This window comes from Lycorma delicatula, chromosome 5 (genome assembly GCF_047948215.1).
Source record: "Lycorma delicatula isolate Av1 chromosome 5, ASM4794821v1, whole genome shotgun sequence".
Classification (NCBI taxonomy): Eukaryota; Metazoa; Arthropoda; class Insecta; order Hemiptera; family Fulgoridae; genus Lycorma; species Lycorma delicatula.
In genome coordinates this window covers 47352598-47424686 of record NC_134459.1, presented here as the reverse complement: position 1 = coordinate 47424686, position 72089 = coordinate 47352598, and positions in this window count along the sequence as shown.

Sequence of the window (72089 nt, the reverse complement as noted above, 5' to 3'; positions counted from 1 at the left end):
TCGAAATCAGCTGATTTGCAAAGACGCGTTCACCGCTAGACCAACCCGGTGGGTTCATCTTTTCCATTCTAACTAGCTTTATTCTGTTAGTTTCTTAATAGTTTGTTATTGCATTGTACCTCCCACTGAAGAGAAGTTTTTTGATCTGGGTGTACCAGCATATTTTTATGTTTATTTATTTCTATTCAGTTATTTTATTTTTTAATTCTTTTTTTATATGAAGTTAAAACTGTTTATTTACTTTTTTCTTCCGGGTACTATAATAATAAATAAATAACTTAACTCCAAGACATATTTTTGTTAATTTTTTTTTCCAATTTTTCTACGAGTATTTGTAAGCATATTATCAGTCATAACTATAAAAGTTATCGGTGATTATGAGATATACACCGGTTACTGTAGTTTAGAAATTTCTACTTTAAAGGATAATGAGTCTCATACCACGCTTACTAGGGAAAGTGAGGAGTGCAGTGGTTTCCTGATCTCTTCTTCATCCAATAGAATATATTGTTCCATATTAGTACACCGAACTCACCGAAAAGCAAATGACCTTCTCCCATACAAATGTCACCCCGTGTCCTTTCCCCCCTATTGGGAGTGACTATTTAATTGAACGTTATTATACTGACCGGTGTCACTTCTTATCTCAAATTATTTCGATATTTATCAAAAGTTTTTTATAATTCTAATATTTTCCAGAAAAAAAATCCGTAATTGTAGAAGTATTATTTTCTTATGTTTCTTGGAGTTGTTTATAGTCTTATCTTGAGTAGATATCTCAAAATCTGCTTATATTCGTTTAATTTAGTTTTTTAAATATTTTTCATTAATTTAATTAAAATTATTTATTTATTTTTTTAAAATCATATTTTATAGGTTAAAAAATCTCAATTAACCGTGGTTATACAGTCAACTGATATTATTAATTCATAAAGATTTCGTGTAGATCGATCAAATCAATCATTGTTTTTCTTATTGTAAAAATCATTGGTGAAAATATATAAAAATCAGCCTAGTATTACTCTTTTTCTACTTACGGATTTAAAACATCCACACATTAAACTTCTGATCCGTAATCACTGGAAGATTACTACTGATTTTACAAAATTATTTTATTTTAATTGTAATTAAAAAAAACAAAACATTTTTGTGATATATGTTTTTCATACTGTAATGAACTTTACTCCTGGTTTTAAAAGTAAATTTAATTTCTCTAGGTATATGTTGGTATAATTTTCTGTTCCTTTTTACTTTTTTTTATTAATGTGTAATTAATCTTATGACTGTTTAGTTGTTAATTTTATGAGATATCTATCGGTAATTGTATAATTATTTATCTGTTTATTGATTTCATAATGAATCTATATGTATTACGTTACATATACAAGTGCAAGATTTATATTTACATTTGTGAATTATTTGTTATCAGTAATGTCAATAATAATTTATATTTTAGTGCAATTTATTAAGGTGAACTACTATTTACTTTTATCGAAGTAAACTATTATAAATAAATAACTATATATGTATATTAAAAATAGAAATAGTTCTACATTCTACTGGATTAACAGCCTCTCTTAAGCTCTTAATCATTCAATAAAAAAAAGAACAGGTGCGCGCGCAAGCACGCACACACAATCAAAGTCTTCTTGTTAGTGCCCTGGTCTGTACGTTTGTCGAGAGAGATAGTCGAGCGAAAAACAGTGAGAGAGAGTGAGCGATGGTGAACAAAATCGTGCGTAGCCACATACTTGCATATATGCAAATTAGATTGTTCTTTGATTGTGTTTTGTGTTACCTTGAAAGCAGCGGGCTGTCTGGATTAAGATCAAGTCAGTGTTTTAAACCAAAACGACTTCGTATTTTATTTTGTGTGGTTTACTAGTGATATAATACGTATTTTATTATGTTTCGGAATGTAATAATATAACCTTTGTATATATGATAATACCGACGTAAGAAAAAGCCTCATTAAAAATTAGAAAATAATTTATTACATATTTTTTCAATTCTTAAAATTTTTTTGTTAATTAAAAACAGCTACCAAAAATTTATTGACCTTTAATTTATGCGAAAATTTAATGAATAATTAAAAAATTATTACTTAAAAATGTTTGTGCATTTTTTTAAGGCTCTTATTTTAATATTTTTAATTTTTATTTGAAATATGAAAAAAATTCTGCCCGTTTAAAGAAAGGTGGCTCGTAAGAAATACATGGGTGAGGCATTCGGGTTTTGGTAAAAATAAAGAAAGGAATGCAAAGAAGCTATGTTAGAGACTGCTACGGAGCGTGAATTAAATCTTTCTGTCATGCAGGTGTATTTCTTAGTTTTTATCTTCAATTTTCCGACCAGTTTTGTTGAATATTCGAATATAAGTATTATAAATATTAAAATATGGTATTTAAAAAATTATCTATTACAATACAATGCTAAGAATAGTAATAACAGAAATGAAAAAAAAAGATTTGCAAATTATCTTTAAAGATAAATATGTTATATGAAAACCAATATACAACAGGGTTACCCTGTTGTAAATAAGAATTTTTAAAATTACTCGGTAAAGAGTAAGACTTAAAATGTACTTTTAAAGAAAAAGCTGACAATACAGTTGTAGGACTTCCCGTCACACGGTTAAAAAACTCGCGTTCCGGGAAAGTCCTACAACTATGAGTTGCTTCTGATGCACGACTTACACACACAACTTAATTTAAATGTAATATTTTTTCGTTTATCTAATTCAATGATTCTAACTAAAGCGCGCGCGCATACCGTATTTAATTTGCGTGGGTGTGGCGGTCTAGCGGTGACAATTGGCACTAAATTAATGTAATTTCACAACTTTCATACAATAAATTTCGCTTGTACGGTCGGCACAGTGGTGTAGCTGCGAGGCTTAACGCACCAGATACTGAGTCGACCGGGCGATCGAATTCAAGATCAAGCCAGACTGAGTTACTTTTTTACACTTTAAATATTCATTTATTTAATTCTACCGCTCACCTGTGACGTCAAAACGTAGCTGATGAGTACAACAGCATTTTTTGGGGTGGGGGTGCGATTTTGCAAAAGTTTTTTTTGTTGCAATTATTGTTATTATATAATTGTTAACAAATGTGCTTAAGAAAAATACGAGTGTAATTAGGTGAAATTTCGAGATATACTGATTACTTTGCTCTACAGCCTCACCACCTTAAGCTTTTAAGTTGAAAATTTAATGGTATGGTTCCCCATATGTAGAAGTAATCTGACCTCGTTTGTTCAAAATCGATCCAGTAGTTCTGGAAATTTTGCCGTTAGTTCACCGAACACACGTACATACAAAAACATTAATATTCGGAAAATTTCCATCCGGTTTTTGGGTTCCTTAGGTGTCAAAAAGTCAAGATCTGGTGAAAATCGTGTATGCCCAAATTGATCCGATTACAGTACTTTCCCTTCTAGAGCTGTAGTTCTCTAGATGGGAAAGTAAAAATGGGGTTGAATTGAGCAACTTCTCTTTTTTTTAAATCCGTAAAAGTTAAAAAAACTCATGTAATATTAAGTAATATTACAGTTAAATAAGAAATCCATAGTAGGAGGATCATCGTTTTTTCTCGATTTTACAACGGCTGTAAACGATTTTTAAAAATTTTTTTAAAAGCAAGAAAATAGAAATTAAAATATGTCGTAATAAAAAATTGCCATATTACAAAATTTATATAAGTTAAACATAAAGAACCGAGAAAGTATGCCAAATTGTAAAGGGATTTCGCGGTTTTTTACAAAAATAGTTGCAAAGGGTGAATGAAAAAAGGATATATCAAGTGCAAAAGGGGTCATTTTGAATTTTTATTGATTAGTTTCTCATTCTTTAAAATTTAAATTGTTAATCATTACTTATGAACAAAAAAGAAAAAAAGAAAAGTTTTATTTTAATTATTAGGTCGTTACTCATTTCATTCGTTTGAGTGAATACAGTTATTGAACGTGTAATTTAGTATTTGATTTGAAACCCACCAACACGGTGGATTTAGACCAACACGGTCTATTAGTGAACGCGTCTTCCCAAATCAGCTAATTTGGAAGTCGAGAGTTCCAGCGTTCAAGTCCTAGTAAAGGCAGTTAGTTACTTTTACACGGATTTGAATAGAACGTGAATACCGGTGTTCTTTGGTGGTTGGGTTTCAATTAACCACTCATCTCAGGAATGGTCAAACTGAGACTGTGCAAGACTACACTTCATTTATAGTCATACATATCATCTTCTGAAGTAATACCTGAACGGTAATTCTCGGAAGCTAAACAGGAAAAAGTATTTGATTCGAAACCGACCCAGATTTGATTTATTTAAGTTCGGATGCCTAGGTTATATTAATTGATAGTAACAGTGGTATTTGAAGGGGATGAATGTCAAGAAATCCATTCACTTTTTCGTTTTTACAGATATTTTATTTAAATTATTTAAAAATTATACAAGTTTCTTATCTGTTTTACCCAGGGTCACTTTATTTGTTCGGTTAAATTCAGCCGATGAATCTCTCATCCGGTATCCACGTTCAAAGAAATAAATAGATACAAACCAATGGGGAATTTTGGATTGGATAACAGTTGAAGGGTCATTAACGTTTATCTCCGTATCAGATTAACTTAATAGCTAAAAGGCTTGAAAATTATTAAAGTTAATCGTGAACGGAACAACTACATTTTTTTCATTACTGAAAACTAATTTGATGAGGAGGAAGTTAACTACTTATAAAAAAATTAAGACAAGAGCCTGTATTTGCAGAAAATTTGTCTGTTGTTATCGAACTAGGAATCAGCAAATGTTGGAAAGAAGTAATAGTTTAAAATTAAAAAAATAATAATAAAGAGTTTGGAATTATTTTCAAAAAAAAATATGTTGAAAATTGTATCAGTACACAAAATTCAAAGTGATTGTTTTAAATATGATTTGGAAAAGAAAGCCTTTCTTTAATCTTAATCTTTTAAAGAGAAAAACTAACTTTGACGTCCTATCATATTTGACGTCATCTTATGTTATGATCTGAATAAAGGATTTAAACTGTGAAAAGGAATTCTCCTTTTTTATGTAAATATTTCTAAGTTATCGTAATCACTACCTATGTGACTAAAACATTATTTGAAAAACTTGATCAATATTAAGTTAATAGCGTATGTAAGTATGTAACACGAGAGAACATTATGTTTAATAATGCTTTGTATTAACACAATGACCTATCATTTTACGATATAGTTTATATAACAAATATCGGTTTTCCATTATGCTTATATAATATTATTCCTCCTAACAGGTTAAAACGTTCATTGACTTCATATTAGTTAAATATAACCGCATAGTCTGCAGTCTATTCGTGCATATATGGGGTTTTTAAGCTTAAAATTACCGTATTAATGTTTTAAACCTATTAATATCTTATGTTGGTCTCATTTCTTCCTAACTTATATTAGACATTTTATTAGTGGGGTTTTTATGTTATATATGTAATGGTGCCTTGTTTATTATCATTAGTTGTATGCCTTGTTTTATGCTATTCTTCGTTTTTCTTTAAAACCTGAAGTATAATTTTTAAGATAATCCTTTAATCTATCGCTAATTATTATTTTAAAAAAAAACACTCTTCATTTCCTATTTTATCAATCTACCTAATTCTCAACATTTTTGTTTAACGCTACATCTCAAAAAAACTTATTTTCTTTCATTCTGGTTTTTGTATTTTCAATGCTTTTTTATCATTAACCATTACAACCTATAAAACATTTTAAGGATTTCTGTTCGAGTCCTAAAATTATATATATATATATATATTTTTTTTTTACTTTTAAGACTATAATGGATCACTTTACTTCATTTTTTTGGCAAGTTCTTTCTTTTCTTGCTGATTTGTTGTTTTTCAGCTTTTCTTTTTTGCCAGTAATTTCTAAGGGTTTCAGATCTTCTTGCCCTTTCTTGTTCAGAGAACACCCGGCTTATTGTTTTCCTGGGTTTTGATAGGAATCTTGTTTCTTTATTTTTTAATTTCTCATAGTTTCCGGTTTTCGTTTTTAGGTTTTCACGGGTTATGTCTAATTCCTCCATGTCTTTCTGTACTTCGTATAACCAGTTCGGTCTGCTTTTCTTGTTCCAGAAAAGTTCGATTATCCGTCTGATAAGTCTGGTCTCTTCCATTCTGAAAATATGTCCTAGAAAGGAAATTCTCTTCTTTCTAAATTTATTAGTTATCGGGATGATCGTTTTGTAAATCTCTTCGTTTGGAATAATTCTCCAAATCCTGTCTTTTTTAATTTTTTTTCCCGATGCATCGTCGTGGAATCTGTCTTTCAATCTTTTCCAGTTTGTCGGTAAACCTTGTCTGGTACGGTCCAAATATGGTTTCGCATCCGTAAAGTATTTCTGGTTGGATAACTGAGTTATAATGTCTTATTTTTGTGTTTATGGACATGCATTTTTTGTTATAGATGTTTTGTGTTTTTATTGTGGCTTTGATGAGTTTATTTATTCTTTCATTCCAGTTTGGATTTTCTTGGAGGTCGTGTGTGATGTTTACCCCCAAATATTTATAGTTTTCTACTAGTTCTATGTCATTATTGTTTATTTTTACTTTATATAAAATTATATTTTATATAAGTAGATTTTTTCTTCATACAAGCTGTTTCCTACTTTATTAGTGTTAGTTTGTTTTTTGAATTTTTCCTTGATTGTTTCATTCTTATTAATACATCACCTAATGTAAAACACTTTCTTCAGTTCTCTCTATTTTAAATATTATCGTTACTTTCCCGACTATTTATTTACATTATATACGCGTACACTGAACACTACCATACAGAATGAGTCATAAGTATGGAAATCCCTAAATAACTTTAAAACCGTTCCAGATAGATTACTGTAACTTTCAGGATAAGGTATCAATCAACTACTTTACCTTTTTATAAGAAATAAAATTTCAACACCTTCTTGTTCAGAAGTTATAATTCACATATCTTAAATGGTAACATCTTTTTTGTGATAAATCACATTAAAGGTCTCTTTAAGACAAGAAAAATGGTGTAAATAAAACTTGGTACGTTCTCTATACCCAAAATGGCGGCGGGATAAATTTTGGATTTTAAAATAACTAAATTTAGTAAGTTTAAATAATAAAATTAAATAAAAGGAAATTAAACTGAATTAGATTAATATGTAATCTAATTTAATTTAAAAATTAAATATAAATTTAAAAGAATTGTATTTTTTAATACAAAAAACTGTTTTTGTTCAAATTTAATGAGTAAATAAATAAAAATATTGCCACCTAATCATACTGATCAGCTGATCATTGATGGTCTCTTATCATTGTTGTAAAAATGAAGCTTACATCATTATTGTGTAATATTCCATTTAGAGTATTTCATTACAACACTTAAGTTTGTTATGAGAATTTATGGTGATCGGCTGGCTAATTGATTTTGTTCACCTTTATCACATTTGTAAGCCACTTTTGTTATTTACATTTTTTTACCTTTTTCTGTAATTGTATTTTACTGAATTATTTTTTCTGTGCTACCTGCTAACATTGCTGTCAATATGTCATCTTGATAGCGATACTTTATATTGTATTAACACGCTTTACATTCTTTTTTTTTTTAATTTAAAAATTTATATACAATCATCGGTTGTATTTGTATTACCTTAAGTAAATTGGAAACTCACTCGTAGTCCATGATAAGGAGTCCCAAGCGAGACTCCTCAAAAATTACACACTAGTATTACAAAGAAATTTTGTGGTAAGTAGCACCTGCTCTTAAGTAATTATGATCAACATTTAAGACCTAACAGTAGAAGAAAAAACAAAATAAAAGAATTCATAAATAGCACGAAAAACAAATAATGAAAAGAAATAGAAAAGAAAAAGAAAAAAATATGCAGTAAATTTGAAAATAAAAATTGAAATGATAATGAATAGCTCTCGCAGTTGAAGTTATACTTGACACTGTAGAGCATTGATTCTCAAATTTTTTCGCCCACTGCCCACATTGAGAATCAAACATTTTCTAGCGCCCCCAAAAGTTTTAAACTTACCATTGTTAAAAATAATAATTGCAATTGCTGTTTTAAGACGCACTCTTAAAAACAGCAATTACAATTATTGTTTGTAAACGATGCGTATCCTATTTCTGAGTTAAAACTTGTATTTTAAACGAGAACAATTAAAACGCATATTTAATTATATTTGGAAGTATTTTTAATAAAATTGCTTTCAAAAAAAATTACTATTGTACCTGTATAGTTATATAACAAACATAGTGATAGCGTATTCAATATAACAATACGATAATTAAAACAAAGCTTTCTATCGAAAAATTACACTTACATTAAATGCAGGATGAACCTGATGTGCTTTAACGAGTTTGTTAATATCAGGCTCGAATTTACGTAAAAACAGCCGTAAGTCGCCGCGTTCGGTAACATGCAGCCGATTTCTTTTTTTTTTTTGTTATCAACGTTGCCACAGTACTAAATCCACGTGCAGACAAAGACGACGATGGTAATGCTATCAGAAATCGTTGAACAATCGACCATAATCTCCAGGGTACAGTTGCGGGATTGGCTTTTGCAGCCGAATTTCTTCGTAGCCATTCTTGAATTTAATTTTATTTCTCCTTACTGTTAAAAAGTATAGTATCCAAGCTTTGTTTTTTTATTTGTCTCTCTAAGCCTCTTGGTTACAAAGTTAAAGTAATTTAAATACAATCATTTTTTATCGTAAAATATAGGTGTCAGTTTAATTTTTTGTACTATTGTAGTAGATAATTTAATTTTGTTTTTAAATATCAGGAAAACATAATTTTTTCCTTTAATACCATCGCCTTCCTACACCGCCTGAAGGTCCTCCAATTTTCTGTGGGCCTTCTACAATCCTCCTGAAGGCCTCCAGCGCCCACAAGGGGGCGTTATCGCACACTTTGAGAACGAATGCTATAGAGTCTGAACTAAAATCCAGAACGTGTAGCCTCTTAATCTTCTTACGCCATTTCCGTTGTCTAGGAGGTTCAAAGCTAAGTGATTCACGTGGTTGTTAAGTCGTAGTTCGTACTTTTAACTAGAGCTATGTATTTTCTCTCGGATGAATCGTAAACATAAATATTCTTATATCATTTTTTTACGATCGGAGGTTAATAATTATTAATAAATTAATATATATTTAAATTAAAAAAAAAAAAAAAATAATAAAAAGGAGATCTTTTTTAGGATCTTACAAGGGGAAGAAGTCTTCCCCTTGTAAGATCCAAATATTTCATTAATTAAAATTTTATTTGGCTATAACTTTTGAACCAATGAAAATAATTACCAATTTTGATATAACGTTGAAAAGCTCTCAAGGAGGGCTTATTACAGCAGTTAAGAAAATGTCCAACATCCAAATATTTTGGATTTTGGGCTTTTTTGAACACTTTTGGTCCAGTCGATTTCAATCATAAGGAGTGGTGCACAACTAGATGTTATAACAGTCCTAAATCCAAAATTTCAACATCCTAGGGCTAATCGTTTTTGATTTATGAGAGTTTATGAACGTACGTACAGACGTCACGCCGAAACTAGTCAAATGGTTTCAGGGATGGTCAAATGGATATTTCCGTTGAAATCTGGAAACAGAAAATTTTCGCGATCACAATACTTCCTTTACTTCGTACACGGAAGGAAAAAATATGAACTTTGAAACCTGTAACACCCATTATTTTATACGCTGGCCTCATAACAAGTTATGGCTGTCGTATCTTGTCGAAAACAATTTCTCAAATTTGTCACCAAGCGCAATAAATTTAATTTCTATGAAGAAGTTAAAAGAAGATATTCTTAATTTTTGTTTAATTATTTAATTAATTTTAGGTAACGAAGAAGAAAACACGAGAGCAGAACCTTAATGTTTACGAGGATAACGAGATTTTTCGGTTTTATGTTAATTATTTATTAGTTAAGAGTTTGTTTTATTTTTGAATGGAATCATTTCTGTTTTTTTTAAACTCTGAATTTGTTATTTATATGGAAAGCTCTGACAAAATACAATGTCAGTTTAGGGCAGGCATGGCCAACATACAGCCGGCGTAATGAATTTATGTGGCCCTCTAAATTTTTTCAATATTAGCTTTTTTTTATAAGCAGTTGAATTATGGAAAATATGCAAATTTAAAAAAAAAACTTGCCAAGAAATATTTAGTTCACTTCAGCTCAACTTATATTTGTGAACAAATTTTTTCTTTAATGAATCTAAATAAAAGTATAACAATAATAAAATTTTGTTTATTTAAATGATTCGTTTTTGTATTTAACATTTTTTAATTTTAATATTCCGTTCGGCCCGTGAAAAAATTATCCTTTCGATTTCGGCCCGGATGAAAAAAATTGACCACGCCTGGTTTAGGGGATCCTATAATAATGTAATTTGAATGAAATAAATATTAAGAAAAAGAAAAAAATATTATTATTAGCGAATTACATTGTTATAAATAATATTTATTTAATTAATTTTATACTTAAAATATTTTTATTTAAAAATGTAAAAAGAACTATAAAATAGAATATTGAAACCGATTGAATTTTTTATACTAAGAATGAAGGCTACATTTGATGCTGCTGTCGTAATGACTATAGCTAGGGACTTTAATAGTTTATTATTATTTATGTAAAAAAATAATAAATAAATAAAATAATAAATATTAACCGTAAAACTTAAATGCAAATTTATAGAAGATAAAAAAGGTTTGTTAAGAATTGTTACTGCTACTTTTATATCAAGGCCGATAGGTTGCACTGCTAGTGTTGGCTGTATTTGTTGTTGTTGTACTGGTGGTTATTGTTAAGTAGATTTAACTCACGCATACCGAATTAAATACTGAAGTCATTACGTCTAATTTTTTCAAGGACAAATTAAATGAAGTAGTACACCGTGTCATGCTAGATTCCAAGTGAGAAAAAGGTGGGTAAATTTATGTAAAATTGTTTTTACCGACACTTAGCCGTATATATTTATAAACGAAAACGTAGAGTTTTTTTTTTTTTTAATCTTATACTTCCAAGTCTGCCTGCCTTGATCGCGTGAATGAAACAATTACTAATGACTGTACCCTTTCCCATTATTTGTCGGCTTGGATAATTTCTACTCTTCAAGTAGCTTTTACATGTGTTGAGTTAATCGAAATATTAAAAGCTTTGATGTTAGATTGTGTTATTTTTGTTGTAAAATAAGTAAATGTAATTAGTACATAAAAAATTGTTGTATATTAATATATTAACCTAAACGTGAAAGTAAATCGATTATGTTTTTTAAGATAATTGTTATGATTTTATTAAAAAAAAAATAAAGTTTCAATTTATTAAATTAAATTAACTTAAAAAAAAAGGAATTACCTACCCTCTTTTTATCAGATTTTAATCAATATAAAAAAAAATACAGCGAAAATAAAAAAAAAATTCGACGAAGATTATTTAAAATTTTATATCTTGCTACTTGAATTTTTTTAGTAAAACACACCTGCAGTTAATTAAAAAAAACTGCTCCAATGAGACGAAGATGAATCCATTTTTGAAATTTCAAAATCCTTTCTATAAAAGTTGTTTAAATATATGTTCGCTTTAATTTTTATTGCTTGAAACTTTCCTTTGATGTTCATCATCATATAATAATGTCATGAAAAAAGTTTTCCCAAAAAGAAAATACAACCTTCGTTCGACATGCAAAAGTATTATCGAAGGAAGTTACTTCAAATTTTATCTTTATCTACTGAAATGTATACAGATGTAAACGAAATACGGTAATTTAAAAAAAAAACCTTTTCAACAGTTAAACGTGGAAAAATGAAATTTAGAAAACGCTTCTATTTCGAAACGATTTATTTTTCCATTTGAAACCATTTGAACATTTTTAATGGTAAGTGTAGTATTGTGATACATCAGTTAAAAGAGAATTAAAAAAAAAAATGGATATAAATTACTTCGGGCTACTACAACGCTAATCAAAATGGCTACCATTTAATGTTTTTCACATCTAGTTCAAAAGGTAGTCAACAGTACCTCTTAACAAATTATTCAACCTTTAAATACAAAAAAAAAAACAAATTTAATAAATACTCTTACCTCAAAACGATCAATTTTTTTGGTATTAGGTCAGTACTTGAGTTTTACTGCAGGCCGCTATTGAAAACAGGAATTAAAAGTATTAATCGACCATAATTTTGTTAGGATTATTATGGTTCTAAATTTTTTTACGTGAAATTTCTATTCCCCTTTCTTTTTCCATTTCAAATTTTTGAGATGTTTCCTCCATGGGGCCTCCTGGGTGCGGAAGATGTAGTAACACAGAAAAAAAACAAACATTATTCTATATTCTGAACATTTAGTCTAGTTTTTCCATGAAACTCAAAGACAACATGAAGATGAAACGCAATTTAAATAAATAAATAATTTACTTTTTTTTTAGTAATACAATTTAATTTTTTTTGGTACTTACGCATTAACGCCACCGCAAGCTACAGATTTATTTAAAAACCAAGTAGTCAATCGGATTTCGGTGGAAAATGAGCCGTTATAGAGTTTAACATAGATTCAAAACAGTCTCTTTATTAATTTTAATAAATGGCTATTTATATTTATTTATTTTATAAATATAATTTAACCAAACTTAACCTACGCCCGCTTCGCTCGCTAACCTTGACTAATTAACAGGAGCGTTTTGATTATTTAAATAATAGATAATTGCAATAATTACTGAATTTATTAAGTAAATACTCAAAAAATTACGGTGTTAATTAGTCAAGGTTAGGTACCGAAGCGAGTGTAGGTTAAGTTTGGTTAAATTATATTTATAAAATAAATAAATATAAATAACCATTTATTAAAATTAATAAAGAAACTGTTCATTTTCCACCGAAATCCGATTGACTACTTTGATGTTAAATAAAACTGTAGCTGCGGTGGCGTTAATACGTAAGTACCTTTTTTTTTACCAGTAACTTCTTTTAACACTCATCATCCTCATTCATCCTCTGAAGTATTATCTAAACTGTAGTTACCGGAGGCTAAACAGGAAAAAGAAAAAAGTAACTTCTTTTAAAAAAAAATACGTAAATTTAAATATATAGGTTTAATGGCGGATGTGTTAAATATTATTTTAATTTATATATGTATATATATGTGTTTAACGTGGTACAGATGATGATGAGGTGCAGATAAAAATATTTCAGTGTTGAAGTTCATTCTGGTCTTTTCAGGTGTGTTCATTTTAACCAGACATATCTGGAAATTAAAAAGTCAGACAAAATTAGTATTACACTCAATGTATTCTTATGGGTATAAAAGTTTAAAAGAGAAGAAGAATATGATAGGATTATCCATTAATTATACGTCAGCCCACGCGTTATCATTACGTTAAAAACAAAAAATATATATACTAATAATTAAAAAGTTATAATGGGGTTTTATAACAGTTAACCGGGTCTTGATTAGGTCCGACTACGAAACTCCTCCCGTTTTTCTAATGTTATAAAAGAGGTGTGCCTTTTTTCTTTTTTCCTTTTTATATTTTTGACTGCATGTCTTTACACTTGAAGGTGTGGTTGTTATTGCTGCCGTTTTGTTGATGCTGTAACTACTTGTCGTCGTAGACGTCGTCATCGTCCGGCGGAAACGTAACCTCAAATCCAGTACAGCTATCAGCTCCTATTAATGTAATGTATATGTTTGTTTGATAACGCCCCTTTGTCGGATTACTTTTTTAAATTATTACCCATAAATAAAAAAAAAAGATAACTCCGTTTTATCTTTTCATCGGCATTTGTAAATAAAATTACGGTATTATTTCTATGATACATTCTTTTATACGTGTCTTATCTTTCTACAATTGTAGCTAAGAAGAGAAATTAAAGTAATCAATTTAATGTGTTTTATTTTTAAATCTTTAGAAACACTTCACTTGAGATTAAATTACAATTTACCCTTTTAGAAGAAGATTATAAAAAATTATTTTTATGAAAATCATTTATAAAGTGGTTGTTATTACTAATTATAATATTACTATTAATAAATAGAAAAATAAAATTAGTAATTAGTAATAGTAAATTAAATTATACTGGTTGTATATAAACCAATTATAATAGTAAGATATGATTAAAAATCTTATGTGGTGACTACATGACTTCCTTGTAAGTTACATAAACACATGTTTTTAAAATGAAAAGCACGTAAAATTTTATTTCATTAATAACTTCTGATATATTTTTATTATGGAATTATTATTTATCGTAAAACTTTCTTTACAATCACAAGTTAATTATTAATAAATCAATATATTTAAATTACAAAAAAAAGTTTAAAAAAAGGAGATGAAGTTTGATTCGAACCGATTTGCCTTCCCCTTGTAAGATCTAACCATTTCATCAATTAAAATTTCATTTGACTGTAACTCTGGAACCAATGGAAATAAGTACCGCTTATCATATATCATTATCATCAGTTATCAATGAGGGCTTATTACTGCAGTTAAAAAAAAGTCCAAAATCCAAACGTTTTTGAAATTTGGGCTTTATTGATATTTTTGGTTCAGTTGATTGCAGTCAAAACGAAAGATGCACAACTAGATGTTACACCTAAATCCAAAATCCAAACTTTCAACATCCTACAACTAATCGTTTTTTAGTTATGCGAGATACTTTTTTTGTGTTTTTTTTTTGTCTCTGCTCCCCTGGGCCGGTCCGACTTGTTTGTATTGCGCCGCCCAGGGGAGTGTCTTAAGACTCTAATAAGCCTCCCTGCCTACCGGCTATATACCGGCATGGCAGGTCGGCTTACCGGTTCCGATCTTTTGAGACATTTAATGTTGCCCTTTTTTCTGACACCACACTATACCTTAAGCGTCGCAGTGTGGTGCCGGGTCTTTTACATCACCTACATCTCAGCCCTTTGGAGTCCCCAACGGTACTTCGAGACCGGCACACCTCGGCATGCCGGCTCTCCCCATTGAGGCTGTCCACCCATCCCTAACACTAAAACCCCAAGCGCCGCTCGTCCTCGTTTTTTTGTATTATAATCTTCCTTATAAGATCGCATATTTCTCTCCAATTGTTTTCATTCTCCAGCATATATTTTACTGTGTTGAAGGGACTCATTCCCTGTATATTAGCTGTAATTCTGTAGTTGGCCCATTTGTTACACACAAAGAAGGTGTGTTCGTCACGTTCCTCACAGTACATACAGGTAGAATCTACTCTTCTTCCTACACCTTGTGTAGGTAATGATTGAAATTACCGTGCCCTGTGAGGAACTGTGCAACGAAAAAATCCACTTCGCCGTTTCCTTTCAATCAAAGACTTTATGTCCGGGATGATTATGTCACGGCTTTTTTCTGATACACGGCTTACACACACACACATGACTTAATTTAATATATTTATCATTTTATTTAAATATGATTTTTTTTGTTTATTTAATTGAATGATTCTAACTAAGGCACGCGCGCATACCATATTTCATTCACGCGGGTGTGGCGGTACTAGCGCCATTTTAAATCCTTTTTTACATTTAAATATTATTCATTTATTTAATTCTACCGCTCACCTGTGACGTCACAACATAGCGGTCGATTACACAGAGTACTAGACTGGCACTTCTTGTGTCGAGAGGGGTTACTAATGACGCAGTATACCCACTTAGCCGCTAGTTTAGTAGAGAATTTTGTCGGGTGGGGGCTGCAATTTTGTAAATTTTTTTTGGCAAATATTATTATTCTTTAATTGTTAAAAAATGTGCCTAAGAAAAATAATATCTCAATTTGGCGAAACCTCGAGATACTGCGGGTGACCTTGCTCTACAGCCTCACTCCCTTGACCTTTTAAGTTGAAAATTTAATGGCATCAATGCCCCATATATAGAATTAATCTGCCAAAGTTTGGTCAAAATCGGTCCAGCAGTTCTGAAGATATAAAGTGATTTTGAGTGCAACATCCAACTCACACAGGTATATACGCGTACGAACATCCGGTTTTTTGGTTTCTTAGGTGTCAAAACGTCAAGATCCGGTGAAATCCGAATATGGTCAAATTTGACCGAATACAATACTTTCCCTTCTAAAGTTACAGCTTTGCTATAGCGGTAGACGGGAAAGTAAAGTTAGGTATGAGGTTTTTGAATTTCTCGACTTTTCATGACCCAGAAACCCCAAAAAATAAAAAAAGAGTGATGGTGAAGCTAATAAGAGAGTTGGCCTGTTTGAAGCTAATAATTTTTGATTGGATAATCGATTTTCATGAAATTTGGCTTACAGACTGATGTATAGGAGGTAATTTTTTGGTAAAATTTTGGAGTCAATATCTCCCGGAAGGTAACGGATAGTTTTTTGGGGTCAATTTTCTAAAAATTTTGCAAACAACTATAATTTACATTAAGCTCAGTAGATGTGTGTATTCTTATTTTACCTTTTTCCCCAATTTCATGTTCCCCAAAAATCTGTAAAAGCTATCTTTTTTATTTATTGCATATTTTTATCCGAATTTCTTTTATGTCTTTCTAAGCATGGCAGTAGTGTAAGTGGCCCAAAAAAAATGCTTTGGAGCAATTATGGGAATTGAGGGAGCCGATTATGGTTAAAAAATTGATTCTTTGAATTTTTAAATTTTTTTCATGTATCCTTATTTTTCCTCTGTATAAACATAAATTACCAATGTCAGGAAAGTATAACAACTTTGTTGTCAATTTTTTTTTTTTTTATAATAATTTCGGATACAATATATATTCTAATATCATGTTTATTCTTTGAAATTTTCCCCTAAAACCCAATCGTTCTGGATCTAAACATCCAAGTTTTTTATTTTTTATTTTCTCAGGTTTAAAATCTTGATTAAAAAAATTGTGTGTGTGTGTGTGTGTGTGTGTGTTGGCCTTCATGATGTTTCATGTCTCAGGGTCGGTTTAACCTATTTTAACTGCTATAAACCGGTTGTATTAGCTGTAATACGAAAAATGATTCTCAAGGATAACATCCATACCATATACTTATGCAACTAACTTATAAAAACGAGTAGTAAATTGTTTTTCTATTGATTTTCTCACAGAGCTGAATTTACTTTTTCGTATCGGTATATTAGTCAGTCTAAATGCATGTGATATTTAGCTCTACAAGTAATATTTTCAAATTAACTCTAAGGATTGACTGGTTGTGTTGTGAACATCATTGCTTTCAGAGAAAGTAAAATTTAATAAATATCTCTTGTACCGGAGATGCTTTAAAGGCGTCCGCTGTAATGGAAAAATACTAATCGATGTAATTTGTATTGTAAATACATATTGTAATTCGTATTTAACTTAGTAGAGAATCTTTAACGTATAAGCATACAATTTGGTGTAGTAATTTATATATTTAATGGATTCCTCTATTATCTATATTCTTGAAAATGAATCTGATGTAAAGGGTAGTGATGTTTAGTAGATAGAGAATATTATTGTATAATCACATTTATTTATTATTGTATACAATCACCTTTATTTGATTATTGTCTAATCACAATATCGATTATTGCTTAATCACTCGCATAACCATCGAACCGACGGGTAATAATATAACAATAGGTAAATTTATTTCTCACCGTGATTAATTTTTTTACGTACGATTCATTGATGAAATAACATAGAAGCAATACTTTCTTTGAATATTATAATTAATGATAATAATTATAAATACTTTTCTGTAATAAATACATCTTAATGCAGTCTGTGTAATGTTTCCCTTTTAGATAAGAAAATTGTTACTACTGATGTTATGTATGAAATAATTACTGTTTTACGTATGATTTACTGTCTGATAAAAATTACATTTTTCTATAAAAATAATATGAATAATATCTAATTAATCGCTGTTACTATCATTATTGTAATCCAATATAATATACTATAATAAACTTGCATTCGGTATTTAATCGATATGAACTGATTTATAAATTGAAGTCGATTTGCCGATATTAATATAAGTTCGATCAGTTTATATTTGTCGTGTTTTGGTATCAGATTTTTTTCTAGTGGGCCGTTATTTTACATTACCAGCTGTTATAGTATATTTGTTTGTCAAATATTTACCCCTTTCTCGGATTTTTACTTCCTTGTACGAAGTAAAGAAGGTATTGTCATCGCGAAAAATTTCGGTTACATACATATATGTATATAAACAATAATATCCCTGTCGCGGCTTCGACCGTGCTATATGGTTACTTGCATTTCCCGTCGCGGTCAGGGGATGTTTAGCCGGCCAGGAGACTCTTCCCCCTGGACCCCTTGGGTTCATTATTTTTGTGAGAATAAAATTGATAAATAAATATTAAAGCCTGTTCAATTTTTAAAAAGTATTAGTTAATTGTAATTTCTTCAGAGAAATAATTTGGTTAGTACACGACCCGCTAATTAGTTTTAGATTTTCCATCGAGGCTTTACTCGCGAAATACGTAATCTGAGTTACAGATATAAATTACCTTCACAATGCTACCAAATATCATAAAGATTGATTCAATAGCGGAAATGTAAAACGGAAAACAATTTATGGTTTTTACCCATTAAAATATTAAAATTAAAAAAAAAACTAAAAATTGTATTTAAATATTTATCTGAATAGTATTTACAAGCCTAAATCGAGTGAATATCGTGTTTAGTGTAGTGGAAAATGGAAACAATATGCAATCATTGTTCGAAATTGTTTAATTTTTCTTCACCCCTTTCAAGGTCGAATTTAAAGAAATCTAGAAAAACAAAAATCAATTTAATATCTTTGTTGTTACCGAGAAGTTAAAAAAATAGCCAGGTTTCAAAAAAAGTTCAAATATCCATTTTAACCCTGTAAACTCAGAATTTAAAGGAATCCTTTCTTATTTTGCACTTACACCGTATGCAGAACAAGTATACAAATTTTCATCAATTTATCTTCAGTATTTTTTGCTTGTCGTTGATTATTAATCGCTCACGTTATGTTCTACATACAAAAGAGATATAATCTTTGTGTATATAAAAGAACATATCCTGACTAACTGATTCATCAACGCCCAGCAAAAACTATTGAAGATAAATTGATGAAAATCTGTATGCATGTTAATCTTACGGTGTAAGTGCACACTAAGAAAGGATTTTTTGAAATTCCAAGTTTAAAGAGTTAGAATGGAGTAACAATGAAATTTGCTATTTTTTTTTTTTTTTTTTTTTTACTCTGTAACAAATGTAGATATCAACTTGATTTTTGGTGTGTGCAATTTTCATGAAAATTTCTAAAAACTAATTCTCGATTTTCTTTTCAATCTTGAAAAGGTGAAGAAAGCTAAAAAAATTGAACAGGGTTTGCTTATTTTCCCTATTACTTACTATACTATACGAGATATTCATTCACTAGATTGGAGTTTGCAAATACTTTTCAGAAGAAATCTAAAAACCATTTTTTGGTTTTTGAATTTCGATTTTTAACGAACGCAACGGTGTAGAGTGTGGCGGTTTAAGCAGCACTGCCACTGTTACTGTATGTACGTGACGACTGGTTGCATCTGCCTCCGGTTACTTGAAAAAAAAAAACATAAAATAAAAGTACTTAAAAAAAATAATTGAGAAACGAAGTACGGTCACTTCCTGGAGGTGTTTGTCGGGTAACGATAAGGACCCGAGAAAATACATTTTTACCGTACTTCGTACGGGTAACCAGTTGTAACTAATATTTTTGGACGGAGGCCAACTGTTTTGAAACTCACATTCTTAGGTTGACTCAAAGTTAAGGCCTGCACTGACCAAACTGTTGCTGTTGAAGAAATTACAATAAACTGATAGTTTTTTATATTGAACAGGCTTTATTATTATTATCTCACAAGCATGAGTTTAATGAACATAGAGGGGCCGGGAAGGGTGAATGAAGCGAGCCCCCTGACTGAGACAGGAAACGCAAGTAACCATATAGCGCGGACGAAGCCGCGACAGGTCTGATAGTATATATAAATAGATATACTTTTCTTTAAAAAAATTATCTATTAAATTATTCAATCAATTATAATTTATGAAAGTAGTATTTACTTAATTTACATTAAATGAAAATAATGTAATGCATTTTTATTTAACGGCTATTCTTGATTTTTAGTAATGTCTGTACTGTTCTTCAGGCAATGAATTTCAAATTCATCAGCTGTTTTATGAAAATTCAAAATTAATTTTAACTAGATACATTTTATTTTATGAGTTCTCGTTCATGCTAATTTATTAGATTACATAATTTTATTGTAATTAAAATTAGATGCTTACAACACAGTGAAATATCTGGCGTAAAGGACGGTTCCAGCCTTTCACCATCATCTCTACAGTATTCCTATTGTTCGTAATTGTAATCGTTTTTCTTCCTTGAAATATCTTTTCTTCCTTAATTCTAGCCTACATAAATTCGTGCCAGATCCCTTCAGGTTGTAACCGGATCTTGTAACCCAAATGAAATTTACTGCCGTACAACAGGAAGACCAGGAATGAATCTAATATGGGCGTAGACAATTAGTATGTGCAACAGTATAAACGAAATAAATCGATTACTCAATGACAACTATGACTTATCTATCTACCTATCCTTTTATCCGTAGACTTTACGAATTTTATAATAGACAATATTTTCAACAATGAACTTGTAAATAATCCCTCGTGTTTATGAAATAATGCCACATTATACATCGTTTTATTGAAAGTTTTTTTTTTTTTAATTCATAGGCGTTTTCAAATTTAGAATTCAAGTCAATACCAATAACTATTTAAAAACCTAACAGTAGGCAGGTAGCATTTTTATGATAACCCAATCTGAGTGAAATATTATCATGAACGATTTTCATCCTCCTTGATTGACGATTGAATTTTTCATGGCTTATGAAAATCTAACGAATATTTCTTCTTGGCTTCCCACTTTTTATGAATCTACAAATGAGAAGAATTTTTCTTCTTTTTTGCCAACATTCCTTCGTTCTTTATTATGTAGTCCTTGTATACGATAAGGTTGTAAACTTACGCACCGCATTGATCTAGTGGTGAACGCGTCTTCGCAAATCAGCTGATTTCGAAGTCGAGAGTTCCAACGTTCAAATCCTAGTACAGGCCACTTTTATACAGATTTAAAAATTAAATCGTGGATATCGATGTTCTTTGGTGGTTGGGTTTCAATTAACCCCACATCTCAGAGATGGTCTACCTGAGACTGTACAAAACTACACTTCAGTTACACTCGTACATATCATCCTCATTTATCCTGTGAAGTAATACCTGATTGTGATTCCCGGAGGCAAAATAAAAAAAAGAGGTTGTAAATTTAATGATTTTTAATTCACTTTACTTAAATTATTTCACCAAATGATAAAATTTTTATAATAAAGATCATTTATAACAAAAAAATTTTTTTTTGTGTCAATGACACCACACATATTGCTGTATGTATTAAATCTCAAGAAAAATATAATTAACTGTTTTTTACAACTCAGTTTCCATCATACAATTATTCTACTTTTGAGGCGATTTACATTTCGTACGCTTTTCTCTACATTCACTACCGATGAATATTGGTGATTGGTATTTTGGTATTTAAAGAATCGGTTAGAATATCAGATCTTCAAAACAATTTAAAAGGTTTTTGAAATTATTTTCATAAATTAGGCTATATGTATATTTTATAATTAACGTTTTGAGTCCTTTAAACTATAAAATAGTGATTGCAAAACCTTCTCATGTTACTGTGTTTATTTCAATAAAGTATTATATTTGTATATTTACTATGCAATTACCTATGCTAATAATTTCCGTAAGATATATGTAAATATTTATTCCTGGACAATGTAAAAAATTATTAGTTTTATGAAAGGATAATTTTTTTTTTCTTTAACTTATATTTCAATGACCTGATTTGTATTTTTATTTTAACATGATATGATAGATTTTTTTTTGTGTTATTTTTACAAAATTTTATTTTTTATACGCGTTTATTGTTATTTTATATTATTTATTGCTATTAATATAGCTTTGATGTTAAAAACGTGTTTATTGTCTAGGCCTATCAGTTACATTCTATGCATACTCGATATATTATGTTTAATTTTATGTGATGTTATTTATCAGAAATAGTGTCGTTTGTTCCTTTTTATAAATTAATTACAGTGTTTTTGGATCTTTGATAATAAAAAGTAATTAGTAATTTTTTTATATGGACAAAAAATTAGGCTAAAGGTTATATATTTATCAATTATTAGTACAAATAATGTTTTTGTGCGGTACGTGAGTGTGTATGTGTACGATTTTTTATATGAAATTTATTTGACAATTATAGACATAACGTCAGTTTTTATTGTAATTTAATTATTATTGATTACTTATAAAAAATATTTTGCATACTAATTAATTAAATTTTCTAAAATTAATTTTTATGGGTTTTTCAATAAATTACTGGTATATATTGATAGCACTAATCTATGTACAGAGTGTTACAAAACTGTATAACCAAACTGTGGTGATTGATTACTGAAAAAAAATAAACAAAGAAGAAATTATCTATAAAACTAATAATTTTTTTCTGAAAAGTTTCTTTGTAATTTTGGTATTATATTTATTACTTATTTTTATATCCTAAAACCTAGAATAAATGCGTAGAAAGAAAAAACAGTTGATGTAAATAGGTAAATAAATAAATCATTTATTTTTTTGTACATAATAAAACAAAATATAGATTACTTTAGGAATGTGTAGCCATGCTACTTCATGGATTAAAAAAGTAATTGCCCTAGTATCTTCCCAGAAAGATGAAAGAAACCGAGGTAAAACCTTTATCAGAACAGCATTAAAGAATTTACGGTTCTAAAATATAAAAAAAAGATGTGACTAAATTATTTATTCTGAATTAATAATTTAAAATACGAAAACTTAAAAAAAATATTAAAGAAAATATGTGAAGATAAAAAAAAAATATTAACTAATTAATAATTTAGAAGGCGTAAATGAAAAATTTTTCGAGTACATATTTATATACATGTTTAACGGGATGCAGAAAATTTGTTCTTTTTTTTAATTAATAGTGTTTAAAACTCATCTTCAGAATAGTTTATGTAAAATAAAATCTTTTAATTGTATTTTATTAAAATTGACGTCACTTATTAAGCTAAAAAATTATGTTTAAATTGCTATTCTTATATTTTAGGTAATAAAATAATTAAATATATATACTGAATCCAATATTTACAGTAAAAAAAAAATATTTTCTTATAAGAGGAAGCAAAATTGACAAAATTATTCCTTCAGATTTCAACTATAATTAGTTTGTATGAAGTATTTATTTTAACCGAATTCAAAAAAGGTTATGTATTCGATCCTTTTTTTAATTCTTTGTACGAAGCAAAGGAAGTATTGTGATCACGAAAAATTTAGGTTTTCACATTTCAACGGAAATATCCATTTTGCCCATCCCTGACACCATTTTGCCTAGTTTCGACGTGACATCTGTACGTATTTATCTCGCATAACTCAAAAACCATTAGCCGTAGGATGTTGAAATTTTGCATTTAGGAGTGTTGTAACATCTAGTTGTACACCTGTCCTTTTGATTGCAATAGAATGGACCAAAAGTGTGCAATAATTCCAAAAAAAAACTTTTGATTTTGGATTTCTTCTTAACTGCAGTTAATAAGTCATCATTGAGGACTTTTCAACGATATATTTCATCTGGTTGTTATTTTCATTGGTTTCAGTGTTATAGCAAATAAAATTTTAATTAATGAAGTATTTGGATGTTACAAGGGAGAGGTTCAAATCAGACTTCATCTCCTTTTTTTTGTTTTTAACTCTTTTTTTTTTATTAAAATATTTTTATTTATTAATAATTATTAACCTCCGATTGTAAAAAGATTTTTATGATTAATAATAATTCAATAATATGAAAAAATATCCGAAGTTATTAATAAAATAAAATTTTATGTACATTTAATTTAAAAAAAAGATGTGTATATGTAATTTAATAGGCATACAAGGAAGTCATGTGGTATCCACATCATATATTTATGTTCGCACTTAACTTTTTCCTATTAATCCGATTGAAAATAAATCTTGTTGTAATCAACGCAGCTGCTATTCTCGGTGGTACCATGATGTTGAAAAAATGCTTTAGACACAAACAATCGGTCTGAAAATTGACAAAAAAAATTTCTTGCCGCCCTGTGGGTAAGTAGGGACAGTGGGAATCCTGATATTCTACGTGTATGCGTTACGTTAAGATGATGTTATATGGTCTACTGTACGACAGATAATGTAAGTTTCTGAAAATGATATGTACTACCGTTAATAAAATCATCAAAAATCGAGATATCTCGTCTGAAACCTACATATACATTATGTATGATGTACAGTATCGGTCGAGACAGTGGGAATCTTATAATTCTATATACGTGCATCATATTACATGGTTTTTATGTCGGTTATACGTTTTAAAAAAACAATTATATTAAGATGTCATTTTGTCAACAATAAGATATCTATAAAATGATTTACCGTACATAAAATTATTTGACAAAATTAAAATGAATGATTTCATAACTGCGTACTTGTTAAAATGGAATTTGAAAATACTAATTCCCTTTTTTTATATATATTTCGTAAAAAGTGTTATTTTAAACATGAAAATCAAATTTAATTAATTTATTGTTTTTCATATATTTATTGCAAACATATGTTCCGTTTATCCTATAGATAATTTTTTTATTTTTTATTTATAATTCGTAGGCTACATGTATTTTTACTTCATATTGAATTCTGGTAATCTATGAACATGTTATGATAGCTAATACTTGGCTCTTAATATCGAATGTGGTACCGGTATAATAGGTGAAAAAAATTATAGCCTTGTAAAGTTTCCCTCCCCTAATAAATTGGCCATTTTCCAATAACTTGTCTCGCCGCTTTTTGGTGGAATTAATTCTAGAATATAAAAATTATTTATTTATTTTTTAAATTAAAGTTATATTTGTTGTTTCTCGTATTTATATATTTTTTATTTTATTATTTATAAACGTTTTAAAGATTAAACACATGTATACATTTATTTATGTACATTTTAACGGTAGTTATTTTTATCAGCGTTTCCTGATTTTCGTTAACGGTGTATATTTAAGGACACGTTCATTTTACCATGAATGAAAGGGTTGTTTTTCATTCTGTAAGTTTTTATTTAAAACTAACTACAGGTATAACCACTCTACTGATTTAAAAAGTCTGATGTGGACGCCACATGACTTCCTTGTACGACTATTAAATTACATATACACATTTTTGTTGAATTGAATAGTACATAAAATTTTATTTTATTAATAATTTCTGATAATTTTTCATATTTTTTTTTTGTTTGTTATTATTGAATTATTATTTATTGTATAACTTTTTTTACAATCAGAGATTAATAATTATTAATAAACCAATATATTTAAAATAAAAAAGAACTTAAAAAAAAGGAGAAGTGGGATTTGAACCGATGTGCCTACCTCTTGTGAGAGCCAAATATTACACTAATTAAAATTTTATTTGGCTATAATTCTGGAACCAATCAAAATAAGTACCACTTATGATATATCATTAAAATCTCTCAATGAGGGCTTATTACTGCAGTTAAGAAAAAGTCCAAAATCTAAATCTTTTGGATTTTGGGCTTTTTTGGACACTTTTGGTTCAGTCGATTGCAATCAAAAGGGGAGGTGCACAACTAGATGTTACAACAGTCTTAAATCCAAAATGTCAACATCCTACGGCTAATCGTTTTTGAGTTATGCGAGATACATACGTACAAACGTCGCACCGAAACTAAAAATGGATTCAGGGATGGTCAAAATGGATATTTCCGTTGAAATCTGAAAACAGAAATTTTTTAACGATCACAATTTTTCGTTTACTTCGTACAAGGAAGTAAAAAAAAAAACCGCATTATTTAATTTTGATTTACCGAATGGAAATTAATATCTTTTTTAAATCAAAATTAGCGCACATAGGGTTCTAATAGTTTTTTTTACGTTACTGTGGATGAAACAAGCTGTAATAATTTACGTATAATTTTTATTACGTATCTAGCTCCAATTTTACTAGTTACGTGAATCATTTGAAGTTTGTTTATTGAGATTGGTTCACTATTTTTGATCAGGGATGCAACTATTTTTCATTTTTTTCATTTTATATTTTTATTATCAGCTAAAGCAGAATCTTCTTGTAGATTTTAGTTTACAATAAAAAAAGTTAAATTATTAAATTTTTCCATTTTGGTCTTTTGTTTGTTAATACTAAAGTAAATGGTTCATTAAAAAAAAAATACGAATACCGAATGGCATTTGTATTTTTTTCTCAAGTGCTATGTACTTATTATTTATTTAGTTACACTGACTAAATTTTATTAGATCCACTGTAATGTGAAATGTTTCACTGATAGTCTTTTCTTTTTTTTGTTAAATTTATAACCGTTTGTATTTTAAAAAATCTTGTATGCATGTTTATTTTAATCTATCGGAAAATAGTATTTTAACTTTAGTATGTTACTGTTATTTTTTATTTTATGTCTGCGGAAATTGAGAATTTCCTAGGATTTACACAGTTTTCCCAATTTAGGGAGGACTAAAATTTATCGTTATACAGATCGTTCGATGAACTAGCTAATATCTATAACATAATTAGAGAACTATTTTTGTTTTTAACTTTGGTAAATGACTAATAGTGATTGATTACCTAAGTAGATATAAATCATTATTTTATATTTGTGTTATTAATTTCTGTCACATTAATTGTTTAAATAATCTAACTCTTCGAATTGTATTTAAATTGTTTTACACACGCACACACACACACACACACACACACACACACACACACACATCAAAAAACAACATCTTTGTTAATAGTCATTCGTAATATTATCCGGACGTTCAACTCAGTTTATGTATAAAGTTTCTGTGTCATTATATAAAGCTTTCAAGTGATAACAGAATGTCACATTAGAAGAAAATGTTAATAATTTTTATATCTCTGGTACGTTTAAATTTTGGCATAGATTTTATGCAACTTTATACATATATAATATTTATTTCTCAGGAGTATGAGTGATGAAAACGTGTTATATAGCCGTGCGCAAAGTCCCAGGGCGCAATTCACGATATTATGCCAAGTTTTATTGCTTCCTGCTTCAGGGAAAAATCATGATATCCATCCTCCTTATATTCTCCTCCTTTCTTTCTTACCACCTCCAGGCTGCGGAGTAAAGTTTCTGCGGGATACGAAACTTCGACAGCCTACGGTCTCGATACTAACTCTGCTCCAACTAAGCTTTTAACACATCCACTTCTAGCTCTGAGCTAGAACAAGGAATATGTCATTCAAACCAATAATTCTCTTTCTTAAATCTTCTCTTCTGTTTAAATATATTTCAATTCTTAATGTAATTAATTTTAAATAATTATCACACACACACACAAATATATATATTTAATTTATTATATAAATCTTTCAGGAAATGAATAAAAATTAATCTTTCAACTTTTTTTAAGTTATTGATCAATCTATTAATTTGTTTAATATTTCTTTACGGTCACCTAATTTAAACGTACCTTTATTGATTTGTGGCCCATAGGTAGCTCCGTTTCTTGTTCATGTAACTACAGCTATTCATTTTAGAATGTGTTGTTAATAAGAACCGAATAATGGAATAATGGTCAAAGCCATTATCAAGGAAGAATTAGAATTGCAATATAGTTGGTCCAACCAGGCCTAGAATCATATATCCTCATTAAGGTAAACTGTTAACTTTTTTCGAGATAATTTAAAAATAACATTAAATTAAAGAATAGGCATCAAATATAATAAATTTTCCTCAGCGTGTTAAAATAATAATTTTCTTTTTTTAAGTTTCACGTTGTGGCTAGATTTTTAATAGTCATCGGAAAGAATGCGTGTAAGCCTTGAAAAGGAAGGTGGAAGGATGTGGGATTGCATTATGCGTTTCTTAGTTACCATCCTAAAATATTATTCCGTATAAAAATATTTTTTATTTCTGTGATGTTTGTTTAGAAATAAAACAACGGATGTCTATTATACAGCAATGTTTTCTACTTATTAAAAGCATGTGGATGTAAGAATGGAAGCTATTCAAACTTATTTGCTTGTAAGGGTTATTTATCTTTAAGTTAAATTCTTTCCAGAAATTATTTCCGTTACTTACGTATAAATTTCTACAGTGTTAGGGTATATCAGTTAAATTATCTTTTGTTTTTGTTAAAGTTTAGAAAGCGTAAACGTATAAATGCGTAGTACTTCTACCTGAGGTGTTTGTAGTAGAGATGACATTGCTAAGAATACTATAAAAGGAAAAAGTATACTATGAGAGAATATAATTAACAAAAGAAGCCAGTCACCGATCCAAATAGCCTTCTCCATCCTGGACGTGAAAAGAGATTTAAAATTGTCTACTAATAAATATACACAAGAGAAATGTTCATTAGAAAAATACAGGATTTGATACGGACTAGAAAAGATACAGAATCTATACGGATTGAATACTAGATTGTGGATACCGGTGTTCTTTGGTGGTTGTGTTTCAATTAGTCAAACGTCTCAGGAATGGTCGACCTGAGACTGTACAAGATTACACTTCATTCACACATATCATCCTCTGAAGGACCATCTTACGGTGGTTCCGAAAGCTAAACCGATAAAAGTAGTAGGATAAGGTGCTCCTTCATTATCCGAGATGCTATTTTCTTTTTAATTAATTGCATAATATTATATTTATTTTTAGTGGAAATGAGCCAAAAGAAGCTTTAGTAGTCTTGAAAATATCCAACGAACGGATGGAATTTTTTTTTGAAGAACGATATTTTTAAAAGTATTTATGTAGAATTTAATATTTTATGGAGTAATAAAGATAAATAACATAATAAACTTTTATTAGGTTAAAGATTATTTCTCTAATGGGTAGAAACAGTGTATATGTCTCTACCCATTGGAGAAATAATGTATCTCTCAAGAAACAATTATTGTTTCTTGAGAAAAGATACATCGGTTTATTGGTTTACATTATTTCTTCCAGTCTTACTTACGGTCACAACTTATTTAAAGCACCTTAGATACAACGTGTACAAAGAAGGGTCGTATTCATTGAAATTAATGATTTTCACTACCATTGAAGCTTGTGAACAGAGTCAAGTGTCACTCGTAGGCTGAATATCACGTGGGTTTAAGTCGGCTTGGCATGATGTAACCTACCGGGTTGGTCTAGTGGTGAACGCGTCTTCCCAGATCAGCTGATTTAGAAGTCAGAGTTCCAGCGTTCAAGTCCTAGTAAAGGTAGTTAGTAACTTTTATATGGATTTGAATACTAGATCGTGAATACCGTTGTTTCTTGGTGGTTGGGTTTCAATTAACCACACATCTCAGGAATGATCAAACTGAGACTGTACAAGACTACACGTCATCTACATTCATACATATCATCCTCCCTCATCCTCTGAAATTATACCTGAACGGTAATTCCCGGTGGCTAAACAGGAAAAAGAAAGGAAAGGCATGTCGATGTACAGTGGTATATTTAGCTCATAGATAAATGCAACGGTAAACCACTTCAGTTTATCACTATTTCTAATAAGCTGGCAGGAGCAGTTATTCTTCATAATGACAATGCTTTTTTTTTATAAATTCAAAAACTGAAATTCTCAAAAATGCTTTCTAGATTGTAATAAGATATTTGCTATTATGATGTATTTTTTAATATATTTTCATCACTTCTAAATAATTTTCATTGATTTATTTAAAAAATAATTTCCTTTCATAATCCTTAAAATTATTATTAAATTTCTACATTAAAATTTGATTAATAAATCACACATGATTTTTTACGTCAGTTTGTTTTTAAATAGATTTTTTTCTGATATTTGTGCAATTAAAAAAAAATTAATGAAAAGGAATAATTATTTTTATTCATTTTATACATCTGTAAATTATCGTCTATAGTTTAGAAATATTCGTCAGAAGGATTTCATATTAATTTAATGTCAAGTATTTAATTCAGAAGTCTATTGAAATAAAATAAAAAACTATCAAATATGGTCTAACTATAGCGCATCAAAAATACTCATTTCCGCGCGCCCAAATCTCAAGGCTGTACGGAAGAATTAACAAGAAGAAGAAATGTATGAATGGGACGTCTACTAAGACATGGGAAGATCCTGAAGACCATTAATGAGGGAAAGAACTACCGGAGAAGAGGAAAGCTGGAACTTATCAGGTAGATCATGAATAACATGAACTGTCAAAGCTCTCAACTCGAGTGGAAGGCACAGAACAGAAACTCGCTGCAAACCAATCATCGGATTGAGGACACCTGAGAGAGAGAGAAAGAGAGAGAGTGAGTGAGAGAGAGAGAGCGAGAGAGAGATTCTACAAATAATCGCAATGAGTTTGATTTTTTTTATAATTGAATATCTTGTTTTTTTATATCTTTTGTATTTTTAATTACAAAAGATATGATATCCAAATCTGGAATTTGGATTCCAGATTACCAAATTCATTCATTCATAGTGTTCTGCCAATAGGGCAGGTCCTGTCACGGCTGCGGCTTTCCACCTTGTTCTATCCATTGCTAAAGCTCTTTGTTTCCGCATATTTTCTCTTTTCCATAATCCCAACCATCGTTTGAAATTTCTTCCTTCCATTCACCAGGCCTTCTGTCGAACCCACTAATAAACACCTTCTTCATATAAATGTCCTAACCAGTTCCTTTTTCTGTTTTCAGTCAAATTTAGAATTTGCCTGTTCTCTCCAATTTTCCTTAATACTTCTTCATTTGTTACATGGTCTTGCCATCTGATATTTATCATTCTGCGCCACACCCAAATCTCAAAAGCCTCAGTTCGTTTTCTGTCTGCCTTTCTCATAGTCCACATAGTTTCAGCTCCATAGAGCACCATATTCCAAATAAATTTCACTAATCTCTTCTTAACGCTAAGTTTTAATTTTTCACAAAACACTCTCATTCTTATTAAATATCTGCTTACTTCTTGATATTCTTATTTTAATTTCGGCTGTGTGTCTTCTTTTTGTTCATACCTTGACTTTCGGAAGCTTCGTTTAAGTCACCAAGCATTTCATTTAGTTTACTTGGACTCTCCGGCAGTACCCCCATATCTTCAGAAAAAACCATACATTCTCTTCTTCCTCTTCCGATCTTTATTCCTTTTTTCCCATTCAGGTAGCATTTATATATTTCTTCCAGAAATATACTAAACAGTGTTGGTGACATGTAGCATCCCTGCCTCACTCACCTTCTGATCCCTATTTTTCCTGTCATTTCATCTTCTATCCTCACTTTTATTTTCTGGTTATGGTACAGCTCTTTTATTAGGCGCCTCTATATCCAGTCAACTCCCTTTTCTTCAAAATGAATAGTAATTTATCCAGTCTAACTCTGTCAAACGCCTTTTCTAGGTCTACAAATGCAACATACAGTCTCCGCTTTCTTTCCATGTACGTCTCATCTATTACAGCCCTATAGCTTCCTTTGTTCCAACACCTCTTCTAAATCCATACTGTTCTTTCTCAATGCGGCCATCAAATTTATTTAGAACCCTTAATAGGATCTTAGCTGCATGTGATATTAGGCTAATCGCTTTATGTCGATTACCAAGAATTATTTTATTTTAAAACTTGATTTTTTTATTATTGCTTACCCTTTAAATTTTAGTCTTGACAAAAGTTTTGATGCATTAAATATGTATAATTTTTTCTCTTTGTAAGTGTATTATTTTTACGAAATAAATAAAATCAGATATAATTACAGACATTTATGTGAAATATATTTATTCGTTTTGTTATCTTACAGAATTTCTTTTTTTTAATACCCTATTTGGACTTTTAAATAGTTTGCTTTTATTTTGTATTTTGCTTCATTATTTTGATTGTTGAATACTAGTGTGGTTAAATGAAATTTAATTTTGGTAGAAATAGATTGTTAATATAATAAATTGCTTACCATTGGACTGTACAGACCCGATATAATAATGAGAAGTGGTGTTCATACGCATCATTCAATATACATCGTTAATAATAATATATGTATTATATTGTCTCATGTATGTAATAATGTTACAATTTTTTTACGGATTATAACTTGTTATTCAAATAATTAGTGTTATTATTCATAAGATGGTTTAAACTATTAATTATGATATTTGATATCGCGGGTAGTTTTACATTTAAAATGATAATATAATGCCGTACAAAATTATAAATGCGTTTGTGGCGAGAGTTGTAGGGGTATATTGTTCCCGATTCCACCCTCACACAGACTGTAACACTTTTTTCCCAGGCACCGTCAAGGATCCCCTATTCCATACCATCTGACCGGCTTCCTGTCTTTAGTAGCGTGAATATAAACTTTCTCGTAGTTAAAGCTGTTTATTATTCTTTGTCTGAACTACTTGCTATAAAATCATAATAATAATTATCATGTAATAAAACTAGATAATACATTTTTACTTATTTAAATTAGATTATCGTTTGAAATTAATAACATTTTTTTGTAAAAAATAAAATAAAAGATTAATTTAAGAACGACTTTCATTCTACTATTTCAAGTAGATTACTATTTCGTATAACCCTTTGTTCGCTAAAGCAAGCAAATTGTAAAACCTTCTCTTATCTCTTAAAAGACAGGATTAGTTGGACGTAGAATAACGCAACAGAACTCACATAATCTGAGTTTAATATGGTATTGAAAAATATCTTTAACGCTTTTGTGCTCTTTTGTTTTATTCGTACACATAGAAAAATTATGTAAATTTTATTTGATGAGAATGTTGTTCAGTATTTTAACCGTAACGTTTATACGCAACCGGATATTAATCAAGCTTCGAAAATCAGCTGATTTCGAAATTGAGAGTTTCAAATCCTAGTATAGGCTTAGAATTAGTATTCAAATTCGTAAAACGTAGTTACGTTTATACAAATTTGAATACTAGATCGTGGATACCGATGTTCTTTGGTGGTCGAGTATGTTTCAATTAACCACACATCTCAGAAATGGTCAATCTGAGACTGTACAAGACTACACTTTATATGCACTCATACATATCATCCTCATTTATCCTGTGAAGTAATCCTGACGGTGGTTCCGGAGACTAAACAAAAAAAGAAGAATATGAAACAAGACGTTCTCAAAAGCGACTTGATAATTCACAAGAAGAATAAGCATGTAAGATATAGGATAATAAGATTAACCGATATGCCTTTGCAAACTGATGGTTCTACACAACAACCGGGATATCTCGGGGGATAGAGTTCTGGAATTACAAGATAAAGTACCGATCTGAACTCATGTACGATGAACCTTTCCCATCAATCATTGATGCCGAATGTAAATCATTTTTTAGTGATTAATGGCTATACCAACTGATGCTAATTAAAGTATATAAATTTAAAAAAAACAAATCACTATGCCCTAAGCGGAACAGTTTTCTATTGCCTTTTATCAAAGTCAACGCAGAAAGGCAATACAAAACCATGATTATCATGATTATGGTTTTCTATTCGATTATGTCACGACCGTTAAAATTTGAGCTGTATTAAGGTATTGTAGTGCCACTGTTCTTTATGACTGTGACTGGCCCAGTTATTATATAATTACTGAATAAAATTACTGTAAGAAAACAAAAATCTGGGTATTTCACTTCATCTCGGATGCTTTGCATGAGTCCATGATGCTTTAGAAAAACTTGAACAGGATTTATAAAGAATTAATGCCATCAATTTATAATAATATATAATTTTAATTTAAAAGTTATTAAGATATCTTCATTTATAAAAGTGTTAATTGATTCTGCAATGTAAATTTATTTAATCACTGGTTCAAGCGGTTACTTGACGAAAATCCATCAAAACAAAAAAAAGTAAACAAAATTTGTTAAATTTTCATAAAATTTATTTAACAAATCACAACTGTTTCTTAGCATGATAGTTTTTTTATTCGTTCATCATCGTTAAAATTTGAGCTAAGGTATAACAGAGTTCTATTCAGGTCAGAGTTCTCTGACCTGAGGAAGATACTGTCTACCGAAACAGCTGTTGTGATCTTTTAAAATTTAATTAAAAATTAAAAAATTTTATTTTATTTTTAAAAAAAATTAATTAATTTTTTATCTTCTTTTGTAAGTTTATCTAGATGGTATTTTTTTTAGATGCCTAAAAAAATTACATGATATTGTATTCATGGTTTTTAAATATGCTTATTATTTTTAAAAAAAGTTATATTAATATTTTATTTACAATTAACAATTAATTTTTTTAATTTTTATTAGTTTTTATATTGTTAAGTACTCTATTTAATTAAAATATTAAAGTTTATTAGTATTAAATCATTTTTATATTTCTTTACAAATTAATTACTGTGAAAAAAATTTTTTAACCTTTCTCTCATTAAAATAATATATTAATCAGTAAAAATTCCGAACGCATAACTGAAAATAAAGATTACGCTATTACATTCATGTTTTCAAAGACAAAAAAAGTCAGGGCTTGCTTCGCTCGCCTGACCGTCTATCCAGGGAGTTCCTCTGATGTTCTGGCGTAGGCATCGCATTTGGAACACTTCAAGTTTGGACAGGTCTGTCTTAAGTAGTGCCCACATTTTTGTTCCATACAATAAAATTGGCATTATCAGGGTCCGGAAAAGCAGAACTCGGGCCTTCAACGAGAAGTTACTTTGTTTCCACAAGCATCACTTCAGGAAAGCAAATAATGGGGTTGCTTGACCAATTTGACTGTGGAGTTTCGCCGTAGTTGCTACTTTATTCTCTTGGACCAGTGAGCCCAAATATTTGAATTCTTGCTCTTGTTTGATTAAAAGAAAAACTAAATTATAAAAGACGGAAAAGTAGTAAATATAGTAATGTGAATATTGAGTATTTTACAGATATTCGTTAAAGAAAAATATATTAGTCTTGTTACTTCATTATCTTTCTGTTCCCATGGTGACAAAAATATAATGGAGTGAAAGGACTACTTTTTGTTTCGTTACTGGAATATCTTTAATTCAAACTTCACCCCCGAGGCGAATAGGGCGTATATAAGACTAAAAACCTTCCCTGGGATAATTCGAATGTACTCTGAGAATTTAAAAGCAATCGGTCGGTTGGTTCTCGTGTGTTGCTGTTGTATACAAACAAACTAACTCGCATTTTTATGTACGATATATAAACTTTATATACATGTGAAAAAGTTCTGAAAACGTCAATCTAACAGCTTAATCCTTATTTTAAGTTGTATGACTGGAATTTTTATTGATTAGGGTATTATTTTTAAAGATTCCATTTTAAATTTAAGAGATTACCGAAATAAAAAGAAGCGTCTTTTTCGTACTTTTAAAAGTAATTGCACCATCTATTTGTTTAATTTTAGGTGATAAAAAATATGTTATTTTTTACAGTCATTAATTTCATTATTTTAAGTACTTAATTTAAATGAAATCAAATCAGAAATTTTTATCTACACATGTTAATTACCTAATAATATTATTAGTTATTCATTTGGCTTTGTGACAATTATGGTATTAAAATGTATTTGTATTTTATATATATATATATATGTATATCATTTTTGTATGTGTATGTTTAATGTGACGGTAAACTTTTATTTTAATGGGACGGCCTTCATTTTTATTATTCACGTACGATAACTATTTTATCATGAATTTAATATTATTTCAAGACTCATTACTTCGTGTATTTTCTCTTACTGTAGTTAACTAGGCATACATCGATTAATAATTCATTACGCGTAGCATGTTTTATTACCCACCTTGTAAAAGAACAAAGATATACATGTCTTATTATTATGTCCATTGACCTTAAATGACTTGTTTTAAATATTTTTGATCGATCGATTGAAATTTTATTTTAAAAATTGAATTGTGATTGTTGTATTTAAGTCTTTATTATTAAATCAATATAGGAACTAATATGTTTTTATTTTTTTAGTTGATAAATATTCGTTTAAGAACGAATAAAACGAAATTTCGTTTAAGATGAAAATGTAAATTTTCTACATGTCCTTAATTAAAAAAAAAAATATTAAAAGAATTAAATAAACATAATTACTATTGCTGTAAACTGTTTTATTTGCTTTATAGCTTGCCGATTTGTTTGAACTTGCTACAGAAATAAAGAAAACTCCCAGGGTCTTGTTTCATAGCACGATTTGTTAATCTATGTGATTCCATTTTAATTCCATTTTTTATATTTTTTTCTTATAAATTATTATCTTCTTATATTCCAGGTCAAATTTAGGAATTTTTGGGCTAATGGTTTTCCGAGTATCAGTCGTTTTTCCACCTAATATCTGTTTCAATCGGAAATGATGTTTTAAAAATTAAAAAAAATTAAACTTAAAAATTCTGTTAGGTAAACCAATTAAAAAGGTTTGTTTAGTAACAACCCTTACGTTTTGGATCTACCCATCTATAAACTGAAGGACATGATGAGCTCACTGTAGGGATTAGGTCAAGTCTTATCCCAGTCGTCCCACAATATCTAATTTATTAATAACTGAAGCCGTATTAGACGATTATATGTAGACAGCTCGGCCGTATCATACACACCTGAAATTCAACTCTACGCGCACGAGGATAAATAATAATAGAAACAATAGACGTCAACAGAAACAAAAATTGCACCTGAAAGACGAGTTTTTGTGTGAAACTTTCGGTGTAAGAGGAAGGCGCGGGAATCGCGCTTTCGCGAATCGGTTAATTTGATAGCTGAGGGTTGTAAGTTATGGTAGGTGGTCGTGGTTGGAAGAGGCCATTCGAAAGCGATAATAGATTGTATAAATATAATGATGGAAATGTCTGTCGAGCCGTTTGCACCAGTGACATGCTGACAGAGGCCAAACTGATGACTGTATTGTGTCATCAAATTTAGAGGGTCTAAAAGACGACGTACAATAAAACCGGTTGTGGTGATGTGGCGACCGGGATTGTCACAAGGCGGGTGTCTTCCTCTACGGGGGTAAGGATGTACCTGAAAGAAAACAGCAGATCAATTGCTACGGTCATCGTTCTTTTGTAATTGGATTCTCCAATTATTCTTGAGCATGAAAGGTTCTGCAGAAAATAGATAAACTGTACGCCAATAGATAACTACCGTCACTTTCTCGTTAAAATTCCGCATTTCGGCAAATCTGAATCGTTTCCCTATTATTAGACATCGTGTGCGTAGGATATGTCAATAATGTAGTGGTATTTGAAGATAAATATGTAAAATAATGTTTAGTGATAGTGCAAACGATGTAGATTATAGCTTTTGAAAAAATAAAAAAATACCACTTCAGAAGGACAGTTCGCAGCAGCCGGCAGAGAATTTTTTTTTGTGGTTTTTATTTATTTTCTCCAGCAGTTAATTTTAAATCATTTTTTTCCATTTTGTTAAAAATATATATTAAAAAAAAAATTAACCATGATTAAAATAGCTATTATCTTTTAATTAGACAATAATTTGAAAATTGTTAGACCAAAATCGCCGAAATTAGAGAAAGTCGGCAATAGTAAACTAGTTATTTGTAATTAATATAGGATTTTTTAGATTTTTGTCATTGTACATTTTACATATGCATTAGGTTAATTTTGAGTGAAAAATAATAGTTTTTAACTATTCTTATATTCAGATTTTTTTTAAAGATATAATTTATAACCAATAGAAATTTGTTTTCAAAAAATCGTTTAGAATTAAAATAAAGTCGTAAATTTGTTATTATTGAACTTTAAACTCTCGACATAACTGAATTATTTAGAAGTTATTCAAGTTTAATTAGAATGTCATGTTTTATATTATATCATATGCTTGACATTTTTTCAAGATAATTAAACGCCTTATAGTTCTTTAAAGATTTTAGTTTAGACATATAGTACTTTAAACAGAAAAATAAAGTTGCATTTGTAAATTCTACAAGTCGAGAAGTAGCAAATTCTATTAATAACTAATTCATTACGAATAGACAGTATTCTCTTACACTACTTATACCATTCTTGAATTTGTAGTAAGGTAATTGCCATTTATGTTTAGTTAATAATTTATGGCTAGGTACATTTTTATAGACTGAACTACGCTTTTTACTTCCTTGTACGAAGTAAAGAAAGTATTTTGATCGCGAAAAATTTCGGTTTTCAGATTTCAACGGAAACATACATTTTGACCATCCCTGAATCCATTTTAACTAGTTCGACGTGACGTCTGTACGTACATACTTATGTACGTATGTATCTCGCATAACTTAATGTTGAAATTGTGGATTAAGGACTGTTGTAGAGGTGTGATCAAAAAATACGATGAATGAATTTCTATAGCGGCAACTGCCGATGCTACATCCATAAGCTGTAATTTGTCCAATAGCGTGATCAACTGAGACAGGCAGGGACAAATTGTAACACGTTCGAGCTTGCCAGTCAGCTGCCAGAGCCGCTAGAGTGAGGTTGTGTTTACGTGTCTGTCGCGCAACATGGATTTTGAACAACGCATTAACATTAAGTTTTGTTTTAAGTTGCAAAAGAGTGCCAAAGAAGCTCACGAAATGTTAGAGCCGGTGTACGGCAATAATGTGGTAACTTTGAAGACTGTGTACAAATGTTATGACCGATTTAAAAACGGAAATGAGTCTGTTGAAGATGAGCAGCGTGCGGGACGTCCGGTAACCTCAAAAACAGTTGAAAATGTGCAAAAAGTGGAAACAATGTTTCGTTCAAACAGGCGAATGACTATTCGAGAGCTATCGGAAGACCTTAACATCTCGTACGAATCCGTTCAAAGCATTTTAACTTTTAACGACGTACGAAGAAAGCGACCAGAAAAATGGACCAATGACTTTCTTCTTCACCACGACAACGTGCCGTGTCACACCTCGCTTCTCATTCGCGAGTTTTTGGCCGAAAAAAGTGTTCCTGTCTGTCCACAACCGCCATACTCACCGGATTTAGCACCATGCGACTTTTGGCTCTTCCCAAAAATTAAAACTGTGCTTAAAGGAAAACATTTTGACACCATTGCTGACATTGAGAGGGCCACGACCGAGCAGTTGAAAGCCCTTCCGAAAGACGCCTTCCAGAAATGCTTCCAGTCATGGAGTCAACGTTGGGATAAGTGCATTGCTAGCCAAGGACAGTATTTTGAAAGAGATTAAATCGAATTTTATGTAACCTTATTACTTTTTTTAATAAAAAATTATTCACCGTATTTTTTGATCACACCTCGTAGTTGTGCACTTCTCCTTTTAATTGCAATCGACTGAACTAAAAGTGTCCAAAAAGCTCAAAATAAAAAAAAATAAAAATGGATTTTGGACTTTTTCTTAACTGCTAACTTAACTAAAAATAAGACCTAATTGAGAGCTGTTCAACGATATATCATAAATGAAACTTATTTTGATTGGTTCCGGAGTTAGAGCCAAATAAAATTTCAATCACCTTTTTTTTAACTTTTTTTTACAATTTACATTTATAGATTTATTAATAATTATTAATTAACCTCCGATTATAAAAACATTTTTACGATAAATTATAATTGAATAATACCAATAAAAAAAAAATCAGAAGTTATTAATGAAATAAAATGTATGTACTTTTAATTTAAAAAAATTGTGTATATGTAATTTAATAGGCGTACAAGGAAGTCATGTAGTATCCATACCAGATTTTTTTCATTATTATTTGGAAGTGTCCTTCATGTATACAAATGTTTATCATTGGAACATTCTTTTTTCTCCTCATTTTCTTTAATAATATACGATTATTTTTCTTGCAAAATTTTGAAAATAATTACAATTTATTGCTAGGTAGACAAAAATTTATGTAATATGTAATTATGTGATATGTTATTTAATTTAATTTTCACATTTTTTTCTATAAAATTTAATTTGATATAAAATCAAATCGATCATCTTACGAGCAAATGATATTTTTTTCATTTTTATTTGGAAAGCTTGAGGACTTTTACACAGAAGTTTTTATTTCTCAAGAGTCGACTTTTCTTTTACGTTCCTGAAAAATAATTTTTTTCATTTCCCTTGAGGATACCGTTAGAAAGAGGAAAATAAACAGTGAAAAAGATTTAAGAACAATAAAATTTTTGGAGTATGTATTCCAGCTATTTTTTCGCGTAAAAACTAGTCACTAAAAGTGAGCTCTATATATAATACCGGATGTTCTAAAAGTCGCTTAATTGAGAAATACTATATTTCAAAAGCTGAAAACAATTATTGTGCTATTAAATCAACAATAAATATTTTATACTTAGTAAAATTTAGTATAATTTTTTTTTTAATCTTACAAGAGTTGCTCAAAATGCTGCCCACGTACTTCAGTATATTTTTCACAGCAGTTTTTTACACTTGAAACCAATTTTTTACACAAACTTTGTTTGCGCTTAAAATTAATTTTCAATTATTTGTCTCAACTGTTGCAAACCTCTAGGCTTATAAGAGAAAATATTTTTTTCAAAATTCCCCCAAACTAAAAAGTCTATCGGTGTAATATCACATAATCTTCGTGACCAGACAGTTGCACTACGTCTTCCGATCCACTCGTCAAAGTTGCTGTCAATAGATTCTCTTACCAATAAACTGTAATGTGGTGCCATCTTGTTGCCAAATTAAATTAATATTTTCAAACAAAGGATTGTTTTTTATTTCAGGTAAAACTACTTGTTGTAACATTTCAAGCTAAGAATTACCACTTACAGATCCATTGAAAAAGTATGAACCAACAATGCCACCCACTCCTGGTGCCTACATATTGATGCCTGGAACATTTAGTTCTAGTTCAAGTACTTCGGGCGAATTTGTGCCACTCCAGTATATGCAGTTATGAGGATTGATACTTTTTTTTTGTCTTCAGTCATTTGACTGGTTTGATGCAGCTCTCCAAGATTCCCTATCTAGTGCTAGTCGTTTCATTTCAGTATACCCTCTACATCCTACATCCCTAACAATTTGTTTTACATATTCCAAACGTGGCCTGCCTACACAATTTTTTCCTTCTACCTGTCCTTCCAATATTAAAGCGACTATTCCAGGATGCCTTAGTATGTGGCCTATAAGTCTGTCTCTTCTTTTAACTATATTTTTCCAAATGCTTCTTTCTTCATCTATTTGCCGCAATACCTCTTCATTTGTCACTTTATCCACCCATCTGATTTTTAACATTTTCCTATAACACCACATTTCAAAAGCTTCTAATCTTTTCTTCTCAGATACTCCGATCGTCCAAGTTTCACTTCCATATAAAGCGACACTCCAAACATAGACTTTCAAAAATCTTTTCCTGACATTTAAATTAATTTTTGATGTAAACAAATTATATTTCTTACTGAAGGCTAGTTTCGCTTGTGCTATTCGGCATTTTATATCGCTCCTGCTTCGTTCATCTTTAGTAATTCTACTTCCCAAATAACATAATTCTTCTACCTCCATAATCTTTTCTCCTCCTTTTTTCACATTCAGTGGTCCATCTTTGTTATTTCTACTACATTTCATTACTTTTGTTTTGTTCTTTTTATTTTCATGCGATAGTTCTTGTTAGGACTTCATCTATGCCGTTCATTGTTTCTTCTAAATCCTTTTTACTCTCGGCTAGAATTACTATATCATCAGCAAATCGTAGCATCTTTATCTTTTCACCTTGTACTGTTACTCCGAATCTAAATTGTTCTTTAACATCATTAACTGCTAGTTCCATGTAAAGATTAAAAAGTAACGGGGATAGGGAACATCCTTGTCGGACTCCCTTTCTTATTACGGCTTCTTTCTTATGTTCTTCGATTATTACTATTGCTGTTTGGTTCCTGTACATGTTAGCAATTGTTCTTCTATCTCTGTATTTGAACCCTAATTTTTTTAAAATGCTGAACATTTTGTTCCAGTCTACGTTATCGAATGCCTTTTCTAGGTCTATAAACGCCAAGTATGTTGGTTTGTTTTTCTTTAATCTTCCTTCTACTATTAATCTTAGGCCTAAAATTGCTTCCCTTGTCCCTATACTTATCCTGAAACCAAATTGGTCTTCTCCTAATACTTCTTCCACTCTCCTCTCAATTCTTCTGTATAGAATTCTAGTTAAGATTTTTGATGCATGAGTAGTTTAACTAATTGTTCTGTATTCTTCACATTTATCTGCCCCTGCTTTCTTTGGTATCATGACTATAACACTTTTTTTTGAAGTCTGACGGAAATTCCCCACCTCGCTTCCTCACCTGCACTGCGCAGTAATTTTACAGGTATTCCGTCTATTCCAGGAGCCTTTCTGCCATTTAAATCTTTTAATGCTCTCTTAAATTCAGATCTCAGTATTGTTTCTCCTATTTCATCCTCCTTAACTTCTTGGATTGATACAACCGTTTAATTTAAAGGAATCTTTATCCGTCCACATAATGCAATTTTGAAAGTTAGGGTATGCTTCACGGCGTCTTACAAAATATTTACAGAACTCAAGATAGCTATTGAAGTTATCTTCTAGTAAACTTTGATGCAGTTGTGGATGATAAGCTTTTAATTTTAATGATTTCAAAATATGATGAACACTAATGCGAGAAATATCAAACTTAGCAAATTTACTAAGTGAGGCAAATTTGCCTCACATCCTATTAATGCGTCCAGTCGTCATTAACGCGCCACTGTCCGGTCGTTGTGATACAGAGTCGTTGGAATCAGAACTAACGTTTTATAGCAGCTACATTTTTCATGATTTCTAATGTTCTGTGCGGTTTGTTATTGTAACATTTCAATCATTGTACATAAATATATTTCGATTATTATACAGCTTTGTTTTTCATGTTATTTAATGTTCATGAATGTACCTATGAACGTACCAGTGATCGTATTAATGGTCTGTAGCAGCTGTATTTTTAATTTTTTATAATATTCTGTACTGTTTGTTACTGTAAAATTTCAATAATTAAATTTTCTCTACCTCAGGTTAGAAATAAATTATTACTCCAGTTAACGTGATTTTTTTTTTATTCATATAAAATTTAAATTGCAGAATTATCGCACAGGTCGCTTGTTTTTAATTAAATCCCTGTTCTATTTAATATTGTCAAGACAATTAGTGGAGATCGGTCGGTGATAATTTTTTTTTATATCATATTTAACCTAGTGTGTTTGTGTGTGTTTTCCATAGTTTTTCTTGATGAACATAGTTTACTTTGTTAGATCGGTAAAATTGCTTAAGTTGAACAATTTTATCGGCATTCGTATGCCTATCAGTTACCATGAGAGTTACATAAAATTTAACCGAACGAACCGCTTTGAAATCGGTATAAGTTTTGTGGTTTTATTGTTCTTATTTATCGTAATTGTATTTATTTTATTGTTATATTGTATTTACGTATTGTGATTTAATTGCGTAGTTTATTGCATTGCTTTTCCTTAACTCGTTTCTTATCTGGAATAACACATATAAGTTTAGATTTTAACTTATATCTCCATTTTTATTGCGTCATCAACCATCCTCTTCTTCTACGCTTTCTTCCGTACTCTATTGTATTCCTTATTTAGTTTTCTACTTGCATCCAATACACCTGCTCTCTTGGTTTACCTTGTTTTTTTCTCAACCATGTTTATTTTGCCGTCTTTTTATTTTATATTGTAATTAATAAATTTTTTAAAAGCAATTATTTATGTTTTTACGACGTTTACGCTAATTAATGCAAGTTTTCCTCTTTGTGTGTGTGTGTGTGTGTGTGTGTGTGTGTGTGTGTGTGTGTGTGTGTGTGTGTGTGTGTGTGTGTGCACGTGTGCGTGTGCGCACGCGCGCATTTGTAAACTATTTATGTAAAAAAACATTAATCTAAACATGGGTTCTCGAACACTACATTTTCGTGTTATAGCTGGCGAAAATTTTTTTACCTATATTTCTGTTCAGATGGTAAAATATACACATACTGAGATTCATCGATTTTAAATTAAGGAACAAATTTGATGGTTTCATACGATTTATGAGTTGAAAACGGGTCCCAAAATTGTATATGTTGTAATTTTTGAGAAACTTATTGTAAAACACAAAAAAACTGGTGTCGTGGAACACAATTTTTTAGGTTTGACTTACAATGATTTTGTTGAGTTATATTACTATTACTTAAATTAGTTTCTCTACTATTGTAGAAAAATTAATTTGGAGAAAAACGGTGTAAATAACGCCAATTGAACGTAAGAAATCTGATTTTTATTAAAATCAAAACAGACCGAAACGTGGAAGAAACATACTGAATTATAATTTTAATCTGAAAAAAGAATCATTTCAGTATTGGAAAATATCTTGAAAATTAATTATATTATAAATAAATGTATTATGTTCATATGTTAAAATAATTGTTCAAAATGTCCTCCTTCATTGTTTATACAATATTTTGTTCGATTTAAAATTCCTTTGGGGTTTCTCTTAATGTATCAGGATAATTTCGTAAAGTTTTAACCGCGTTTAAAATTTTATTACTAATTCTTTTATTCTAATTATTTTTTTGTTCATATGCTAACGATTCCATATAGCCTCAAACGTAGCAGTCCATTGGCATTAGGTCAGTTGACCTGGTAGACCAATTATTTGGTCCTCTTCTTCCGATCCAGTTCGTACATCTTACATCCAAGTAATTTCTGGCTTGTTGAAAAAAAGTGGGGGAGCAGCCCTATTATCATGTTGGAAATTCATTTCTTGTCTTGTTAGTGGAGATCTTCTAAAAGAGAGAAATTTAAGTCTGAAAAAGTAAGCAAAATTTTATTTTATTAATAATCCGTCACTAACAAAAATCATTTTGAAATTTTGCAAAAGAAAATTCTTTTAATTGTTTACTTATGGACTGGCTGAATCTTAAATTTGGTATAGTTTTTCCTCAGATTCTATTTGAAATAATCAGGTATCCAGGATTCCAATTTACTATACATTAGTAGTTAAATGTGGCTGAAACCTTAAAAATAAAAAAAAAATATTCTTAATTTTTATCTCGTGTAATAATTTGAAAACTGACATTTGGCATAGTCATTCTTTAAACAGTATTAAAAACTTTCTTTAGGGAAGCAAAAAAATCTTTATGTTGAGTTTAGACCTCCTTTTCCCTCTAGCCATTATAGACTCATTTAATTAAAAAAATTGAAATATTGTAGCCTTTTTTTCAATTAACTTTTTAATGAAGGTAAAATTGATTAGAAGAAAAAACATTTCAATAACATTATTAATTTCATCTAGTCTGAATATATTCAGTTTATACATTTCGGTAACAAATTTTTTTTTTTAATTATCCTTTCTAACGTCCAGTAAGAACCTTGGTACTTCAAAAATGTATTGAATCCTCCCCGTAACCAACTAGTCGATCAATCTTCACCCTTAATTTGAAATTGAAATGTTATTACCTTTATTCCGTTCTTTTTCAAAACAAGTTCTAATTTTAAAAACATATAAAACCCTGATCGTTTCAAAGTTCTTTAATAAATTCTTGCCCTCTTTTTTCCTTCAATTAACAAAAATTATAATATTTGGATATTCATACTTTATTTTCAAAAATTATCCACTTTTACTCTCTTTCGCAGCAATTCTTTAATAAACATTAAATCGATGTATTACAGTATTTGAAATGTTATTTTTTTAGTGCTAAATAGATTAAGTAAAAGGCATGATTGTGTAGATTAGATATCAATCCTTGTCCAACAGGTATCAAAATAACCGTAGCTTATTCAGAAAATTAAAGTGAGAGACTTTTTAAGTTCTGCAATAGTGTTATAGAGATTTAGAAATGCCCCGCTTCCTGCTTTTCCATAGTTTTCAAAACGTTAAATAATATACAATATAAACTGATATTATTTAAATCCTCTAAATACGTCTGATAGTGAATAAAAATGTTGGTAACGTCCAGGCAATTTGGATATATTTTTCGTTTCTCAGCTTGTCTTTCTTTAATTAATAAAATTCGAAGGCTTCGTGATTTATAAAAAATTCGGGTAATCTAATAAATTTATACGTAAAAATATCTTAATGATGCAGTTTTTTAATTTTATAATATTTCAGATAGACAAATCTTGAAATTTTTAAAATACTTTTTTCGTTGGAAAATTTATTTAAAAAAATACTATCCGAAGAATTTCTAATTATATGTTTCATCTGTTTGGTTTATATTTTTTTTTTTTTGTGGGACCACCTTACGGGTAAAACCTGATACTTCTTGTTTTTTTTTTTAAGAAAAAACTTTTTTCCCCTAATGTGTACTTGCAATCTGTTCAACTAGATAATAATAAGCAACTCCCCCACGGCCCAAAGAAATAAGAATGATATGTCAATTAGATATACTGTAGTACAGAATCAAGCAACCATTCCTGAGACTTGTATTTAATTGAACCCCAACGATCAAAATACACCGGTATCCACTGTATAGTATTCAAATTAGTATAAAACCAACTAAATTTTACCAGGATTTGAACCTCAGAACCTTCCACTTTGAAAACCAGCTGTTAAAAAAATGATTTACAATGACGAGTTAATCACTAGACAAAGAAAATTGATAAGAAATCTTTTTCGGTAAAATTTAATCGTATTACTTTTTCAGTTAGCTTTGGTTATTTGCTGTGTAATTGAAATACATTTTTTTTTAAATTTATCTGGTGGTTTAATATTTTTATTTATTATTGAGTAAAATAACCTCTTAAAGTATTTAAATTCATGACAATTTATAAAATGATTTCAGGTAAATTTATAAAAAGCAGGTAACTTTTCATACCATATACTGCATAAATAAATGCACTAGATGAATTTCATTGCTATCTTGTGAGCAAGGTAGTTTATCTTTTAAAATTTATAGCTAGAATTATGTACTTTATAAGGTATCTTTATTGGATTGATTAATTAAAAAATACTTATTATATTGATATTCATTTATTTTTTTTAATGTTTTTATTCTTTTAGAAAACTAACATCTTAGAAATTTTAATGAACAGAGTGTAAATACTTGTAAAAACATTAGAAGAATTTGTGTGTGTGTGTTTGCACGAGCGCCTTTCTTTCTTATGTAAAATAATATTCAGTAAGTTTAATATATGCATGTTTTATGTAGAAATGACAACCAATTTAATTGTAATGAAGGAAAGGAAGGGATTTTTTTTTTAAGTATGTACATTGATACAGGTTCGTTTCGAAAAGCAGTTATTTAGCATAATTTTCATTCCTTAAACATATACATTTAAAATTTTATACATGCATATATATAGTACAAGATAAAAGAGATCAGAATGCGGCAGTTAATACTAAACGGAGTTTTAATGTTAGCTTGTACGCATAATAAATGACTGATAACTGTTTAGCGGCCGGTAATTTAAGTTTATTTCTTACTGGAGTTCGCTATGTTAGAAAGTAATTAAAATAATAAATTTCCTACTAACATTATCGAGTAGCGGATTGCTTGGCTATACTATTGCCTATTGCAGATGGATGAATGGTAGATAGATGGAGTAAAGAACTGTCTTGTCTGAATGTCTGTCTGTCTGGTACCAAAGCGTGACCGATAGTAATATCCGTTCGTTCATTTCTCCAACCCGAACGCTCCGTCCGCTTCTTTACTAGCAACAGAACTGGAAATTCAAGTTCTTGCCCTGCTTTAACCTTTATTATATTTAATATTTTATATTTTTTTACCCCAATTCGACTGAAAATTATATTATTATTATTTTGATTATTATTATAACATAAAATAATGCCATAAATTAATCCTAATGAATATGGATTAAACAAATTTCAAGATTATTTTTTAAGTGGATAACTTCTTTCTTGTTTTTTCATACATAAATTAAATATAGTTTCAGGTAAATTAAGAATATTTAGAATCTCTACTTAAAATTTTAATAAGTTATTTATTTATTATAACGGATAATTTTGAAATAAACTGACTGTAGATCTTAACACTTTCAGCCATTTAAATAACAATCATTCATCCCGTGTGTATACAATTTGCAAACTATTGTCTTCTGCATTTAAATTTTATTAAAAGATTAAGATTTATTTATTAGTTAACGAGCAGTGAAGACGCATAAACAAACAACGAATGAATAAAATTTTGCAGAATTGTTTGTAAGAATATATATTTATAATTATTCAATTTAAATTGAATATTCTACCCATAAATGGAACCTAGAACGTTAAACAACAATTTTTTTTTAATAACTGTAGTCATTTTTTCAAGGGATTTTTCCATTTTTGTCTACCTAAATGGCAGAAAATTTATGTTTACTGATTTAGCCAGTAAGAAATAAAAAAATGACTAGAATATTAAATACCTAATAATAATAAAGTATCTAATAATACTAATACTTAAAAAATCTAATTTAAAAAACTCTGTTGTAGATTCCATTTAACTTTTACTCAAACAATTTTCGTTAAAGCTTTATGAGTTATTTATTTTGTATTTTTTTATATGTTCATTATCTTCTTATATATTTTTTTTAATCCTGTTTATCCTCTGAGAATTACCGTTCAGATATTACTTCAGAGGATGAATGAGGATATGTGTGAGTGTAAATGAAGTATAGTCTTGTACAGTCTCAGTTCGACCATTCCTGAAATGTGTGGTTAATTGAAACTCAAACCAAAGAAATCAGTATCCACGATCTAATTTTCAAATTCGTATAAAAGTAACTAACTGCCTTTACTAGGATTTGAACGGTGGAACACTCTACTTCCAAATCAGCTGATTTGGGTAGACGCGTTCACCACTAGACCAACACGGTGGGTTCATTTAGCGTAACATTATTTTATCTATATTTTAAACGATTATTATGGATTGACTTTTCGAAGAAAAGTACAGTATTACTTTCGGTCGCATGGTGGGAGTGGGGAAAGAAAATGGGTTTTCTTTACATTTTAAGGTATGAGGATTACGAAATTACCATTCACATAAATTGTGGTTTCATTATATATATATTTATTTGCAGGCTTACGTATAAACTTTTATGGCTCAAAAATTTCTAAATGTACTGGATCAATTTAATTACAATTTAGATGTGCTGTAATAGTTTAAAGTTATGCAGGTGAAAGATTGATGAAGGTTGAGACTTTCTTGAGTACGCTCAATAAAATTTGAGCGGTGCCAGTCAGACGCGTGATTCGTTATGATTCTGCAAGTTAATAGGATGACTTTTCTTTATCTGCAGTATCTATTGATAGCAATATTATTCGGCGTTACTTAATTTTAGGGTCATGATTGTAAGAGTCTTTTATTTTGTAATTAATTTTTGTAATTGTGATGCTGTTCTAATGAAGGTTTAACCACGATTTTCCTTGATCTATTCTGGAAAATGCTCGGATAGCTCCTCTTTTTATCCGTCGAGTTGTATATCTACTCATTCTTGATATGATCTATATGGTGTGTTATTCATTGATGAGAATAAAAGATTTATTTATTTGACTTCTTTCTCCGTCTATTTTTTTTCGTATTAATTTATATCTAAGAAATATGATTTATTAATAAATTTAATACAAAAGTTCAAGCTATTTTTTTTCAGTAAGAAATAAAAAATGGAGTTATGTTTCCAGGCTGATCTCTGTGTGGAGTAATAGTGTCTTTACTTTTTATCTGGAGGTTCGGGGAATCGAGTCAGGAAGGAAATTTTTTTTTACGTGAAAAAATTAATTTCATTATCATTCATAGGAAGTTGTTACAACGTGCCAACCAGAATAAACGAAATGTAAAGGAGTTGATTATTGTTAGGTTTTTTCTTCTTTAAGTCAATTATAAAAAAATTTACTGTCTATTCATTGTTCCAAGGGAATAGATTGCAGACATTTACTGTGTTAAAAAAATCTGATGTGATCAGCACATGACTTCCTTGTACGCCTATTAAGTTACATATTCCCATATTTTTTTTTTTTAAATGAAAAGTACACAAAATTCTATTTCATTAACAACTTCTGATAATTTTTCATATTTTTTTTATTGTTACTATTGAATTATTATTTATTATTTTTTTTTTTACAATCGGACGTTAATTATTAATAAATCAATATATTTAAACCAAAAAAAAAAAAGTTAAAAAAATAAGGAGTTAAATCGGATTCGAATCTATATGCCTTCCCCTTGTAAGATCCAAATATTCCATTAATTAACATTTTATTTGGGCATAACTGTGGAACCAAGTAGAATAAGTACCACTTATGATATATCGTTGAAAAGCTTTCAATGAGGGCTTATTACTGCAGTTAAGAAAAAGTCCAAAGTCAATTTTTTTTGGATTTTGGGCTTTTTTGGAGACTTTTGGTCCAGTCGATTGCAATAAAAAAAATCTAGTTTTATAGCAGTCCTAAATCCATAATTTCAACATCCTGCGACTAATCGTTTTTGAGTTATGCACTTCACGTCGAAAATAGTCAAAATGGATTCACGGGTGGTCAGTAAGTATATATCCGTTGAATCTGAAAATCGAAATTTTTCGCGATCACAATACTTCATTTACTTCGTACAAGGAAGTAAACAGAATTTTTAGATCTCAAATTTCCGGTCACTTCAGTTTTTAAATTATTTACACCTTTGTATTATTTTGATAGGAATATACAAATTTATTTACGAAGAATTTAACCTTTAGCGCATGATTTATTGGTGAAAATACAGAAGAAAGCTCATATAAACATAGGTTCGGAAACCCTTCGTTAGAAAGTGTTAGCAGCAAAAGATTTCGTCGTGAATTTTGTGCCTTCGGTAAAATTAAGACAGATTATAATTCTTGGCACCCATATTAAGGGATAGATTTAGTGGTTTTATATTAAATCTAATTCGAAGAAATGAAAAAAAAATAAGTCCCACAGCTGTATTTTTAGTAGTTAAGAAATCGGAGATAAAAGACAAAAGATTGGGTTGAAATCATAATATTTCATGTTTGATATAAAATAATTTTCTTAAATGATGATAAAAACATAACATTTTTAAACAAAAATTGTAGAAAATTTAATTCTGAGTAAATTGTATGAATAAATTCGACAGAAACTATATACAAACATAAGAATTTCAAAGTTTTTTAAAGACAAAACATATAAAAATCTGGCTGTTTTAAATTAAGTATTAAACGAAACAAAATTTCCAGTAATTTAAAACAAAAGGATTAAATGTTTTCGGAAATCAAATAAAACAACACATCAGTAAAACAATTTATCTTAAAGCTAATTTAAAATTAATATTATCTAATTTCGTTTGAAATAATTTATTTCATATTTTGGCATTACTGATCAATATTTTTAATTGTTGTTTAAGTTAACAAAGTAATAAATCTACCAAGAAAATAAAAACATGAAATTTGTAACCATAATTTCATTTTTCATTTGTTGTAAATTACTCAAGTAAAAACTTATTTATCAGATTTCATTAAATACTTGAATCAGTATTTTAAATATGAATTTCAATGAAAATGATCATAAAATTCTTTTTTGTTTTTTACATGAAAAATCCCCATCAGATTTGAAATTCTTTATTTATATATATATATATATATAAAATAAAGTGATAACTAGGCTCGTTCCTGTGCGCGCATCAGGCAAAAACTACTTGACAGATTTTAATAAAACTTTGCACATATATACCTTAGAAGCTTCGTCATTATCTTCAGTTAGAATTATTACGTTATTCCTAATGGGGTTTAAGATATTAAATATATTCATTGAAGAAAAAAAATTAAACCTTTTACTTCATTGTATTTCCGTAACGGAAATAGATCATGGTAACGGAAAAAGATCTCCGAGTTAAGACTTATATGGTAATCATATAACCTAATATATAAATTTTAAATATTTTATTATTCTATTAGTTTATAAATATTATTAATAATATTCTAATTACCTTAAATTAGCACATTTATTTAATCTTAAATAGTTCTATAGTTCTTCTGCAGCTCGCTAAATTAGCACATTTAGCGAACTTTTATGGGTTTTGATTGTTTATTTTATTTGCCGATATTAGATTGTGAAACGTTAAAAAAGAATATGTATGAAAGAAAGAGAAGTAACCTTTCTTATTATTCAAAGCCTGCTAAAAGAATAAGGGTATCTCGGTCCTCTGAAACAGATGAAGAGCGAAATTCTTGGATAGCTGTTGATCGAGTGCGTTGCGCCCAGATTCGAGCAGGAGCGTATCAGAACTTTTACGTCAAGAACGTTGAAGGAAAGAGAGCTTAACTGTTACTTATCAGTATTATTTTCACAACTATGAAGATATATATATTATATGTCTATTAATACCAAAAAAGAATGTCAAAGGGATGAAATCACGGAAGAAAGGAAATGAAATAATTTCTATAAATCTGAAATAGAAGATAAATTCTTTTTGTCTGTAAAAGAATTCTTCAAATCAGTTCTATAAATCCAGAGTTTATCCTGGTCAAATAAACAATTTTACCTCTCTTTTCATATTACAGTATAGTAGATATAAACAATCATACTGAACGATAACTAAATATAACATCTATATGTGTATTATTAGAAATCACTCACTTTTCCTATACCATTCTTTTTTTTGACGTAAGCATTTTCTCAATCTACTTCATCTTTACAGAAAACAAACCACACTTAAATCGTAATAAAAGAACGTTAAAACATAAATAAACAAATAGATATTTTTATGTATTTATTTTTGTGAAAAAATTTAATAATGATATTTTTTAAAATATATGAATTTTATATTTTTTGTGAAGAATCTATTATATACGGCAACAGCGCTCATTAAAAAAATGATTAACTATTATTTAAATAGGTATTAAAATATTATGATGCAAGTGTACATTTTGACAAAATATTTACCAGTCTTGTAAACTTTATATATATAAAATTATGTTTATTTAATATTTGTAATTAGATAATTGTTTATTAGGTAATTTAATTTGTCATGTAAAATAAAAATGAGTTTTTACAATTTAAGTTGATTCAAGTTGCGGTGTATAGCAGCTCAGATATTCAATTTAAAAAAAAAAAATTATTTTCTTTAAATCGTAAATTAATCGACGTTTAAAACATCTACGCATATACACGTAACAAGCCTATGTTTTTTTATATTAAATAAAATGCGTGCGCCTTAACCTGCGTGACGTCACGTCATATTTTCACACGCTTAATTCTGTTAACGACAATAGTGTGCAATTTACAGTCCATTGTCGTAGGCTTTTTTTAAATATAGTGTTTTGTATTACTTTGTAAGTTTTATTTTTATTTTGACAAAAAATAACACATGCATACTAAAATTACTTTTTGTACATCCTGCTTTGAAATTATAATTTGTTACAAAATATGTTGCCAGCTTTTGTTTTTAATATTTATATTTTTTTTCTATTTTTTTTTTTTTTAGATATGTTTTGTAAAAAATATATTACAACTATTAAAACTAGTTCTTCGTCGTTAATGACGGAATGAAAAGATATGTTAATTTCATAACATTAACAAATTGAATCGTCTTTATTTTGTTTCTTTTTTTTGTAAAAACTATACTTCTCTAAATTAGACATTATCAGAATAGAAAACGGTTTCCAAAATTTAAATAGTAAGGAAGTATTTAATTATTTACGCGTAAAAGATTGCTGTTCTTCGGGATGGAGCGGTAGGGTCTTGGCCTTTCACCCGGAGGTCCTGGTTTAGAATCATGATCAGGTATGGTATTTTTCATACGCTAAAAATTCCATTTCCTTATTTACACGTACAAGATTCAAAAACTTCTGGTGTGAATTAATTCATCAAGGAAAAAAATCTGATATGGAGACTACCTGACTTCCTTGTACGGTTATTAAATTACATTTACACGGTTTTTGTTACACTTCATTTAAACTTACTTCATTTGAAAGTGGAGATACCATCCTCCAATTCTTTAATAAAGTGGACAGTTACACAATTGCTAAAATATTTTTATTAACATTAAATATTTATACAGTTATTAATTCAACAATCTTACCTGAAATATTAAGATAGAGTAAGAGTCTCTTTATTGCTCTTTTAATAAATGTATTTCTTATATCTATCTAATACTATATTTTTTAAATTATTGTGATGTAACCTTCAACCAAACGAAAACAAAAACGAATGATATTTCACCAAATCTGATGTGGACACCACATGACTTGCTTGTACGCCTATTAAAACATATTCACATTTATTTACTTACGATATTTTCTCATATTTTTTTAAAATTGTTATTATTGAATTATTATTTATTGTAAAATTTTTTTGCAATCAGAGGTTAAAATTTATTAATAAATCAATATATTTAAATTAAAGAAAAAAGTTAAAAAAAAGGAGATGAAGTTTTACAAGGGGAAGGTACATCTCTTCGAATTCAATTTCATTTCCTTTTTTTTTTATTTAAATATATTTATTTATTAATAATTATTGACCTCTGATTGTAAAAAAAAAAAAAAAACATTTACAATAAATAATAATTCAATAACAACAATAAGAAGAAAAAATATCAGAAGCTATGAATGAAATAAAACTATGTATTTTACATTGTAAAAAAGATCTGTATATGTAATTTAATAGGCGTACACGGAAGTCATGTGTTTCCAAATCAGAGTTTTTCTAACCAGATTTTATGCAGTGTGTTTTAAGTATTGAACTAAGTTTTTATTAATTTGGACAAAGCATTTTATTTTATAAATAATTTTTTTAGAATTTTTTAAAATTTGATTGATTTTAAAGATTTTTATTTTTTTTTATTTTCTAAAAATTCAAATATTTTATTATCATAGTTACCATTAATTGATCTTAATATTATATTTTAAAGTAAAACAAATTTATATTTTTAATATAAATGGCATCGAATAATATGATATTTACTCATTTAAAAAGATTCAGCATTTTTAACATTGGTGTATTGGGCCGGATTACTGAGCTTTTCTTTTTACCTTGCGCACCTCTCAGTTTTTAGGAGGCAATTCTGGTGTTTTTGAATAATTCTGGTCTGGAACTTGACCTTCTTGGTTAATTAATTATCTCGGTTTTCTTTTCGCACTAACTGTCGAACGCGTTTTCGGATTCATAACGCGTTTTTGTTTTTCGGTAACGTTCTTTGCTGTTAGGCAGATCGAATCAGCCGACCTTCGTGGCGCGAGTGGTAGCATCTTGGCCTTTCAAGTGGAGGTCTCCGGGTTTGAATCCCGGTCAGGCATGGTATTTTCACACGCTACTTGCTCATTCATCTCATCCTCTGAAGCAATACCTAACGCTGATTTCGGAGGTTGAAAAAAAAAGAAAAAAAAAAGGCGGATTGAATCAAATTTTATAAAATTTTCCGTCCAAACATAGCGGTTCTTCATTGACAAGAACAAAAAATTTGCAATAGCGGGGAATTTTTCGTAAAACATCAGAAATAGTTTCCCCGTCGATTCTTGACCCTTTATATGACTTGCTTTTCATTTTACACATCATTTCCAATCTGTTTCTCGGAGTTTACTTATTAGATGCTTAATTATTTCACGTTTAATCAATCTGTAAAGTTAAAATTTTTCTTTGATAACGTTTTCTGAACATCAGTAATTCTTGTTGATCGGTTTTTATATATAAAATTCATTATAATTTTTTCCCTGGAACACGCAATTTATTTAAAAAAATAAATGCATCAACAAATTTAACAGTATACATAAATAAATTAATATTTTATTTTAATCGTTACATTATAGATCACTTCAGGAGTAGGTAGATATGACATTCCATGAATAAAAATAAATCACCTAGCCTGGATGAATTAAGAAAACTTTAGTAAACCTTATTAGAGCAGCATCATAGATAATTACAAAAATAGATAATTAATTATTCAATAAAAAATAGATGTAATTAAAAAGCAAAAGTAAATACATGAATATAAAAAAAAACAACAAATAATTCGCAATTCAGAAGACGTTAATGGAAATTATTTGATCACATTTTCAAATACATGTTAAACGGGGTGTAGAAATTTCAGATTAATTTTTTTATTCATATTGTTTTAAAATGTATTGATTTAGTAATATTCTATAAAATATAATCTTTTAATTTTATTTTAAATAAATTAGTAGGAACGTTTTGAAAAAATGGTTCAATAATTTAAAAAAAATTTCATCAGAAGCACGATAAAGCCCCCAAAATATTTTGTTGACTTAACTCCAAGATAATACTGTTGGCTAATTTGATAGAGTTGGATATTGTTATTTTTTATTACTAAGAGACTAATCTTTTCAGCAAAGATTTCACATCCTTAAATATACACAGGGATAAGCAAAAAGGTTTTCTAAAAATTGGTCTACATGATTCATGCTTATAGACGCTAAAAACTGATGATAGCCCATTGTTTTTGTATCTTGAAAACTCGTGCTGACTATTTGAGGGAGCTCTAAGAGATATTATTCTTCAGACAGAAATATACATAAGCATCAAGGGTGGCAATGTTAGCATTTTATTAATATGTTTCAGAATAAAGCATTGCGTTTTGATATAGTAGCAAACGAAATCAATTTGATAATCCCGAGAAATTTTTCATCTAATAATATTTTATTTCATGGATAACAAAAATATTGTCGTTATCATTAATGGGATCTCTATCCACCAGATCAGCAGCATTATGTCAATCTGAGAACCTCGATATAAAGTGGTAGTACATCATCCATAATCATCATCTAGTGATGTCCAATGTCCATGGAATAATAATTTATGCTTACGATACTGCAGGTACAGTAGGACTTTTTTATATCACAAATCTTCACACATTTATTTGAAAATTTTGTACATTATTTAAACATTTTGTACTTCATTCTAATTTTCAAATAGTTACTTCAGTCTCGTTGTACGATTCAATATTTTAAATTTAGTATAAAATGAACGAAGTGTTTACCGTTTACAAAACTGTTATTAATTACAGTCAATATCGTAATTGATATTCTGGAGATGAAATTAAATTTTATGCAAGTGCCAAGAATGTTTAATAACTTTTTTCTTTATTGGTTTTTTTTTTTAGTTTAAATTTTATATTTTTCCACTGAAATGTAAAGTAGTTAAAACATTTTAAAATATATTACATTTTACGAATTCTCGTTTTCTTGACGTTTTCTTAACTGTAAAGAAATACGTTTAGAGTATTTCACATACCACGATCCAGGTTAAATCTGTTCACTGTTCTGGTGGCCGTCATGTTTGTTATGTAAACTGACCAACAACGGTGATTTTGAGAAAACTAAAAACAAAACTTCTCTGTATTTTATAAGTTACTTCGTTTTATTATTGTTATTACTATTACCTAGTAATATATTTATTTATATTGTTGTTAAGTCCTCAAATAAGAATGAACATAATTGCATTGGAATTTTGAAGAGATGAAGGTTTTAAATAACATTTACGAGTTTAATCCTCGAGAGTCAACGATCTCGTGTTCAGATCTAATTCACAATCTTTCATATTTTTTCACAGTTTTTTTTATTCTTTTTTACTTTCATTAAACTAACCTGCATAGGGTTAAGTTATAGAACTTCCCGCTAAATTTATCTGTAGGCTATTTTCTATAATGTTTTTTAGTCTTTCTGCCGTACAAAAGTTTTTTTTTCTTGGCGTACACGTTATTTTGAGCTTGTTACATTGTTAGTCTCGTGTTGTGTGAGAATTCAACGGAATTAATAAAAAACACTCTCATGTAGTCACATAAACTTGTATACGCGTGCAGAGATTGTTTGTATGAAAGAAAGAGAAGGAAAGATGTTGAGTGAGAGAGAACGATATATATTGATTGATCGCTTTTTATTATGCCTATAGGACTTTACTACTGGCAACCATTAATGAAAAATGAAACACGTACAACAATAAATATTACATAAAGAAAACAAAAGCAGATATAAAACAGAAATATTATTAATAGTGGTCTTCGACCTTGGTACTATTCCTGTATAATTGAAAATCTGACAACGATGTTACTGAACTTTCCCGGGATTTGCATAGAACATAAATTTTAATTAAAGTTTTTCAAATTGATTAAGTTAAAAATTTTATTACACTTACAAATATTGTCTTCGTAGGAAAATAATATAAAATTTATATAAAGATTTTTTAAATATCTGCAAAAACGAAAGAAAAATCCAATCCTTTTCTTATATACTCTATCTTAATGCGTGATAAAATATACTGATTAACATATCAAATGACATTTTTTTGAGATATTATACAAAATAAGGAGAAAATAAATATGTATTCTAATGTTTATGGTAAAAATTGAGAATATATTTTTACTATGATTTGAAAAGAAATTACAAAACAAAATCGGATCATAAAACATATCTATAAACATTTTTTTTTAGATACGGTTTATTACTGGTAACATTTCGATAGTTTAAAAATTTTCCCACCCGTACATTTCAATCTTTCTTTTACAAAATAATAATAAATAATTTCAATCTATAAAAGTTAATAACATTTCTTGGTTTTTCCCGGGAGGGGGGGGGGAGCGGGTGTTCTAGTTTGTGTTATTCCTCTTAATAATAAAGTCAGTAAAATTGTTCCCACGTCTCCTAAGTGATAACGTGTCATTCAAAGAAAAATAGTGTAAGGTCAGTCGGTGTAACAGAAGTTAAAAAAATTGTTAATGAAGGTAAATTTTATGTAAAATATTTCAATTTTAGATAGATCACATAAGAAAGCCACACCTATTGTAATGGGTACCCTGATTCGACTTCCGGAAAATTTCGACATATCTTCGCGTTTCACATCTCCCAGACTCCAAAACTACCGTCCGTTCAAAAGTTTATATATTTCACATTCTTGTGGACACGATAACTGCCGTAATTTTCCACCAATCACTTTCAAATTGTTTCCTAAATGTAACTCAATCCAAAATCTCGGTGGAGTTCGTTAACGGCCAAAACCGAACCATGGGGCGGCTTTTTCGGAAAAAATAAAATATTGCTATAACTTTCTTATTAATTAAAATATTGGATTCGTTTTAAGTTCCTACTATTTTTGGTTAGGGCCTAAAACGTATCTAAGTAAAGTTTTTTGATATTATCAATCATTGGCCTAGGGGTTGGTAAAATGAAGTTTCTAAGTCAAAAAAATTATACCTCCCTTAATAGGCACAGTATCGAATCGGTTTAAAGTGGTTGTTAGTCCTCTAAACATTAAATAAAACTTTTGTATGAAACAATTTTTGATAAGAACAACTCTTACGGCAAGAAATGACTAAAATTTTGCTGGAATTGTAAAATGGGGCTTGTCGTATGCTAAACATGTGAAACTTAATTTTCACATGCAACCATTGTCGAATTGAGTAAATTGAAGTTTTTCTTAACTTTAAGGTGGAAATATTTTTTATACCCTACTTAGAACCGGTGAAACCTATCTCCGTTTTCCGGCGTGCCGAAAGGGATTTTTTTTATACGTAATGTTACTTACGATGATATTGTTTATCATCGTTTTTATTCAGCTAAAACATCAACGATCGAATTGTAACAGAATTTCAATATATCTCTACTTCGATTTAAAAAACAAAAAAAAGATATAGAATCACTGCTTCGACACCCCCCCCCCCTACGTATAATTTGTTTTATATAGGATCCTCGTAATTAATCCCTCTGAAAGGAAATATTGTAGGTTATGTGGTTCCTGATGTTTAAACCAAAATAGATTCAACATCCATAACATGCATAAATATAGAATTTTCATGGGATGCATTTTAGTATTTATGAATTCAGGAGATTTCAGGGAAAATTCTGTTGAAAATTTCTTATACTGATATTACGTAAAAGTAAAAGATGTAGTAAAAAGTCAGTAACGAGTTGCAAACTTTTTCCGATTTTTTAGGAAATGTTCTCAGTGTATCAAAAAATTATTTTAAAAATAAAAGTTTATTGACATCTATACGTAGAAGCTATTCTACCAGATTTCGTGGGTTTAGATTAACTCAGTATAGAGATTTGAAAGGTAACTGAATTTTATTACCCTCCCAACTCTTTTGAAGGACTTACCATTTCTAATCATATTTTGTGCAGTCACTTTTATATCACAATAAGCTTAATAAAAACGATTATTGAATGAAATTCAAAATTTGAAATATTTGAGGAAAAGAGTGATTTTGATTCCCTTTTTACTTCCTTTATGAAATAATGGAAGTATTATGATCGCGAAAAATTTCAGTTTTCAAATTTCAACGGAAATATCCATTTTCACCCTCCCCAAATCCATTTTGACTAATTTCGGCGTGACGTCTCTACGTACGTATGCATGCGTCTCACATAACTCAAAAACGATTAGCTGTAGAATGTGAAATTTCGGATTTAGGAATATTATAATATCTGGCTGTGCACTTCCTCTTTTAATTGCAATCAACTGGACGAAAAGTGTGCAAAATCAAAAAAATGTGGATTTTGGAATTTTTCTTAACTGCAGTAATAAGCTCTATTGAGAGCTGTTCAACGATGTATCATAATGGCATTTATTTTCATTGGCTTTGTAGTTTTGTAGCCAAATAAAATTTTAATCAAATATTTGGATCTTACAAGGAAAAGGCACATCGCTTCGAATCCGACTTCATATACATTTACATTCTTTTTTAACTTTTTTTTAATTTAAATATATTTATTGATTAAAAATTATTAACCTCTTACTGTAAAAGTTTTTTTTAAATTAATAATAATGAATAACAATAAAAATAAAAATAAATCAGAATTTTCTAGTAAAATAAAATTTAATGTACTTTTCATTTTAATTAAAAAAGTTTATAGAGGTAATAAGGTAATAATAGGTAATAAGGTTAAAATAAAATAAAAAAAATAGGTAATAAGGTTAATAATGATTAATAATTAATCATTATTAATACATAAATATATTTAAATTTAAAAAACAGTTAAAAAAATATATATGTAATGAAGTCCGATTAGAACCGATGTGTACATGGTTACGAATCCTATACGTTCTCACACCACATAGCTACTTGAGCGACGTGAAAAAAAATTAATATATAGACTAATATAAAATGGTGATACGGACACCACCAAAAAATGTGATGCAATGTGGTGTCCACCGCAATGCAATTGTGTAATTGTCCACTTTATTAAAGAATTGGAGGATTGTATCTCATTTTGAAATGAAATAAGTTTAAATTAAGTGCAGAAAAAAATTTGTATGTAATTTCATAGGCGTACAAGGAAGTCATGTGGTGTCCACCACATCAGATATTTTAATATTATACTTACATAAAAAAGGCAATTAAAAAGTTTAAAAAGAATCCTTCAGCCGTTTTTTCGAGATACTAGATAGCTTCTCAACGCATCTTTTCAAAACTTTAATAGATATTATCACTGTGTGTGTGTATATATATATATATATATATATATATATATATATATATATATGAATTATTTTACCAAATTTTATATTTCTACGTAAACCCGTTTTTGAAACACGCCTAATACAAACCTACAAATAAATTTTTGTAAACTGTTTTTTGTCAGATCTCGACATTCTTTTATTGTCCCTTGAGAATTCAAATGTTTCTCGATGGGTCCTTTTTGAATGATTTTGATACTTTCATGATATCATAGTCGGAAAGGTAGAAAAAAATAATAAAAATATTAATTCGATTATCCGGACGTGATCTGGAATTGAAAAGACCGCACTAGACCGAAAATTTCTTTTATTGTCCCAATTTTCTCAAAACTATTAATTTTATTTTATTATAATTTAATGGTCATTAGGTGAAATACTTTCTGAACGTGTTTAGTATTATTCAAAACACCACAAAAGTGTAGAGGTAAAAACGCTTTTTTTGTTGTGTCCAGACTCAAAAAGATTTTTTTTACTAATTAGGTGATTGATTACTTTATGTCATTTTTGGTTATGAATTCAGGTGTGAGTTCATTCAGTAGTAGAGAATAATAAGCCTAATCTTTTATTATCCGTTAATATTTTTCTTGATTATACCCGATTTCTTCAACAAAAAAAATTAAATGAGTTGATTAACCGATTTAATAATTTTTTTTCGATGACATGATTATGGGCTATTGGTCAAGGGCGATACGGCGACCATAGGTCCCGGATCTGAAAAATTTTACTCTTAGTATAATAAAAAGTTTTACTTTTATGAAAATTCAGAAAAATGTTTTACATTTACATTTACTATTTTCTGAAAATTTTACTTTTATGTAGAATAATTTTTTTAATGTAATTCTTTCTTTACTTGTTTAGTTAGATAATTTAATGTTCTACTTAATTTTCATCTGAAGTAATAGTCTTGTCTATATTTTTTATATCTCCACCGTTCATACTGTATTAATTTTCTCATGTAAAGGTGTGAAGAAACGTAATAGAAAATATTTTACCGTTGAAATGGTAAATACTTTACCGTATTTTTGGGGACTGGACAGTTTTCTTAAAAATAATCCATTAGCCTTTCTGCATTTCAGTTAATATAATTTATTTATTCTAGAAAAATAAGGGTTCGTTATTTAAATAAATATAATTGATTAGGTTGTTTATTAATTCAGAATTTTTTTTATTGTGAATAATATTGATTGTTCTTATCAACAAAACTGACCTTTTGTTACGTTAAATTAAAATATTTATAAATAAGGTTTGCTTTATTATTGACAGACATGTTATATACAAGAAAAAAAAATCCCGTTTGAATTCATTAATAAGTAAATTCAAAATAAGTTTTTTTTTGTACTACAAAAAAAAATGAATGATTGATGTATGAATGAGTGTATTATATAATATTCTTAGTATGAGAGGTTAAGGGACGAAGATTGTTTCTTGTTGGTGGAAGGCGTGTTTATAAAGAGGTATGGAGGTAAGACGATGTTGAACAATTAGTAACGTAGAACAAAGGCAAATATTAGATGGAATATTAAAAGATAGTAGTCGAGTCATAATCATGTTATTGTGTCGGTCTGTCATTCGTTAAACTGACCGATACCAGACAACTCCATTTTCAAACACATCAACCGACCTGCCTATGTACTACTACTCCTTGTTCTTTTTCGTTACTCGCCTCTAATAATAAGAGTGTATTCATTTTCTTTTTAATTTTTTATATCATCCCTCCCCTATTTATATATTATCAAACTACCCACGCGTCTCATTATCTGCTAGTCACCTTTTTTATTATTTTAATAATGGATGAATAACGCCTCGTCCATTCTCGGCACACTTCAATATTTTATATGTCACTCAATTTATTATTACTAGATTATTAGATAGTTTTAAACGTTTTTTTTTCTTTTTACCGTTTTGTATACGTTGTTTAAGATGATTTGTACTGTAATTCTACGATATTTTTTATTTAATTAATATATATTTTATTATATAATCAATAAATATTCAATTATAATTGTAACTTTACTATTTATGTATGTGTTGGGTAACGTTTTTATTGATTTATCAAGTAAACAAGTTTTATAAGATGATATAAAACTAGTCTTTAGCTATTTTTTAGAAATAACTATTTTTTGTTAGTGTTCAAATGTGCACGATGAAAGGTAGTTAAATTAACGAAAAAGATAATTTTGATTAATTTTTTGTAAAGTTATTGGAGTGTTGATAGAATATTAAAAAAATTACTTAATTTTATATCTTTGTAATACGTTTGTATGAATATATTTATACAGTATTTTAATAAAGGATTGGGAACCTTAAATATCTTGTGAACCGTTAAAAATAAAAATATTATTTAATGAATGCTCCTACCTCGAAACGATCTATTTTTCGATATTAGACAATCGCACCTAAATCCCCCAGCCAGTAAGTCTCCATGAGGGGGTAAGACAAAAGATTTAAATACAATGGGCAGGATTGTGAAACATAATTTTGACATAAACATTTTTGGATTACGACAATCGTAACCAAAATAGACGTTAATTATTGTTTTCACAATTACTTTCAAAAGTGGTCTGCCGTACTTCTTAAATTACTGTTCATCGGTGAATCATTAAAAAACATAAATTTAGTTAATGCTATAACCTCGCCGGTCTCCGTAACGCGAGTGCTAGCGTCTCGACCTTTTATCTGGAGGACCCGGGTTCGAATCCCGGTAAGGCAGGCACTTTCACACACGCTACAAATCATTCATCTCATCCTCTGAAGTAATACCTAACGGTGGTCCCGGAAGTATCAAAAAATATGAGAAGGCTACTCCAAAAAGTAATCCGAGATAGATAGTAAAAAGGAACGATGATGCCCGGTCAGGCATGAAATTTTCACACTATATATTATCGTCATTACATTTCATTCGAAGCAATATACCTAAAAGTTGTACCGGAGGATTAGAAAAATGCTCCTACCTCAAAATTATCTATATTTCCATATGAAACCACTACATGGTGTATACTGTTTTACGCCAAACTTTTGGTTTTTCAGTGCCCTTTGGAATGATGTTATAGATCTTCCCTTTTTCATTTAAACAATTTGAATTGTTTTATCATTTTTCGGTAATTAGTAAGCGGTCTCATATAAAAAATATATCATTTTGAGGTAGGTGCATTTGTTAAATTTTGTTTTTCTGCGTTATCAATTGAAAAATTATTTATGGGTTTCCATATTTTGACTTTATATATTAATGCTGTTTTAGCAAGTAATTAATTATGTAAACTAATAGTATAGCTTAAAGGCTTTTTATTGTAATATATCAATATAAGGTACTACTTGGCCAGGACTCGCTTCGTTCGCCCTTCGCATCTAACCCCGCTATATTCGTTATCCTCATGGTTGTAAGAATAATACTGTTAAATAACAATTAATGATGTAAAACTTAAAAATTCCTGAAAAGGAACTAAATTACAAAAGACAGAATAGTAGTAATTAAAGTACACAGACTTTTGACAAGGAAAAATTCACAACGTCGCTCTCTTGGGGCTTTTATTTATGACTTAAAACCTTCTCTGGGCTTACAAGAATATATCGTGAAAATTTTAAAGCAATCTGTCACTTGGTTCTCGCGTGTTGCTGTTGCAAATAGACAGACAGAACCCGCCACTAACTTTCACATTTATATATTAGATTGGTGTGGCAGGACCCATAACACAATTTAATATTAAGGGAATTTCCATTCAGATAAGTGATTAATATTTATGATCTGTATCATATAAATTACATCAGAACTGCTAATTAAATGATTCAGTTTTATAAAAAAGTAATTGAAAAATTAGGTTTATAAGTGAATTTTACAATGATGAATGGCTTGGGTGGCTGAGATTTTTACTTGTAAAAAAATATATTTTTGTGTGTGTATAAAATAATAAAAAAAACTGTATCTTTTTTTAAACGACTGCCCAGAAAGGACTGTAATGTACTTACGGTATCTGTATGTATGTTCCACCGTAGCAGTTCAACGGCTGAACCAATTTAGATATTTGACTCTGCGTTCGAATCCTTACGTTACCGGAAATGTTGTAGGCTATATAAATAATAAATAAATAAATATATATATAAATAATATATATATATATATATATATATATATATGTGTGTGTGTATTAGTGGAGATTTGCGGGTTAAAGCACAAATTTTAACGAATTGAATTGATGAACTGTGAACTGAGCCTCTATCACTGTGTGAGCTGAGTTTCAACTGAATGATTCGAATCAGTCGAATGAATAATATTACAAAATAATACGAGAATTGAATTTACGTTAAATAAAATAATATTAAATAAATTTAAAAAAATTCTGTTTAATAATAATGGACTTCCCGTGGAGACTATGTGTAAGGCTAGAGTGGTGAGGTGATGCGAGCACCTCGTACGCGGCTAAACCGATCATAACCTTCAACTGATAACAAATCGGGTGCCCTTGGAGTGCTGTTTTGGGAGATAGCAATAGGATGCTCTTATAATATCTTTGTAAACAATCGTCCGATTTTCAAAATTCAAACGGGGTATTAGTATAATACAAAATCACGATGGAAACAAACCAGGACAAAAGTTAACTGATATACTCAGAAACAGACCTTACTGAATAACGCTCATCTCAATTCTTCCTTCTGAACGATTTAAAAACCTTGTATCTCATATGTGTGAAATTGTTTTCTTACTAGTGTTTTTACACGACTGCCCAAAAAGGAGAGTAATGTATTTAGGATTAATGTATATATGTTTGTTCCTCTGTAGTAGCTCAACGGCCGAACCGATTTAGATGTATGACCCCACGTTGGAATCCTTGGGTTACCGGGAGGTCAAAGGTTATATATATATAAGTAGTACGGAAATGGGTGTACGGTCGCCTTTTTCCAAGATGGCGGCTGTCCGCCATCTTGGATTCCAATATGGCGGCCGTCCGCCATCTTGAAACGTCACTACTGACGTCATTAATTCAAGATGGCGGTGGTCGGCCATCTTGGATTGGCGACCGTACCCCGTCAGTGTTGCCAACTTGATTTATTTTATGTCGATGTGAGTCAGTGTTACCAACTTGATTTATTTTTTGTTGACATGTTTATATATTGAAGAAATATTTCAAAGGTTGGTATCACTGTTGTGTGGCGGTCGATTTGAATTAAATAAATGAATAATATTTAAAGTGAAAAAAAATCTGTCGGCTAGAGGATTCGAACCCGGTCATGACGGGACGCGACCGACTGACGCCTTAAACCAATCGGCTGCGGTGACTCCCTGATGTAATGAGTGAAAAATGTTCTACGTAAGCTGTGAATTTTAACGTAACATCAGTCTGTACACACACACACACACACACAATCACACATGCACACATACATATATACACACAAGTGAATATAGACGTACCTCGAGGATGATCCTGGTCGTCCAGGCGATGGCGTCGGGAGGCGTTACAGGTTCTCGTCGTAGATCGTGCACCGGGAGGCGGTGGCGGTAATGTCTGCTACGACACACACACACAAACACACACGCACACACACACGCGCACACACATACATATACACACAAGTGAATATAGACGTACCTCGAGGATGATCCTGGTCGTCCAGGCGATGGCGTCGGGAGGCGTTACCGCGACGGAGAGAGGTTCTCGTCGTGGATCGTGCACCGGGAGGCGGTGGCGGCGATGTCTGCTGCAACACACAAACACACACACACACACACGCGCACACACATACATATACACACAAGTGAATAAAGACGTACCTCGAGGATGATCCTGGTCGTCCAGGCGATGGCGTCGGGAGGCGTTACCGCGACGGAGAGAGGTTCTCGTCGTGGATCGTGCACCGGGAGGCGGTGGCGGCGGTGTCTGCTGCGCGTGTGTTTGCGTGCGTGCGTCAGCGGAGTGACGCAGACGTGTTTACCGTGCGAGATGCGGCGCTCGACTGAAGAATTGTGGGACCGACGTGGTCTGAAGTTGTCCGATTGACCAATCGCAGCGTTGGAATTCGAATCGGCGCATGCGCACTAGCCGTTAGTGCGCACGTGCGAACTGGAACGTCGTCTCTAATAAGAGCGGATGCGATAAGGAAAATGTTTTTTTTTTTTTAATAATTAAAACCACAAGCCAATTATTTTTTTTTGTTCTTATCGACACGATAAATAATTCCACGAATCGTATTTATTTTAATTTCTTATCTATAACTTGCGTTGGTTAAATCCGATTGTGTTTGTATATAAGTGAAAAAATTTGTGTAATTTCATCATTCGCAATCTGTTATTGAAAGTGAATACATCGATCGCAGAGAGATCATTTGATTTCATCATTCGCAATCTATTATTGAAAGTGAATACATCGATCGGAGAGAGATCATTACATTTTCATCTTAATTAGCAAGGTAAGTTTTACTTTAATTAATTAAAAAAAGAAATACTAATGGAACAGTATGGTATTATCAAATAACTTTCAATCAAATCAAATCAAATAAATTATTTAATTAAATTTTAAAAAAAATACTTTATAAATTAAAAAAAATAAATACTTTTTACAATTAAAATAAATACAATAAAAAATACTTTTAAACAAAAAAAAAATAAATAATATATATAATGAAAAAATGTCTTCTTCTTCTTCTGTTATTCACTGAAACACACAAAAAAAAACAATGTTACGATATATGTTATTTTAATTTGTTTCAGATATTACAAAAAAAAAATTGAAATGGTATCACCGGTAGTTATCCATGCAATAAATAACAACGTCATCCGTCTTCGATGGGACCTGTCTGACTCTGAGGAGTTGTATCTCCTTTCAACCCTTCTACGGTATCAGAAGAACATCCTGAACTGTTTGAAGGAAGAAGGCAGACGCTTTGATGGCAACATAAAATGGTAATTAAAAAAAACGTTAATATTTTTTTTGTAAATGTACTGTTTTTTTTTTAAAGTAGTCAATATGTACTAAAATTATTCTGTTTCTACAGGTACGTTGCAGCAAATGTTGAATTGATGAAGCGGACACAACTCGAAGACGGAGTAGAAACAACATTCACAAATTTGTACTTGCATGGAAAAACTAGAACGGTGATAAATTTGGACGATAACACCGACGTTGTTGAAGAATCATGGATAGAATCAGTGGAGAAAATTATAGAGACACTGACCAAATTCATCAACAACGGCAGCGGATGGGTAATGAATAAAATAATATATATTGATTTAAATATTATCCGTTACCGTCCGTTATATGGCGCCTCTAGTTCATTTATAAAAACACCACAAAAACTTGTAAAAAGAGAGGCAATAATTAATGTAAAAAATCCGCATGATGAAAAATGTTTCCTATGGTCCGTACTAGCATACCTCTACAATCAACCTGGCAAACACCAAAGAACGGTTTGGTATGCAAGGTACGAACATGAAATTAACATGACCGGGATATCATATCCAGTAAAGGTAAAAGACATTGATCGCTTCGAGGTGTTGAACCCCACAATAAGCATCAATGTCTACGGCTATGAGGAAGATAACGATCGCGTGTACCCGGTGCGTGTTACCGAAAACCGCGATCGTACCCACTGCATACACCTATTGCTGCTTGCAGGGGAGACGAGAGATAAATTTCACTACTGCCTTATAAATACCAAACCAGGTAAAAATGGGCTATCTCGTCTCCTTTCAGGTCTTACAAAACATCACGGTACCAGTCAATATTGCCCTTACTGTTTGCACCGTTTCAGTTCATCAGACCCACATGTCGCTACACAAAACCTAAACCAACATTTGATCGAGTGTAAGCGACACGGTGCACAAAGGATAAGAGTTCCCGATCCCGCTAAAGAAAAGGAATGCGTGATGAAGTTTAGGGACTACTCGTCCACACTACGCGTTCCGTATACGGTGTATGCAGACTTTGAATCATTTGTACATCCGATGGACACTGCCACCCCTAAACCCAACACTAGTTTTACCGATAAGGTAGCCCATCATCTTCCGTCCGGTTACGCCTATGTAATCGTCGACGAGGAAGGGGAGATTTGTGAAGGTCCTGTAGTCTACCGAGCGAGAACCGATGGTGAAAATATCGTTGAAAAGATGCTGGATGAATTGCTCGGTCACGCCGATAGATTGCACCAAATTATGATCACCGAAAAACCGATGGTGATGACTCCCGAAGACACTGAAACATTTCAAAGGGCTACCGAGTGTTTTCTTTGTCATTGTGAGTTGACCGATGACCGTGTACGTCATCACTCGCATACCACAGGACGGTTTCTCGGTGCATGTCATAACGAGTGCAATTTAAATTGTAAGCGCACCGAGCATATCCCAGTATTTTTTCATAACCTCCGCGGTTACGATAGCCATCATATAGTTCAAGCTTTGGGAAAATATAAGGACGATGTAAAAATAAACTGTATCGCCAACACGTCCGAGCGATTACAGTCACTGTCCGTCGGTCCGTTGAGGTTCTTGGACTCTTTACAATTTCTTTCGTCATCGCTCGAAAAACTTGTGGAAAATCTAGTAAAAGATTGTCAGGACAAAGACACCGTATTTAAACGTCTCACAAACTGTTACCCGCTACCCGAGAAAAGAGATTGTTTAATCCGTAAAGGCGTTTACCCGTACGAGTACATGACCCATATAAACAAGTTTTTCGAAACCCAACTTCCACCGCAGATGGCATTTTACAGTACGCTAAGAAGAGAGAACATAACGGACGATGATTACGTCCACGCTCAACACGTGTGGGAAACGTTTGACTGCAATACGTTAGGCGATTACCACGATCTTTATCTTCTTAGCGACGTATTATTGTTGGCAGACGTCTTTGAAAATTTCCGAAGTACGTCTATGCAATATTACGGTTTGGACCCCTGTCACTTTTACTCCACCCCTCATTTCACGTGGAATGCCATGTTAAAATTTACCCAACAAAAATTGGAACTGTTGACCGACATAGATATGCATCTGTTTGTCGAAAAAGGTACACGAGGCGGTGTAGCCATGATTTCAACCAGACACGCCAAGGCGAACAATCCAAACATTCCAGATCAGTATGACCCATCCGAACCCACATCCTGGGTTCAATATTACGATTGCAACAACCTTTACGGAACAGCCATGGTTGAGCCCTTACCACACGCTAAATTTAGGTGGTTGAGTACTGAAGAGATTGACAATCTCGATATTAACAGCGTTGACGATCGTGGTGAAAAGGGCTACATCTTGGAAGTGGATCTTGAGTATCCACAAGAATTGCACGATCGTCACAAGGATTACCCTCTCGCACCAGAACGGTTAGTACCAACCGATGATATGTTGTCCCCCTATTTGAAGGACATAAAGAGATGTCCCGTAAAGAAATTAATGACAACATTGTACGACAAACAAAAATACGTTTTACATTACAGAAACCTAAAGTTGTATACTCGACTAGGACTGAAAATGAAAAACGTTCACAGAGTTCTGGAATTCTCCCAGTCGCCTTGGTTGAAACCGTACATCGACTTCAATACTGAAAAGCGTGCACAAGCACGAAACAGTTTTGAAAAGGACTTTTTTAAGTTGATGAACAACGCGGTGTACGGCAAGTCTTTGGAAAACGTACGAAACAGAATAGACTTCCAACTGGTTACTAACGAACGTAAATTGGATAAGGTGATTGCAAAACCGAGAGTTAAAGCTTGGTACATCTATAACAAGGATGTCGTTGGGGTAAGTCTGAAGAAAACGGAGATATTTCTCAATCGTCCGATCTACATTGGATTTACCGTATTGGACATTAGCAAAATGATCATGTACGAATTCCACTATGACTACATGGTAGAAAAGTACGGTCATAATATAAATCTTCTAATGACCGATACGGACAGTCTGATGTATCATATCGTGACCGATAACGTTTACGACGATATTCTTCACGATATCGATCGGTTCGATACTTCAGATTATCCTCGCGATCACGCATGTTTCAGTAATACCAATAAGAAACGACTTGGTAAATTCAAAGACGAAATGAATGGAAAAGCTATTCGTGAATTTGTCGGACTTCGTGCTAAGATGTATAGCATTCTCGAATTCGACAAGAAAGAGAAGAATGTAGCAAAGGGTATTCCTAGAGTATCCATTGCAAAGGATCTTAGACACGATCTGTACAAAAAAAGTCTTTTTAATGATTCCGTTACGTATACAAGCGCGTACGGAATCATAAGCACTTTGCACAATATATTTTCCATTAACAAGTCAAAGAAATCGCTTTCACCTTACGACGATAAACGTTACATATTAGAAAACAAAATTGACACTATTCCTTACGGTCATTATAGCATAAAAAAAAGAAAAGTACCCGCCAATGACAACACTTCCCGAAAGAGACCGAGAATCGAAAACGATGTCCTCATAGCCCATGGTCATGACTACATACAAAGAAGCCAGAGAACCGAAGACCACATAGACCACGATCATAACTATTTTTAATATTATTTTATCATGCGGATATATATTGCCTTTCTTTTTTTTAAGTGAAAAAAATTATATGTAAAAAAAATAGGACAAAGTATATATATCTAATTACATAAATCACTTTTTTCAAAAAAATTTAAAATATGAAATAAAGTATATATCTAATAATATAAATGACTTTTTTTTCTTTTAAGTGAAAAAAAATTATTTGTAAAAAAATATGACAAATTATGTATCTAATT